The sequence below is a fragment of the Eulemur rufifrons genome, chromosome 13 (genome assembly GCF_041146395.1).
Source record: "Eulemur rufifrons isolate Redbay chromosome 13, OSU_ERuf_1, whole genome shotgun sequence".
Classification (NCBI taxonomy): domain Eukaryota; kingdom Metazoa; phylum Chordata; class Mammalia; order Primates; family Lemuridae; genus Eulemur; species Eulemur rufifrons.
In genome coordinates, this window is record NC_090995.1 from 3036050 (window position 1) to 3108138 (window position 72089).

A 72089-nucleotide genomic window follows, 5' to 3' on the forward strand; every position below is an offset into this window, starting at 1 on the left:
TTTATCTAAATAAGGCCCAACATCAGAGTAGCAAAACAAGGCTTAGCAGGCACAAAGCAAAAACCCAGTGTGGAACTGTAATTTTATTGAGCTGATCTAATTCTTCTACTGATGGAAATACATAGAGCCAGATGAAATGTTTCTCATTGCTGTTTATTAGGGGAAGTTTTTGTTTTTCTTTTCAAAGTACTTTTTACCCGTAAGCCATTAATTACTTTAAAGAGATATTCATGTTCTTTCACATGGCCTCTTTTTCTAATGAGAGGATAGAGGGAAAAAGTTACGTTCTCTTCAGTTCTCTCTTCCTGACTCACAATTACGTTGTAAAAACAACTTTTCATTAATGCAAGGTGTTTATGTGCCTTAAACAATTTCCAGAAAAGCTGAGTTCAAGGGCATAGCAGCAGCACTGAATATTGATGCAAATTGAATTATAAATTACTCACAACAATCTAAGTCACAGTTAATGTTGCCTGTTGCTCCCAATTATAGTACTCGATTTACCTGTAATTTTTTTGAAGAGGTGAAGCTGTATTAGATGCTGAAATTAACACAAACTTGATCTATTAAAGATAAGGTAAAAACAGCAAAACTAAAGTATTTTCTGCAATATGAAATAATTTCTTCATTCTGGTGTCTTTTTAATGGAATTTTTCAGTGTAGTGAACTATTCAATTTATTTTTAAAAATCAGAGTGGAATTTTTCACTTTTGTAAAATGAAAATAGTCCTACGAAATATTGCCGGCATTCATTCTTCATGCTAATAATATTTTATCTTGGTATCATGCAGTAAGTTTGAAAAAGCACCTCACTTAGCTCTTGCTGTCTTCACAATAGCCGTGTCACCATTCTTATTTTGCCCAATGGAAGCATAATGCTCACAGAGGTTGACTTGGCCAATGTCTCTTAGCTGGAAAGTATAAACGACACATTCAGATTGTTTGAAATTCAATTTTCCTCTTTTTTCCACTGTTACATAATTGCTTATTACTTTTTGAGGTCCATGTTGATACTGTGTAAATACCTGTACAAGTTCCCTGCGTGTAATGTTAATGTAGCGCAAACAAAACAAAATTTATAGCCAAAACGTTTGTATATGTAGATACATTTAGTTACTAAAGACAGCTAAGTGCAACCTCAAACAATAAAGTATCCTTTATGTAGTGAAACCAGAGTGGCTAAAAAGCCTAGCCTTGTTTGTTTAAATCAGATATTGGAGTTGGTCTTTATTTAAAAAAAAAAAAAAATTCAAGGACTGTAATCCAAAAAGACAGGTCCCAAGCAAAGGCAAACTGCATGACCACAAAGCAAGCTTACAATTGTTTTTCTTCCCCACACAAAGATGCCATCTGCAGCAGTTTTGTCACCATGTTTTCCTTTTGAATTTTTCCTGACAATATTAAATTGTAAGTGCCCAACTTCAACAATTATTGATATTTTTACCATACTGTTTATCTCTCCTGCACTTAAAAAAATTCTTTTTTTTTTGTTGTTGTTGGAACGTTTTAAAGCAAATTCCAGAAATCATTTTATCCTACTCTTAAATAATTTAGTGTGCATCTTTAAAAAATCATAAAATAAGGGACATTTTCTTACATAAACAAAAGCCATTTTAAAAAATCTAATAACATTAACAATAATTCTTTAATATTACCTAGTGCTAAGTCCATACTCAAGTTTCTCCAATTATCTAAGACTTAAAAACAACCACCACCACCATGAATTGGGGATTTAATGACATCAGCTTCCAAACAATGTTCACACATTTTGTTGGGTTGTTCCGGCTCTTAATTCTTTTTAAAAATCTCTTAATTTAAAACAGATTTCTCCTCTTTTCTCTCCTCCCCTTAATTCTATTGCCTTACTGAGAAAACCGGGTCAATTCCCGACATTATGGGTATAGCTAATGCTTCCTTGCATTGTTTGCTGTTTTTTTTAATTATCATTATTTTTATTTTATTTTATTTATTTTTTGTAGAGACCTCAGTCTGGCTCAGGCTGGTCTTGAATTCCTGGCCTCAAGAGATCCTCCCACCCTGGCCTCCCAGAGTGCTAGGATTACAGGCTTGAGCCACTATGCCTGCCCCTATTGTCTTTTTTTAATTTTCATGTCTCGTGGCCAACAGGTGAGTTCTGAAGACTTCAATACATACAGGTTCATTGTTTTTTTCCAAGAACACTTCATAGGTCGGGCTGTGTAGTTCCTTTTTATACAAACTTCATTAAAAGGCATGTAGTGTGTCTGGTTGTTTTAGTTTACTGATGCCAAGACTGACTGGGCATAACAGCCACATTCCTTCATTGTAAATTTCCTAACAGCCTTTCACCTGATGATTTTATGATAGATTGATGACCTTTAAATGATTCATGTGACGTTTCGAAAATGGGAATTTTTTCCGTCATTTTTTCTGCATTCATCAGCTGGAATTCTTTTATAATTTTTCTCATCAATTAGTTCAGTGTAAACTGAAATATAATTCATAGCAGAGAGACAAGATATACGTTTCCTTCTTTAATTATCCAATCTGAAGAGAAATCAGAATATTCTTCCCCTTTAGTCATCAATCTGGAGACATGAGTAATGAGTTGGTGCTGTGGACACTTCTATCTGCATCCAGTGAATTTTCTTTTCTCTCTCTTTCTCTCCCTCCATTCCCTCTTCTACCCTTTTCTTTCTCCCTCCCCCTCTCTTCCCTCTGAAAGCTCTTTTTTCTCTTTGATTTAAATTCATTGCTTTTTCTAAATTCAATAGTTCTGATTCAAACTTGTGTTTGTTATTCTTTTTGATGTTCAAATTACCCTATTTTGGCCAATGGGAGAGTCTTCTTACTTGTTCCCATGTCTTTTGGGCAGGACTCCACAGCCTTTGATGGTGCCCTTACTTTCTGGGACAATATAATGCCACAAGCTCCTTACGTACATCTTCTGCCCAGCCCTCAAGTCAGCCATTTCTCCAAAGATTCCTTTTAGTGAGTAATTGTCGTTAGAGATCTTGCCATTAGGGGTATTCACTGCTATTGGCTTGTCATTGCTTCTAAGCCTTTTTCTTGGACAGAGCTAGGATACAGTGTATGTTTTTTAAGAAGAGAGGGAAAATCCCATGTTCTCACTGATAGTCTCATTCCACTATAAGATTACAGGGTCTTTAAGCTTTTTTGATTTTATATTCATTCCTCTTTCTTTTTTCTTATGCTAAACTATTGATACTTAAGAAAATTAACATACTTAATAATTTCCTTTGTCCTATAGTATATATAGATATGAGTTTTTTTAAAAAAATACAGATATTATTCCCCATATTGACTATTAAGTGCAAGACTTCTTGGTAGTTCTTTTTGTTTTTATAGTATGTCCTGCTGAAGATTGATTAGTACTGTTTGTAAGTTTACATGAAATACTTCTTTCTCTGTTAGAATATGGTATCAGTTTAATATCCAGTTAGGATTGTTTGTTTGCTTTTAATATTTACAGATTGCTTATTAAATTTGGGGGTTTTCAAATTATAGAAAACATTTATAACCTACTGAAGTAAAAACTGTAAAATAAGAAGATTGTTTCCCTCCCTGTCCTCTCCGCCCTTTCTCTTGTGTAATAATTATTAATTTTTTATTTATCCATCCGCTATTGCTTCTTTCTGTCAATATGATCAACTATGCAACTTCTCATCCCAAACAAACCTTACTACATACCCTTTTCTGTGCTTCATTTCTTTCACTTACTCGTATATTTCGGGGATTACTCTCTATCTTGTGTGTAAAAATGTTCCTCATTCCTTTTTACTGCTCCATCCTACTTCATTGTGTTAATGTACCATGGTTTGTTCACTAAGTTCTCTATCAGTGATCATTTGGTGGTTCTTTCCAATGTCTTGCTATTACAAATAACGCCACAATAAATAACCTTGTGCATACTTTATTTCATAATTTTACAATACATAATCATTTTTTAAAATTAAGGAATAATGAAAATAAGGGTTCTTTAGGAGGAAATCTTTGCCAAAACTTCTTACATTGTATAGTATTAGCAAATGAGACTTGTGTCCTAATAATAGATTACATAGGTATAGATCTCTCAAAAACACCTTTACATCAATTGTTTTGTGACTGTAAACAAGGTGTATTAGTTAGAAAAGGCTAACTGATGTAACTAACAAACAACAAAATTATGGTGGCCTAGCACAATTTGTGTCAGTGTTTCCGGTTGTCGAGAGTCCTTTTATGTGTTTATCTTGTGGATTTAACCTCCTCTACTGCCTTGGAGTCATATGCATACAACTCTCAAATACAGAAAAAAAAAAAAAAAAAAAAGGCAGAAGACACCCTACTTTTTAAAAGTCTTGATGTAGAAATGACACACGTCACTGCTACACACATTGACAAGAACCCATCACACGCCACCCATCACAGGAAGAAGAAATGGGTCTAGTGAACAGTGAGCCAACCTCAGCCATTCAGAGCTTTGGTTACCTACTTCATACTTACCCCAACGTTTATATACATACCTGTCATCCATATTAAGATCATGTAAGTGAAATAGTGCTTGGTCCTTTCAATATAGCTATTAGTGGCAGGGCATGGTGGCTCATGCCTATAACCCTAGCACTCTGGGAGGCCAAGGTGGGAGGATGGCTTGAAGTCAGCAGTTTGAGACCAGCCTGAGCAAGTGTGAGACCCCATTTCTATTAAAAATAGAAAAAATTAGCCAGGCATGGTGGTGTGCACCTGTAGTCCCAGCTACTCCAGAAGCTGAGGCAGGAGGATCACTTGAGCCCAGGAGTTTGAGGTTGCTGTGAGGTAGGCTGAGGCCATGGCACTCTAGCCCAGGTGACAGAGCAAGGCTCTGTCTCAAAAAAAAAAAAAAAATAGGTGTTGGAAGTGTGCTAAACAAATGGAGTGAGGAAGCTAATGACACATGCAATTGTATAAATGTCTACAATTTTAATTAACTATCATTCAAAGCAAAGTTTCCGAATCTAGGTTTGGCTCAGGGAGATTAAATGAATAAATGAATTAAAATGTTGTACTTGCTTTGTAAATTTCATCTGAAGTCATATTCCTCAGCCTTAGAGGCCAATCCAATTGCAACAGCTAACCAAGAGCAAGCTGTGATGTTTTAGATCCTAGTCATCTGGAATTTTCAATACATCGTTGACAATTGAACTATAGTTTGAACTATCCATAAAGAATGTTCATAAACCAACTTAGAGAACACAAAATATAGAAATTTTCAAATATATATTTTGAAAATTCTTGAGCTTTGGTACATTTGCAAATAATACTATTATAAATGCTTTTCTTAAAGCAAATGTACTAGTATTTGTTCTTGTCAACATCAGTTAGCAACCACTTGGAGTTTTACATATAGTCATATGTAAATGTATTATAAATTTGTTATATATATAATATTTATATTTACACGTCTCATATATGTATACACTCTATCTTTAATTGCTCTATAATTCATAATATTCATTAATTTTAGCAGGCTTTCTCTGCAAAGGAGTAAAATTTTACTACATCACCAAATAAGTGACGTGAAACAAATACTTCTACATCATAATATACAATATCACTGATTTACCAGGCTTTTTCCTCTCCCTACAAATTTTGAAAATTTCTTAAATTGTCAGCTTAGTTTGGGGAAAAAAGTGACTTGTTTCATTTTTGAGAATTAAGATGAATTAATTTTAAAATAGGAAATAAAAACCTAAACAAAGAGACAGCATGTCAATTTCCATATCCTGTGGTGAGTACGATAAATGACCTGGACAGTGCTTGCCCAGAGTTGCTGCACTAACCCATTGGTGGAGGAAGAGATCTTCTCTGTTTCCTGCTAAGATTCTGAGCAGTAGAGAAGTCTTATTGAAGAAATTAATGACTATTTCACAAAAGATCCAGACGCTAGAAGACAATGAAAACAGTATTCATCTGCAAAGAATGACATTGATGTCCTAAGCGTTGTTCAATTATAGAGTTTACATATTTCATTTAAGACAGAAAATCACAGGTATGTATAGACATAGGCACTAATTAAATCCTCTTCTGAGAAGTTTTTCATTCAGAAGTACAAAGTTACATAAAAAGCATGGAGGACATGCATCTGGTCCTTGTATGTCTGAATGTCACCTTAAGTCTATCTCATTATTTTTAAAAATGAAGATAAGCCATGTTCTTGTCTACCGCAGAGGTTTTCAGGCTGACATGGGACTCTAGGTGAAGGTCCATTGAAAACTCATAAAATGCCATAAAAATGAAGAGAATCACCAAGAAATATTTTAGAGCAGTTGATCTTCTTTAATGGCATGTCTCAAATATCCTAAATCTGTTGACTCATTCATCATTATCTGATAGCCATGTATCTATTCTCATGCACAAAAGCATTACTCTTTCATCCTTTGCCTGGGTTCTGACAATTTGAAATCCCAACAATAGTAATTCTATAACAAACCTGGAAAAACTCCTTAAAATAATTACAATATCTATCAAGATGATTCTCAGATTTATTGATAGCTGTATTAGCTTTCACTAGGTTATGTGGTGCTAACAACTCTAAACACTGCCCCCCCCACACACACATAAATCAGAGTTGAAAAAGTCTAAGGGTATAGAAAAGCCTCTAGACTCTTCTCTGAGCCATTTCTATCCCATTGAAAGGACTGGGTTCACCTGTTTGGGAGTTTGAACAAAAGGTATGATGGCCACAACTTTTGTGTGATTTTTGCCCTGTGGCTAAATGTGGGGGAGTGAGGGGTGAAGTCTATGTTGTGTGGTTTTACACTCTTTTAGTGATGCCTCCTGCTCTTCCTTAGGATGAAGGCGTCATTAATAAGGAAGCTTTGTGAAATTTCAAACTTACAAAATTTAGCCAATGAGCTTTTCTCAGTTGTTATTCTGTTGTAACATTGGGAATAAGAGACTTACATAACAACCAAGAGTTTTGATAATACCTGATTTAGTCACAGAATTTGTGGCAACATCATCATCTTTGGTAAAAAGAAGAGGGTATTATACTAAAGATCAAAGCAGATTAATGTTCATTACCCATAACAAGCAATGCACAGGTAGAAATGTTCTGGACATCATCGTGCTATATGCTATAACTTCAAAGAGTTTTCCAGTTTAGTATGGAATCATTGTGTCCATATCACATTACCCTTGACTTTTCCGGGTCTTTTTCTTTGGCTGCTTTTCAGCTTTCAATCATATTCACTCTTTTCCTTGGAATTCTCATTTGTGGTGACATCATCACCTAACTTTTGTTAAAAATACTCCTTGGGATGTATTTTTGAAACCAACTTCTTTCACAATTACCTGCCCTTCTTGCCAACATACTTACTAGAAAATTCCACTTGAATTTCCCGTAATGTCAACTTAAAGTCAATATTTCATAACTTTCCCGACTTGTCTCTTTCTCCTCCCCTTGGTTCATTGGCATCTACCCTTTTGGCTTTCCTATTTCTATAAATGGTTTTCTACTTTATATCCAGACCATCAATCTAAAAAGTGTGGGTATTTTTCTTGCATGCACTTGGTATCCATTCACTGTATCTTCCTAAATATCATACCCAGTCACTAAATCTTAATGCTTCTTTTTCCAAGATGCTTTACAGCCTTCACTGATGTTTAGTGTTACACTAGTTTTAGTCTTTAGACCTAAGTGACATCACCTTTACCAGCCTTCTAACCCAAATTTTCTCTTTTCTGATTTGCCCTGTACTCCATGCTAGATTAGTATCCTAAAACTGAGGAACGCTGTATTCTCTGCTTCTGGGAAATATTAATTGGTTTCTCAGTCCCTCAGGGCAAATCCTCCTATCTTTCTCCAAGTATTATATTCAGGGTTTTGACTTACCATAATGTTTAGGATTAGGTTCAGCTGAAAGTGACAGATAAACCAAAAGAAAAGTAGCTCAAACGAAATAGATGTAAAAGTTCAGAGAGCCAGGGTAGATTTGATACTCCACGGTACCAAAAACCCTTGCTCCTTCTATTTTATTATTCCTTCACGTGTGGCCTATATTTCCAGATTCACTTCATGGCTCAAGATGGTTCTCCAATTCTGTCTTAATTCCAGTCAGCAAGAAGAAGAAATGGGCTTGCCTTATTCAAAGAAACTTCTTGGATGTTGCAACCATGAGTAGTTTCCACCTTTTGGTCAAAACTTATTTTCGAGGTCAAATGTAGCTTTATTTTGATGACCATATGCTATGGTTTGAATGTTTTTGTCCCCTCCAAAAATCATGTTGAAATTTAATCCCCGATGTTTTGAGGTGTGACCTTTGAAAGGAGAGTGAGTCACGAGGGAGTCACCCTCATGAATGGGATTTGGTGCCCTTATAAGAGGGCTTGATGGAGGCAGTTCTTCCCTTTTTGGCCTTCTGTACCTTCCACCGTGTGAGGTCATAGCATCAAGGAGCCATTCTGGAGGCAGAGAGCCCCCCTCACCAGATAGCCTAACTGTCAGTGCCTTGATCTTGGACTTCCCGGCCTCTAAAACTGTGGGAAATAAATTTATTTTATTTGTAAATTATCCAGTCTTGGGTATTCTGTTATAGCAGCACATAACAAACCAAGATACCATGTGTCCCACCAAAAATCAGAAGTTCTATGACTTAGGGAGATGGGAAAATGGATATGGGGTTATAGCCAGGAATCTCTGTCATACCTACCTTCTAACTGCCATTTCTTACACTAAGCCGCCATTCTAGTCAGTTTTTAGTCTCTTTAGTCCATACACATAAACTCTTTAAAACGCTTTAATTCACAGCTGTCTCTCTGTCCTTTAAACCAGAGGTATTGTTGATTTGGCAGCCAGTCAGGTACTTATTTCCTAACAGACTTATGAATGTGGTCTTGATGATTAAGGCATTTTTTTTTCAATATTCCTCCTTGTCTAATCTTCTCAGCTAAATCAAGGGAAGGTCCTAAGCCCTATATATCTCGTCTCCCAACTGCTATTGCTTGATACAATGCCTGGCAAGTAGAACGACTTGATGCCTATGCTCTATTTTATCTAATAGGCTGACAGCACCAATTTAGTGCTATCATAGATTATCATTTATCTATGGTTGTGTATCATGTGTTATGACGTATGATATTGCCTCCCATCTCAGTTGCATATATACAGAGACAAAAGAAGACAATATAATAATAAAAATGTGTTAAATGTCTACAACAATCTTCTTGTCATTATGTTAGAAACATGTGGTAGGGACATTACTGTGTGTGTGGATTTATAATTTAGCTGTACTGATAGAATTACAAAATACTAATACAGTCATCACTCTGTATTGCTGGAGGATTGGTTCTAGGACTGCCCCCCCTCCCATGGATACCCAAATCCATGATGCTCAAGTCTCTTATATGAAATGGTGTAACAGTATTTGCATATAACCTGTGCACATCCTCCCATACCTAATACAATGTAAAGGCTATATAAATAGTTGTTACATTGTACTATTTAGGGAATGACATAAAAAGGTCTGTACATGTATATGTTCAGTACAGATGCAGCCACCTTTTTATTTTGTTTTATTTTAGAATAATTTTGATCCTTGGTTGGTTGAATCCACAAATGTGGAATCCAGGGATACCGAGGGGAAGGGCCAACTGGATAAGCAAGTGAAATCTCATTAGGGAAAACAATTTCAATGCATGGATGCTCTTCCCCTACCCCCAAAATTCTAAAGATCAATATTGATATCAATAATAGATAATGAAAGGATAATATGAGAAGAAAAGAATCTTGATTTTTGATGTTAAAACAGTAAATTTCCACAAATTCTGAGGACACAAGTATGGAAAAAATAAGTTAGTGGTATATTAAAAGAGATCCCATGATCTTTGTTTTTCCTGAAATGGCAGATCTGGGTTGGGTAGATTCTGTTGATCTTTGTAACCTACTCCCTGCATTTGTGAACTAAAATCATTCTCTGAATCAGTATTCAGTGAGGTAACAGTAAATTCCTTTTGCTGGGCTTCATAGCAAAGAGCTCACAGAGTATCACCTCAACCAGAGAAGGTGTTGACGTTGGTTTGTTATATACCACAAAGGCTCACTATCACATCAGGGTTCATAGTATTTTATCCCCATATCAGTGGGGGAGCTGATGAACTCTTGCCGTTAATGCTATCGCAAGAATTCCTTAGTTCCAAGGAGAAGACATCGTAAGCCTTAGTGTCAAAATTGTTGGGAACCTCTTCTCTAGAATTTATCTCCCAGAAATAGGGAGGTCCTCTTAATTTGATAAAATGTTTCAAATTGAAACCCAATCCAAAGTACTTTAGAGTATGTTTCAAAATCGTCTTCACGTTAGAACTACTCAATTATATTTTAAGTGTCATACACTAAAACACTGTGGATAGGAGGGATTTAGAACACTACTGTCCCCAAGCAGCGGGAGGTGTACACAGGTGTTACTGATGTATCAGTTGGAAGACTAAGTAGCTGACATTATGATAGTACTGTGTGTACAGTACTATTTTTTAAGCCCACCATTTGCAATTGATTACACGGACCATCTGTAACCGCCTGTGAATCATATTAGAGTTAGCCCATTGACATTTACCGAACATTTGTCATGTAGCAAAGTGTTCAGTGTAGAAAAGTTGACACATAATAGCTTTGAGGTTTCACTAAATCAACTTTAGACAGCAGGTTACAGGTACAATCCATTGCTGTACAGTCTCCAAAAAAATATGGTTTATAATTTGGTTAAAGAATACTGCCTCACCCCGAGCTCCCCTGTCTTTTGTAGACAAGACAAAAAGGTCTTTTGTGACCACCGAGGTGACCTGGCTCCACCGTTAGTTGCCCGAGAACTATTCCCGTGGGGGGTTCAGAAGTGGTGCGGAAAGCAGAGCTGGAAGACACGGCTGAAAATCAAGTGGGAGCAGGGGGTCGTGATGCATCGGCGGCCGGGACTTGTCCAAACGGAAGAAACGCGAAATCTCCATCAAGACGGCGGCGCGCGGAGGCACCAGGCAGACCTGGGGCTCCTCTCGCAGGACGCGTTCGCGCCACCTGTCACTCGGGAGGAGCCGCGGGAGACAGGACGGGGGCGGGGAGGAGGGTGGCGGGGCCCGGAAGAAAGCTGCGGGCCCGCAGGTCTTGGCCCCGGAGGCGCTGACAGGGTGGGCCGGGGGGGGGGGGGGCGCGACACCCTCAAGGAGGCTTCACGTGGTCTCCGGGACCCCGCTAGGAACCAGGGGGCGCCGGCGCGCGCCCCTCCCCTGCCGCTCTCAGCTCCTCCTCCAGACACGTGACGGCGGCCGGCTGGCAGCTCCGCTCCCGCAGCGTCGTTCGCTCTGTTGCTTCCCTCCCGCCGCTGCGCCCTTCTTCTCCCCCGTTCCCATCCCTCCGCCCTCCCCCACCTCCTCCCCACGCCCCAATCGCGGCTTGAGTTTGGAAGCGCCCGCCCCTCCGCCCTTTTTTTCGCATGCTCATTGGCTGAAGCCTCAAGGACGCGTCCCGAGGGCGGGCGGCAGCCATTGGTGGGATGAGCAAGCCGAGTTCCCGGATGAGGGAACATTCTGCAGTATAAAGGGAGCGGGGAAGGCGGGAGACAGCGCAGTTTGAATCGCGGTGCGACGAAGGAGTAGGTGGTGGGATCTCGCTGTGTGTCTGATTAGCCCTTTCTCCGCCTTCCTTGTTTGAGCTGCAGCTGAATTCGAAATGGTAAACTTCGCAGAGGCGCTCGATGACTCCGCGGGTTTTTGCCGGCGGAGAAAACCCGTTACACACAGGGAGGGGGTGAAGTGGCGACGGTTGGGAACGCGCAACGACAGTATTTGGAGGAGCGGGGGGCGGGGGGAAGGTGTTTTGTCGGCTGCGAGCGGAGCAGCCTCCGATCTCGCAGCGGGCGGCGACGGTTGGGTGGCGCGCGGCGCCGCTCAGGGCCGGCGGGCGGGCGGAGGCGCGCGGCCGCAGCGAGCGCGCGGCGGGGGGCGGGCGGGGTCGCCCCTGCGGCGCGCGGCGGCCCGGAGACCCCGGCGGGGCGCGGGGCCGCGCTCACGCCCGGACGCGCCGCGGTGGGGGAGGGGCGGCCGCCCTGGTAATTCTATATTCCGCGTTCCTCCTCCGCTCCCGGCGTGTGCGCGCCGCAGGCTGGCGGTAAGGCTGGGAAGGACTCCGGAAAGGCCAAGACAAAGGCGGTTTCCCGCTCGCAGAGGGCCGGCTTGCAGGTCAGTAGTTGCTCGTGCAGTCTGGTGGGAGTCGCGGCGTTTTTCTTTGCACCCCTTTCTTGTTTACCATCGCTCTCCGTGGGCGTTTCGTCGTTGCACCGGTGATGCGGTGTCGCGACTTGGGCGGCCGATACGATAAACGGGGGGAGCGATCGCGTGTGCCGATGCTGGTGCGCGTTGCTGCGCCAGCGTCCATGCCCTTTGCTTTGGCGCGCGTGTAATTTCCCGTCTTCGACTCTCGTATCTTTGTGCATTTACGTTTGTGTGTGCTTACAATTAAGTTCCCGGTGGGCCGCATTCATCGACACCTGAAATCTAGGACGACCAGTCATGGACGTGTGGGCGCGACCGCTGCCGTGTACAGCGCAGCCATCCTGGAGTACCTCACCGCAGAGGTAAGCGGGTGGACGGACGTCTATAATCTGGAGGGGGGGGCGGGGAGGCGGCGAGAGCGAAGGAGGAAAGTGATGCAAGAAAACTCCCAGGCCCTAAACGCGGCGAGGAGCCTCAGGGAACGCTAGAGGGAGCTGGCGTTCGGTAAGGATCCTACTGAGGTTGAGTTTGTTGCTCTTGGAAATACAATTGCATGCCCCTGTGTAGCTTTTGTGTATCTTGTCATTTTGGTAGTGAGGGGCGACGCCAGTTATTGCATTCATGAAGATTTGGTTCTGTTCTCTGGATCTTGGTCGAAGGAAAGTTGGAAGGAGGTTGATTAGATTATGCCTTCTAGGTACTGGAATTGGCAGGAAATGCATCAAAAGACTTAAAGGTAAAGCGTATTACCCCTCGTCACTTGCAACTTGCTATCCGTGGAGATGAAGAATTGGACTCTCTCATCAAGGCTACAATTGCTGGTGGTGGTATGTAACCGCTAAAATTTTATTTAAAGGAAAGAATTTTTTGCTGCTTCAATTTCCATTAGTGGTTTTTAGTCCAGAGGAGGACATTTAAGTATATTTTCATTGACGCAGTATGGGTATATCATGAAATTTGATTTGTTTATAACTCAATTTGTCAAACTTGAGCTTCACGTTTTTAAAGATACCTTCCAAGTTGAACAGTGTAACTGCCTTGGTTTCAAGTACTGTATGATTTTAAAAATACGTATCTTAAAAAGTAGAATTAATCCCTGTTACTCTTCCTAGGTGTCATTCCACACATCCACAAATCTCTGATTGGGAAGAAAGGACAACAGAAGACTGTCTAAAGGATGCCTGGATTCCTTATTATCTCAGGACTCTAAATACTCTAACAGCTGTCCAGTGTTGGTGATTCCAGTGGACTGTATCTCTGTGAAAAACACAATTTTGCCTTTTTGTAATTCTATTTGAGCAAGTTGGAAGTTTAATTAGTTTTCCAACCAACCAAATTTCTGCATTCAAGTCTTAACCATATTTAAGTGTTACTGTGGCTTCAAAGAAGCTATTGATTCTGAAGTAGTGGGTTTTGATTGAGTTGACTGTTTTTAAAAAAACTGTTTGGATTTTAATTGTGATGCAGAAGTTATAGTAACAAACATTTGGTTTTGTACAGACATTATTTCCACTCTGGTGGATGAGCTCAATAAAGGTCATATCCCAAATGAGTTGTGTTTTAAATTTGTTTGATCACAATACAAACAGTTTCTTTTGAATTATCATCCAGCAACAACTAAGCACATTGTTTCCTGTGAAATTACATTGTTAATTTGTAGATCAACAAAGTCAGCCCAAATGTTAACTTTTTAGATGTTATTTAATGAGCTATTAAAGATTTTTAAGCTTTGGTGGGAGCTGGAGTGGGATTGTTACTGTTTCTTAGGCTAAGTTTGACCCTCTCGGTTGACGTACACTGGCTGTGTGCGCTGTCAGGCAGCGCTGCACCAGCACACTTGCTGTGGTGGCCTGGCGGGGAGAGAGGATGGGCAGGGAAGTCCCTTATACAGCTGCCTCCACAGAATGAACCTTCGATTTAGACTTTGAAGATAATGGGGCTATGTGCCAAGCATGACTTTGAAGTCTCAAATTGTTACATACTCTTGAGTATGGTAAGTAATGTTTTGGGGGATATCTTATCACCATTTTATGAAAGAGAATCAGGATTTCTTTGGAAGTACCGAGTTTAGTTGTTAGCATGGCTAACAGTAGCTTGGCTCAGTGTGCTATAAAAATTGATACCTCGTGGCTGGCTTGAGCAGATCATTTTGACACTTGGCTTCCGGCAAGTTTTTAAATTGAAAATTTTAATGTAGACATCACCAAACATACAGGGACCCTTTTCACCCCCACGGAGGAGACTAACATGACATGGTACTTCCCAAAGGTAATGTTACAAAAATGGGAAAAGGAGAAATCAGTTTAGTTTTGTGACCGTGAGACACTGAAGGGGCTGGTGTCCTGCCCTGCTTTAGCCATACACGATTCCGGGGAATAACTGCAAACCACAAATGAAACTCCTTTCTACCGCGGCAAAATGTGGAGCTGAAATAAGGCAGTAAAACAAGCCCCCCCGGAGAGGGTCGCAAGACGCCCCAGATGTCCGGAAGCGCCGAGTTTGCGCTGCCACCGCCGGCCTCACCTGTCCGAATCCCACGACCGAGGCGCCCAGAGGCGGGGCGTCCGAGCTCTGGGAATTTTCCTGAAAACAAGTGTCCCTTCCGCGCTGTCCGTTCGCTCTGGCCTGGTCTGCGCGGGCCGGGTCTGGAGGTCCGGGGGCCCGGCCTTCACCGAGGCCCTCCCCGCGACGGGCGGCCGCGTTGCCATCGCCCGCCGGTCCCCGGGCTGGTTGGCGCCGCGCGCGGGTCGCCGAGGGGGGCTCGGGCGCGCGGTCCGGGGCGAGGGGGACGCGGCTCGCGCGGCGGCGGCCCGCGGGGGCGGGGAGGCCGCCGTAGGAGGCGGAGCTGCGGGGCCCGCCCGTCAGCCCGGGCCGCCGCCGCCGCCGCGGTGCCCCGCGCTCCGCCCCGCTCGCCGCCGCCGCGCGCCCCCACCGGGCCGGCCTTTCCTCTCCGCGGCGGCGGCTTCCGCCCCTCGTCGCTGCGCTCCCGGAGGAAACGGAAGGAGGCGCGAGCCATGGAGGGGAACCGGGACGAGGCGGAGAAATGTGTGGAGATCGCCCGGGAGGCCCTGAACGCCGGCAACCGCGAGAAGGCCCAGCGCTTCCTGCAGAAGGCCGAGAAGCTCTACCCGCTGCCCTCGGCCCGCGGTGAGACCTCGGCGTCCCTGCCCCGCCGCCACCTCCCCTCCGGGCCCGCCCGACCCGGCCCGCCCGACCCGGCCGCGGGCCCCGGGAGGAGCGACCCGACACACCCCCGCCCCGGCCCCGCCGCCCGGGCCGCCCTCCGGAGGGGCTGCCCGAGGCTCCCTCCGCGCCGGCCTGCCCGACGCTCCGCGTTGCATTTTCCTAAACGTCCGGCTCTCGTGCTCCCAGGGGGAGACTTGGCTGATCCCGTCTCACCACTGTAGTGGGGCTTTGTAGCTGGTTGTTTGCTTGTGTGGCCTCCTTCCTTCCCATCCTCACCCCCCGATGGGGCCTAGGCCACCCGTGAAGTGAGAGGAGCGGGGCACTCTAGTGGCTCGTCTCAGCTTCCACCGTCTCCGGGCTCTGCACAAAACTGTTCCCAAAGCAAACACCTTCGAGTACCTGCGATGACATTGCTTTTCCTGGGGAGACTGAGTGCGAGGAACGAGAATGCATCAGGAGTCAGTAACGATTTGCTGAATAGTGTCTGACTTGATAACATAATTATCGACAAATTAAGCAAATCTCTAAAGAATAGGGTATGGGACTTCCTTTAGTTGAAGTCTAGGCTTCAAAGTAAAAATAGCTAACATTTATTGACCGCTTACACAGTGCCGAGAGTTGTACGTAGAGGCACAGCATTCATTTGACCTGGTTTACCCATGTGGAAATACATGAATGAATGAATTGTGAATGAATGAAAATATCTTACCCAGGGTCACACAGCAATTAGCGGAAAAGTCAGGTAGCTGAGCTTTCAGACTCCAAAAGGCCTTTAAACTGCTATACTCTATTGCCTTGCCAATAGGATACCGTTTCACTTATTTTCAGGTTAAGAAGAAAATATTGATAAATTACTAAAAATGTGGGGCTACCTGTTTTATTTTGTTAATTTTTCTTTTCTTCATTGTTGAAGCCCTTGTGTCCTTTGCTTTTCTCTCTATCCTTTCTATTGCATTGCCCTAGAACACTGTACTACAGAGGACAGGAAAAAGAAGGGAAAGGAGAGAAAAGAATTAATAATTTTTTTAATTATGAAAAAAAACGCAGAACATAAAAATTACCATCTTAACCATTTTTAAGTGTACAGTTCAGTAGTGTTAAGTATATTCATATTGTTGTGCAAGATATTGTCAGAACTTTTTCATTTCCTGTACGATTAAACAGCTCCCTCTTTCCCCATCTCCCCAGCCCCCAGCAACCACTGTTCTACTTTTTGTTTCTATGAATTTGACTATTTTACATATTTCATGTAAGTGGAGTCATATAGTATTTGTCTTTTTGTGACTGGCTTATTTCACTTAGCATAATGTTCTCAAGTTTCATCCATGTTGTAGCATGTGACAGGATTTCCTCTTTTGCAAATGCCGAGTAATATTCCATGGTCCCCACATTTTGATTATCCACTCATCTGTTGATGGACATTTGGGTTCCTTCCACCTTTTGGCTATGAACATGGGTATACAAAGATCCTGCTTGCAATTTTTTTAGATTGCAATGAACATGGGTATGAACATGGGTATACAAAGATCCTGCTTGCAATGTTTTTAGATACCCAGAAGTGGGATTGCTGGATCACATGGTAATTCTATATTTAATTTTTGAGGACCCATAGTACTGTTTTCCATGGCACCATTTTATAGTCCCACGAACGGTACATGAAGGATGCAGTTTCTCAACATCTTTGCCAACAATTATTTTCTGGTTTTTGTTTGTTTTGATAGTAGCCGTCCTAGTGGGTGGGAGATGATAGCTCATTGTGGTTTTGATTTGCATCTCTCTGATGATTAGTGATGTTGAGCATCTTTTCAGATGCTTATTGACCGGTTATGTATTATCTTTGGAGAAATGTCTATTCAAGTCTTTTGCCCATTTTTCAATAAGGTTTTTGTTTTTTCTTGGTTGAGTTGTAGGAATTCTTTGTGTGTCCTGGGTATTAACCCCTTATCAGATGTATGATTTGCAAATATTTTCTCCCATTCTGTAGGTTACCTTTTTACTCAATTGTATCATTTTATGCACAGAAATTTTAAGTTTGTTATAGTGTCATTTGTCTATTTTTGCTTTATTGCCTATGTTTTTGCTGTCATATCCAAGAAATCATTGCCAGGAGTTAATTTTTTATTTTCCCCTCCGCTGCTGTATGAATATATGATTTCATCTAGTCATTATCTAGTCTTAGAGGGACAGTTTTAACATTAAGCTAGTAGGCAGTCTATACAGAATAACTTGGCTTTTGAAGCCTGACTCTTCACCTGCTAGCTTGTAACCTTATTCCTGGGCAAGGTAGAGAACCTCTCTAGCTTTTGGCTTTTTCATCTGGAAAATGGGAACAATGTACTGATCTCACAGTGCTGGTGTGAGCATTAAATGTGTTAATACAGGTAGTTAGTACAGTAAAGTACTATGTACTGTTAATACAGTTAAGTAATTAATTTTGGTTACATTTTATAAGTAAGAGGCCCTGAGAATTCTTAAAACCTGCCCAAGTGTACACAGTCTGTCATGCAAACAACTTGAATCATTCTACCAAAGGACACTGTAAGACATCAAAGCACAACACAGTTGTTGCTTTTAAAGACATGATTGTAGGAAAAATTAAGAAATACAAGAGTGAAAGTTGATAGTGCAAATGTAAGGCAGTATGTGATTACCAGACGAAGTGATAGATTATAACTGTGCAGTCTAAAAACTTTAGCTCAGATCTAGACTGTCTTTGACACCTTTTTAAGGAGGGACAAATTACTTCTCTAAGCCTTTTTGTGCTATATGTAAAATAAAGATGTCATCACAGGGTTGATGGGAGCTGAAATAAAGTTATGTGCAATTATTTGGAAAAGTATATTTTACACAGAACATTCTTAGATGCTTATTGGTATAATTTATGAATTCATGAGAGGGAAAGATCTAGAACATTTGTGTAAGATTCTGATAACAGATTTCATGTAGAAGGAAATTGAAGCTATTGGTTACAAATGAGATTTTTAAATTTTATCCCTGAATTTCACTTATTCTAGACTACCTCCAAACCCTTATAACTCAAGAAGTTAAATGAATGTTCTTCTGGATGTGCTTATACTAACATAGCCAAAAGAAAATATTGCATTTGATTTCCATTATTCTTTTTTTTTTTTTTGACAGAGTCTTGCTTTGTTGCCCAGGCTAGAGTGAGTGCCATGGCGTCAGCCTAGCTCACAGCAACCTCAAACTCCTGGGCTTAAGCGATCCTACTACCCCAGCCTCCCGAGTAGCTGAGACTACAGGCATGCGCCACCATGCCCCGCTAATTTTTTCTATATATATATTAGTTGGCCAGATAATTTCTTTCTATTTTTAGTAGAGACGGGGTCTCGCTCTTGCTCAGGCTGGTCTCGAACTCCTGACCTTGAGTGATCCACCCGCCTCAGCCTCCCAGAGTGCTAGGATTACAGGCGTGAGCCACCGCGCCCGGCCGTGATTTCCATTATTCTTATATAGTGAATGGAAAACTGTGAACTGAATTTTAGCTAAATCCCATGATTTTTTTCCTCCTAAAATTTTATTCTTGCCAGGTAAAAAGTCTGATGTATATAATAGTTTAATAAATTGGTAAGAGTTTTCCTTGACGAAAACCTCGATCTCCAAATAGATCTACAGTATTGTTGCTTTCCATGTTTTTAGTTGAGAATATTATTTTACACTTTACTTATTGCAGTGGACTTCAAAGTGAATTGAATTGTACAATTTACAAATATTTTATGAGTTTACATTTGAAAGTATTGATGTATATGAATAGCTACCACATAGGAAATTTAAAAATTCTGGTAAAATAATGTTAGTGGGTAGAACTAAATTACATGTTAGTTTCTTAAACTGTACATTTATTGAATTACTGATTTGTTTTCGATTTTCAGAGAGGACTACAACTTCACTGTTTAATGCTTTGTGTTACTATTTTAATACTTTAGTGTTTCATAGTAATTGGAGGACAGTTTGAAGTGTACATTTTTTTTTTGGAGAAAAGCATTTTTATTGTTTTCAAGAACATCATAGTAATTTGAATCAAATGGTGGCCTACAGCTTCAGAAATGGGCATCTTATTTACTTTAATGAATGGATACGTATAATGAATGGATAATATATAATTTGCAGCATCTATCTGCACAATAGCAATTAAAATAGTCCTCTTTTTATTTTTTTCCCTTGTGTGCAGAGGGATTTTTCTTCCTTTTTTGGCTACATTATTTTAAAATTTATATCTTATAAAAAGTTCAAAGTTCTGTCCCCCTTTTTAAACTGTCATTATACATCTGGAGTATTATCCAACATATTCCTTTTAAGATAATTCCATTTTTTTCTGTTTTGACTTAATTAAAATTTAGTAATGAGTACAAATTATACATTCAAAACAATGATTTCTTTCTTTCTCTTTCTTTCTTTCTTTCTTTCTTTCTTTCTTTCTTTTTTTTCTTTAGAGACAGAGTCTCACTCTGTTGCCCAGGCTAGAGTGCTGTGGCATCAGCCTGGCTCACAGCAACCTCAAACTCCTGGGCTCAAGTGATCCTCCTGCCTCAGCCTCCCGAGTAGCTGGGACAGGACTACAGGCATGCGCCACCACGCCTGACTATCTTCTGTCATTTTTTAAAGCAATTATTTGAGCACAAAATGATTGCTTTAAATTGGGATTCATCTTAATCTGAATTAAGATTACTCATTCCATGCTTAGTTAACATTTACTACTTCTGCTTTGCCACACTTATTCCTTATTGTCTATGTGCACAGCTGTCTCTCTCCTAGATTAACAACTCGTTAGGGGTCAGGTGCCATTTTAATCTTAATCATCATTTTGCTCCCATAATGCCCAAAAGTATTGTGCATGTATTGTACCATCTACAGGCCTGGATTTACTGGAATGGTACCTGTTTATTAATTTCACTTCCTTCAGTAAAGAGAATTTGTTAAATAACTAAATGAAAATTTTACAGCTGTAAGGCTTTCTATGTTAATATGTTCACAAATGAAGCTTTTATATAATCAGACTAAGTATTCAAAAATATAGGAATTATTAGTATAGCAAACATTTGAAAAGTGTGTACATATGCATCAGTGGGAACTGATTAAATAAATTACATTGCATTCGTATACTATGCACCTATTAAAAATGATGAGGACCTATATTTATTGCTATAACTTGATATCTATATCAACAACTGAATAAAGTTGTTACAAATGTATATAGATTATTCTTTTTAAAAAAAAATTAAAAATCTAGAAGGCTAGCTAATTAGAGTAACTAGAGTTAAATATATCAAAATGGTATAGTGATTTTTGTGTGGCATGCACCACCATGCCTGGCTAATTTTTTTTTTTTTTTCCATATATACCTTTAGTTGTCCATATAATTTCTTTCTATTTTTAATAGAGACAGGGTCTCCCTCTTGCTCAGGCTGGTCTCGAACTCCTGAGCTCAAACTATCCACCCGCCTTGGCCTCCCAGAGTGCTAGGATTACAGGCGTGAGCCACCACGCCAGGCCATTTCTTTTCATTTTTCAATAATATTCTGTTATCTGAATATGTCACATTTTATTCATTTATCAGTTCGTAGACATTTGTTTGCACTTTTTTGCCATTATGAATAATGTTGCCATGAACATTTATGAACCAGTTTTCATATAGATGTGTGTTTTCATTTCTCTTGAATATATACCTAGGAATGGGATTGTCAGGTCAAATGGTAGCTATGTTTAATCTTTTAAAGAACTACCAGATTATTTTTCAAAGTAGCTGTACCATTTTATATTCTCACCAGCAGTGCATTAGGGTTCCAGTTTCTCCCCATCCTCGTCAGCACTTACTGTTGTGCATCCTTTTGATTATAGCCATCCCAGTTGGATTGGAGTATTATCTCTCTGTGATTTTGATTTTCATTTCCTTAATGGTTAATGATGTTGAATAACTTTTTTTGGTGCTTATTGGGCATTTGTTTGTTTATCTGTTTTGGAGAAATGTCTATTCATATCCTTTGCCCATTTTTCAGCTTGGGTTTTTGGTCTTTTTATTATTGAGTTATAAGAATTATTTATATATTCTGAATACTTTTTTATCAGATACATGGTTTGCAAATATTTTCTTCTATTCTGTGGACTGTTTTTTTCAAAACTATTGATGATAGCCGTTGAAGTACAAAAGTTTTAAATTTTGATGAAGTCCATTTTCTCTGTGTTTTCCTTTTGTCATGGGTACTTTTGTTGTTAAATTTAAGAATGTTTTGCCCAAACCAAGGTCATGAAGATTTGCTCCTATATTTTCTTTTCTTTTCTCTTCTCTTTTCCTTTCCTTTCCTTTCTTGTCTTTATTCTTTTCCTTTCCCTTTTCTTTCCCTTTCCTTTCCTTTCTTTTCCTTTCTTTCTTTTTTTTAGAGACAGGGTCTCCCTCTGTGGCCCAGGCTGGAGTGTACTGGTGCAGTCCTAGCTCCCTGCATCCTCCAGCTCCTGTGATTTGCTGTCCTCCCACCTCTGCCTCCTGAGCAACTGGGACTACAGGTGCATGCCATCATGCCAGGCTAATTAAAAAAAGTGGTTTTTTTTTTTTTTTAGAGATAGGGTCTCACTATGTTGCCCAGGCGGTTCTCAAACTCCTGGTCTCAAGCAATCCTCCCGCCTCAGGCTCCCAAAGTGCTGGGATTACAGACATGCGCCACTGTGTCTGGCCCTACTCCTATATTCTCTTGTAAGAGTTTTGAGGCTTGAGCTCTTACATTTAGGTATATGGTCCATGTTGAGTTATTAATAATTTCCATGTATGGTATGATGAAAGGGTGATATTCTTTTACATGCAGATATCCAATTGTTGACTTACAAGTTCTGATATGTAGAATTTTCATTTCCATTTAATTCCAAGTATTTGTAATTTCTATTATGATTATTTCTTTGATATATGAGTTGTCTAGATTTTTTTGTTGTTGTTGTTTTGGTTTTTGCCTTTCCAACCCATTTGTGATTTTTTTCAATTACATTTTTTGTAATTGATTTCTCATTTAACTGTATTGTGCTCATAGATTATGTGGTACATATGACACTAATTCTTTGAGATTTGAAGAAGATAACTTTATGGCCTAGCTATAATGGGGGCCTGTAAAAAATGAATATTGACCACTTGGGTATAATGTTATAACTCTTAGATAAAGCTTGATAAATTAGATGTTTAAGTCATCTATATCCTTAATGATTTTTTTTTTATTTACTTTATGTCAGTTGCTGATTGAAATGTGGGTGATGGTGGATTTCTCTGTTTTTTCCTTTTAGTTCTGTTAATTTTTTTATGTTTAGTTTTAACTTTCATTATGGAAAGTTTCCAGCGTACATTAAGGGAAAGAACATAGTATAATCAATCCCTATCACCACCCATCTTTAACCATGATGAACATACCTGGCCAACTTTATTTCATTCATTCTCTCTACCCCCAATTTTATGCCTTTCTTCCCCAGATTATTTTAAAGCAAATCTACATTCAATGTTCAGATTTACTCACACATTCACTACACTATTTGCTTGCCATTCCTTTTTACATCTCAGGCTATCCATAAACATTTTCCTTCTGCCCGAATTGTATGTATTACAGTATCCTCTAGTGAAAGTCTTTTAATGATAAATTTTCTGTTTTATCTATTTGAAAATATTTTTATCTTGTGCACATTCTAGGAAATTAGTGCAGAACTTAACAGTTACTCTTTTCAGAGCATTTTGAAGATAATATTCCAGTGTCTTTGGCTCTCGTTGTTGCTTTGGAGAAATAAACAGGTCTAATTTCTGGTTTTTTTGTGGATGATCTTATTGGCTCCTTTAAAGACTATCTGTTTTTCTTTGGTATTCTGTAGTTTCACATGATAACGACAAATAAAAGTGTGTCATAAATAATCAAATGGTAATAATTTCAAGTTATTACCTTTAAATTTCTTAATGTTCTACGTAATGGTGATTAGTGTTCTGTAGACAGTGAAGTGCATGAATGCTTGTTGTTTAAAAAGACCCCACGGTGAATCTTTTTCGAGAGCACAATTGACAATTTGCTTTGTAACTTGTGAAGATCTTGTGTATGGACCTTAATATAAACAGGGACAGTATACTTTATCTCTCTGCAGCACTCTTGGAAGTAATTATGAAAAATGGAAGCACAGCTGGAAATATTCCTCATTGCCGGAAACCGTCGGGTAGCGGTGATCAAAGCAAGCCTAACTGCACAAAAGACAGCACGTCTGGTGGTGGCGAAGGTGGAAAAGGCTATACCAAAGACCAAGTAGATGGAGTTCTCAGGTATGATTTATGTCTTAGCCATGATTAATTCTAACATAATCTTTAGATGTTATAACACCTAAAAAAGTATCTAAAATATAACTTATTAGAAGAACAGACATCAAGGAATTGAACTCTGGGTGTGTCTTATGCTTCATATTCCTTACAAAACCATTCTGTAAAGTACCAACTATGGATAATTCTATTTTTTAAAGTAAGTTTAAGTTAAAAAGCTTCTTCCAAATAATTTTTTAAAAGAAAAGTTATTTCAGTTTTTGACACAATAACATTGTTTATGTAGCAATATTGAAAGAGGATGAAGAATTGTTTTATCTTATATAGAGATGAAAATGGAAGAATTCCATGTGAGAGGAACATTGAATGTAAGAGCAACAGCCTTTTCAATCTTCTATTTATATTAATGAAGGATTTTTAAAATTCATTTTTAAGCTGTCTTCATATATATGCAAGCACCATAATGTTCTCTTTTAATATTTTTCTTACTCTGATTTTTCTGTCTCCGTTTTAGTTTCATCTCATGAGATGCTTCTACTTAAAGCAGAAGAATTATATATAATTGAAAAATTATGAATTGGGTTTTGGGTATCTGCCTTTATTTTATAAATAAGAAAAGGCTTTCTAGAAATAAAATGAAACTTTGAGTGTGAAACACTACAGAAAAGACTGTTTTGTTTTCTGCTAAAGCTTATGGAAGCTGTATCGATGTTGTACTGATGTTACTCTGCTAGGAAAAGTAAAGTTTAGGGATAAATTGAACAGCGATTAATCAGATAATTCTCATGGAGAGTGAATTATAGTGAACTAACTCAAATGAAGACTAGTTAAAGCTAGTTAGATTAAATCTCTCTTTCTCTGTTGGCTCTCTCTTGTCTGTTTCTCATTTATTTATTCATTCATTCATTCAAGATAGAGTCTTGCTCTGTTCTCTGGGCTGGAGTGCACTGGAATCATCATAGCTCACCTCAACCTCCAACTCCGGGGCTCAAGCAATCCTCCTGCCTCAGCCTCCTGAGTAGCTGGGACTACAGGCACATGCCCTCACGCCCAGCTAATTTTTTCTATTTTTAGTAGAGATGGGGTCTTTGCTCTTGGTCAGGCTGGTCTCGAGCTCCTGACTTCAAGCAATCTTCCTGCCTGAGCCTCCCAGAGTGCTAGGATTGCAAGCGTGAGCCACTGTGCCTGGCCTGTTTGTTTCTCTTTTAATTTTTTATTTTTTCTCCCTTTTATTTTTTCCTCACCCTTTTTTCCTCCATTCTCTCTATTTTACATACCGTAATTTGTATTTAAGTATATTTTGAGATACAGGTTTTATTTATTCAGGAAAGTGGTTTGTCACCACATCTTAATTTTCAAATGTCAATATACTTTGCTTTTTTTCCTACCTGTTTAAATGCTAAAGGTTGATTGTAGCATTTTATTGTAGTGTGATCACAACGAGGAACAATGATTCCCTAGTCGTGGTAAAGCCAGAATAGCAGGGTATTTGATTAGCATGAATGATAGTAAAGCACTTTGAGAATATAAATAATGCTGCTAAACACTTTTGTAACTGTGATACTGTATCAGAGATAGTTGAATAAATGAATAAGAGAGAATTACTTTTGAATTTTTTTCAGAAAAAGTTTTGAGTAAGCAATGTGCTGAAACACGTTCCTGGAAACCACATCCTAAAACAAGTTGTGTTTTCTTATAGAAATTACTTTATGTTGGAAGAACGTATTCTAAATGAAGGACTCAAAGTAAAAGTAAATTGTATTACATGTAATTTTTATGATTTTTTTTTTTTAAGAAGATAGAATCACCTGTATATTTGAAAGTTCACTGAAAAGCTATGGTTGAAAGTTTTGGAAAATACGAATCTCCTAAATCTGGGTTATTTTAAGCAATCTTTTATTTCTTCATTTCTCCTACCCTTGCCTTGAAAGAAAAAGATGAGTAGCCCAAGGTGTGGTAGAAACAAGGGAGGATTTACAATGATAAATCTCTTTGTTCTTACATCGATTTTATATATACACTTCCAAAGCCCAAAAGACCTGGCTTTAGGCAGGAGAACATCTTGAGACTGGGAGAATGAAAGATGGCGGTGGGTGTAAATACACTTCGTATGTGGCCAGAGTTGGACAGATGGAAACATGGAACGATGAGGGAGCTTCTATCTGTTGGCGACTATTTTCTCAGTAAAACTGGAGATGAGATTGTCTTCTGAGAGTTAGAAGAAAAGAGATGAAGGTGAAAGCTTGAGGAAAGTGGTCAAAGTATGGACTATTTGCAAAGGAAAAAAGCAAAGAGAGTGGAAAAATTGCTGAGTTAGCATTGAGGGCCCAGCCACCTTTAAGACCACGAATTCTTTATGGGTAGAAGAATTAGCTTAGTAGTATACTTGGTATTAGAGATTGATTCTCTGGTGAATAATTCTATTATGCCTTTTTTATTAAATAAATGTAATTTTTTTCTTTTGGGGACTAAATATGATTGGAAATTTCTTTACGAGAATTCCTAAGTTATTCAAAATACTTCAGTCCATACCTCATGCAAGAGTTACTTAGCTGAAATCATGGAACACTTGTTCATTACATTAGTCTTCCTAAGTGTTAGTGAGGGAACAGATCACTAGCAAACACTTGCGTGATGTATGTTTTTGTTTTTTCTTTTACCTATACACAGGGGATGTTTCTGCAGAAAGCCATGTTGTCTTGTTGTTCAGCAGGATTATACAAACTAGTTGCTCAGTGACAATTTGGCTCAGTAGGGAGAAGCCATGCAATAACACTGCGTCCATTGCATAAGTAAGAGCTAGCTTACAGTAAGACCACAGAACAAGTGTGCAACTTTGTCAGCTAATATCCTGTGAAACTCGGCACTGTTTGTTGTCTTTGAGTTGAAATGTATTGAAAAATAATTGAGAAAAAGTTGTCATGGATCTTATTTGAAGAAATTTTTAATGTATTATTGAAAAAAGACCATTTTGTATTTTAAAAATTCACAAGATCTGTGTGAAATCATTAAATGGAATATCATTATATTTATCACTTAGGAACACTTATGTACACAACTGTGAAGTCATTTGAATTATGGGGATTTGAATTTAAGATTTGATTTAAGCTCCAATTCTTTAAATGAGAAGAAGAAAAATCATTGTGCTAAACTTATAAAATAAATAATCCTTTGTCTCAGGAATAAATAAATATTTCCTTAAACACAAATTAAATTTGGAGTCTATTTAAATAATTAACTATAGCACATAAAAAGAGGAGAATTGAAAGGTGACCCTCCTCTCCTACCTACTATGCTTTTATGCACATAAAAGAGAACATAGGGGCTGGACCAGACATACTTTTCCCATTGTTGAGCTCCAGACTATTTTGACCTTATTGTACATTATTTCCTTCTAAGATAGGTAATGGTTACACCTTTTTAATTTCTTTTTTTCTTTCTTTCTTTTTTTTGAAATTCTGTGGTGAGGCTGGAGAAGGTTTGGATCTTGGAGAAAGCAGCAGACTGTAAAAAGTGTGGCAGATACATGTAGCTGGTGAAAAGGAACATGGTGAACAACAATATGAATAAAAGATACATGAATGCTAGTTTCTCATTTGGGTGTGAAAAAGTAGGTGAATGAATGTATTTGGAGCATTACTTGAAATAGTCTTTAGCCTGTCCATTGGTGATGATGACTTTATAACTCTGCTGGCTTCTCAAGAATTTCTCCTAGAGGAGAAATCATGAAAAATTTAGTGCGTTGAAGAAACAGTGGAGCTAGATACAAATAAGAATTAGTGAAGTAATTATTTTTTCTATCTAGACTTTTTTTTGTCTGTAGCAATTCTTAGCTTTATGACCCACATCTAAAGCACTGCGAACTCTAGCCTACTTTCCCTACACTGTCCAGCAACCTCTCCTGGGCTACGATTTTCTATTGCCCAGCCTTTTGTGCTCAAGATCCATCAACAAAACAATCTTATAGGGTAAATCTGGAGCACAGTTAAACATCGTATGAAACCAAATAGCAATGGCTTTAGGATTGTTCAATATTTAATTTATCACTACCTTTTCTTTTCTGCATTCAGGTAGTATCTGCCCATATTCTTAGCTCTATTCCTTGTCTCACAGTCTGCTTCACTTCTATTAATTGGTTCTCTTCCATTCTAAATTGATTTTTGGTGCCCACTACATTGCCATTACAGCATTCATCACCTTTGATCTGAACATGACTTTTCAGATCCCCACTATTTCTGCCCTGCAATTGAAACAGTCATCCATCCATCCATCCAACACATATGGTGGACAAGACATAATCTCTGCCTTCTAAGAGCCTGTAGTCTAGAAGAATAGTCAGACAAGAAATCAGGCAACTGCCGTATGTTGTAGTAATTGTTGGGATAAGGCTAAGTTCAGAGGGCTTTGGGAGCATTTAAGGCAGGTCCTGAACCTAGTCCTGAGGAATTTGGATTCTTGAGAAAAGGAAGAGCTGAGCTGAGGTCTGAAGAAGTTATAGAAACCAGCTAAGCAAGAAGAGAGTCAGAGAAGGAGGGTTCTGAGCACCAAAAGCATTTGTAAATATTTAGGAGGGAAGAGAGTCTGCTTAATGATCATGAGAAGGAAATAGCAAGGAAGATGATGGTCACTCTGGAGTCTGAAAAGCCTCCTTTTCTTCTTCTTTATTCTGGTTCTGAGACAGTAAGATTTTCAAGTCAGACAAGCAGAGGTTTGAATCCTCACTTTTTGAGGCCTCCCATTATTACCGTATTTAAAATAACAGACCTACCCCTCCGTTCTCTGTTTGTCTTTGCTACTTTATTTTTCTCCAGGTATTTATCACCATTTGATGTAGTTTATATTTTGCTTGTATATTTGTTTATTGTTTGTCCCTCTCCCAATGGTAAATTTAATGTGATTAGGGATTTTTTGACTGTTTTATTTACCATTGTAGCATCTGCAATTGTACCTATCAGAAAGTAGATGCTTAGTGAATTTTTGTTGAAGAAATAAATCTTTATCCCCCTCTGTTACTTGGTTATGTATTAAGCAATTACCTTAATCACTCAAAGCTTTGGTTTCCTCATTGTTTAAATAGGAATAGTATCCCCCAAAGAAGAGTAAATGAAATAATTTGTATAAAATAATCAGCATAATAAAATTCTACAGTTCTTTATGTGAAATCTTTGAGACCAAATATAGTTTGGAACAGAATTCTTCATATTTTAGAAAGGTAAGAGAATACAGTTGCCGCCTCCCCCCCCCCCGCCCCCCGCCCCCCGCCCCCCGCCCCCATGTCTACAAATTCTGCATCTGTGGGTTAAACCAACCACAGATTGAAAATATTTGGGAAAAAAATAATACAACAATAAAAAATAGTACAAATAAAAAACCAATAGCGTATAACAACTATTTATATAGCATTTACATTTTATTGGGTATTAGTAAGCTAGAGATGATTGAAAGTATATGGGAGGATGTGCAAAGGTTATGTGCAAATACTACACCATTTTCTATCAGGGACTTGTGCATCTGCAGATATTGGTATCTAAGGCAGGTCCTGGAACCAATCCCCTATGAACTCCTAGGGATGACTGTATATTATATATTATATACTTCTTAAGGTCTGGGGCAGCAGCCTGTAACCAAATTGTAACATTCCTGCAGCAAAACATACAAACACTCACACTTAAATGGGATAAAGGGAGACACAATAGTAGCTTGAAAAGGGTTAGGGTTAGGGTCAGGGATAAAGGGAGACACACTAATAGGTTCATATTTTGCCTTTAAGAGAGTTCAAGTTTTTTGTAGTCAAATTAGTTACAGAATAACTTTAATTTTTCAGAGCTTTATGAATATGGGATTGTGGACTTGTACCTAACACACAGTAGGTGTTTTATAAATCCCTCCTTCCCTTTTTTCCTATCGTATAGTTTCTAAACATATCTGGGAGAATGTGTCTCTACAAAGATCATTCTCTGTTTTGTTTGCTGATACATTTCGAGTGCCTAGAACACAGGGGCATAGTTGGTATTCTATAAATATTATTGACTAAATACAGGAAATGTCATGTTTTTGAAATAAAACTGACTTACGTTAATATTTTTTAAGTATCTAAAGTTGAAAACTCAAATGTTAGTCATTATTACTATAAAGAAGGCTGTAGAACAGATTATTGTTGATGTGATTATAAGAAAATTTCTGTAAGTTTTGATAATCTTATGTTACCTTGTTTTTTTTCCCCTAGTTCATATTCATTACATAAGGAAAGCTAGGGCTCATTTACTCAAAAAATATTTACCGAGAACCTGTGATGTGCCAAGCACTGTGATAACTTAAAGTTTAATAGTAAAAAAGATCAACCTTGTCTCTTTTCTTTGACAACTTTGAGTCAGTCTGGACTGTTCTTTTGCCGCCAGTGGCCTGTTACACCTTAGGTCATTTTACCTGTTACTATCTCTGTCATCAAGCCACCTGCACGTGGAACACATCTAAAATTGCACAATACTCTATAAAAGATGTTTAAAGTGTACCGTGGCTTTTGTGAAAGGAAATTATTAGGTTGTGGGAGAATGTTGGCATCCAGAAGTACTTAATGTTCTCTGTTCCATTCAGAGTGTTTATTTTCCATTCCTAATGTTTTGTTTTTTTTTTTTAAAGAATCTGGGTTTAAATCTGTTTCATCTTTAAGGTACAAACTAAACGTAAGTAATCTTGAGGAGTGTGCTTATCACACTTGAAAACTGGGTGTAAGAAACACTTTCGAGTCCCATGTTATATTTTATTCTGAGATTTTATCTTTTTCAGAGCATGACACAGATAAGTTCTTAGCGTAATCAGGCTAACTTACTTTGAAATTTAAACCATAGGCTTCTACAGTTGTTTTACTGGTACCAAACTGTTGCTTTGATACTTGATTAGATCTATATCATTCAAGAACAAAATTCTTGAATGTGATGCAAATTTGTTCTTAACTGCAATATACTTTGGAGTTTTGGAATTTCTTTATCCAAGTAAGAGTCCTAAAAAATTGTTCTTATCTCTCATTTTAGTTACAGTGTATACTCTGTCCTTCTTCCACAATTATTGTGGCCTTTGCTTTACTTCTCTGTAGTGATAAATTGTGCTAAAGACATTCTCATGGCTCACTCTTCTTAGACTTGGGAAGAGGTTGGGGGAATGGCCTATGGTCAAAAAAAATAAAAAATAAAAAAAAGAATGAAGTAAACCGACCCATAAGGGGATAAGTCATCATTAGATTTTGAGAAAATAATCCACAGATAGATAATTCTTTGGACTTTTCTAATAAATTAAAAATTAGAGCTATTACATGACCTTCTTCCTTGAAATTTACATTATAACACACTCTCTTGTTCACAGCATAAACAAATGTAAAAATTACTATGAAGTACTTGGAGTTACGAAAGATGCTGGTGATGAAGATTTGAAAAAAGCTTACAGAAAGCTTGCTTTGAAGTTTCATCCAGACAAAAACCACGCACCTGGAGCAACAGATGCTTTTAAAAGTAAAGTAAATCTTTTAAAGCAATTTTACCAAGCTCTTTTTACAATTCACTTTACAGTGTTTCAGCATATTAAATTCTGCTTTTGGACCGGTACATTTAGAGACCAACACAAAAAAATCCTTTAAAACTTCAGTATTAACTTGTTACACCCAGAGTCAAATGGAGTTTGGCTTCACAAAAGCAACATTCCAGTTTTGACATAGTTCTAAGTAACTTTTCTAGGTACCCATGCATGCTTTCTAGTTTACCAAAAACAAGCAGGGTGAAGATTACGTATGAGCTTCTAGCATATTGCCATCTGGTTCTAAGTGAACTAAAAGCAAAATACAGTTTTTGTGAGTTTTTAAGGTACAAGAGAATGTCTAGAATTAGGATATTAGAATAGCTATCTCCCCAATATTCTTATATTTCTATTAAACCTGGCCAGTTTTTGCATTTTTATTTTTTTACGTTTTTAGAGACAGGGTCTTGCTATGTTGCCTAGGCTGGTCTTGAACTCCAGGCCTCAAGCAGTCCTCCCACCTCAGCCTCACAAAGTGCCAGTTGTTACATTTTTTATATGTATTTCTAACTGTGATTTTTTTTTTTTTCTTTTTAAAAATGAGTTTCTTTCTTCTTACCTACCATTTGTTTTTTCTTTATTTTCTTTTTCAATCTTTTTTCAGTTTTTTGCCAAGTTAGTAAATAAAGGTCAGAGAACTGATTTTGTAATTTCATATTTTGTTAAATACAATTTGTTTGTAATAATTTCTAATTCATAGCAAAATGCTTAATCTGTGATTGTTCTTTCTTGTGAATTTGGCATTCGTAGAGCCAGTGTGTAATGCTTACAGTAAAGTGCCGCGGTCATGGAATGACAAGAAGTAGATACTCATTTTTAAAATGTTCCAAAAAGATAGAAGACTCAATTGATCCTTCATAAAAATACTGTTTAGATTGTTTCCAAAACAGTTTTATTTCTTGAAAGAAGTCACCAAGAAAAATACATTTGGGAATTAGTAATACATTTCAATAAAAGTAGCTACCACAGTAGTGCTGGTGAAAGTAAGATACCGTGACAGTGACAGGCTTCTCGCTTCATTTCCTTCAAATGAAAGTGGCACGTTGAAACTCCAGGAAAAGTCACATTATTCAAAATCCCTGACTTGCAAATCGCATTCCTGTCAATTCATTACCTGAGGAATATGTGCAGAAAATGGTACCTGTATTTTCTATCCTCCAAATACACACCTTTATTAAATAAAAATAAGGTTTCATTATTAAAAATAACACAGAAAACTGCATGTACATTAATTTCTAATTCAATAGTACAGAAAGTTGGGAAATTTTGATGAAATTTTCAAATAGAATAAATACTTGTTGAATTTGTTTTATTGCTGGAGCGTGGTTTCCACACTGAATTTGAAGCATTCATAAATACAAAATGCTTTTCATATATGCAGTCGCGGAGTTACTAATGAAAGTAACTGAAATCTTTAAATAGCTTATTAGTACACATTCCCTCAAAAGGTCAAAGTTCCACATTATGAGTTAAATGCATTTAACTTAAAATTTTGTGTGTTTTAAAAATATTTTGGCAGTGGGTTATTTGCATGTTTGTGATCTGCTAGGTGATTCAGTGTTAATTCTTTACTAATGTTAAAAACGTTAAAGCGCTTTATTCTTCCACGTCTGTGAAGCCAGCTAGACACGCAAAAGGCTTTTACAAAGGTGCTTGGACTTCGGTGTGGTACATCTCGGAGGTTAATGCTCTGCTTTGCAAAACTAGAAACTTAATACTTACCAGCATGTTGGGAGGTGATTCCTCTTCAGGGAGAGGCTCACATTATTCAATACACAAGAGTTTATCTGTAAATCAGAATGCCAATTTATTAGTCCCAAAGAGGATCAGAATAGGGAGTTGGTTATGAGCCCATTTTTCATTGAGTAGAAACGACATAGAAAACCCAAGCTGTAATCCTCAGATGCCTTGTGAGCAATGGTAGTTAATTAGAAAATATTACAGCTAGTGTCATCACACAGCAGTGACAAGTTTCATTCATTTAGCACACAGGATCTTTTCATTGCCTTCTTATTTTGTTTTTAACCAATCAATCTTAACTTCTTTTTTTTGGAATAGTAAGCTGTTTATCTCTAGGCAAAGACAATACTTTTGTCTCTTATATAAAAGCTAAAGTACAGATTGATTGCTCTATAATTACTGAAATACTTTTTACAGAAAATAAAACCACTTGCTTTTTATTTTCTCCAAGAATAGAAAAAGAAGAGGTGTAATTAGTTTAGGGAATTAAATTAAATGGAAGAGATGTTTTCATTTGTGTTTTGTAAAGCTTTAAAAATAAAAAAGATAGCTTTTCAGAAGAATTGACTACACAAACTCAACGTGGCTATTTTGTCCTTCTAGTTAGGATTGTAAGTTTCCCAAGGAAGGAATATTTTATTTACAGAATGACTTGCATATTTTTAAAAAATTTCGTTGAAATGGATCCCTTTCCTTTTCTCTGACGTAGATGTCTTCAAAACACACCAGTCTACATTACCTTCAAAGACTCCCGAGTGTTTCAGAGACCATGTGCATAGTACCTGTGCCTATTGACATGTACATGACTGTAATGACAAGGGGCGTGGCTTAGCTGTTGATGTGTTTGCTTGATAACTAATAGTGGATCAGATGCTGTTTTTTGTGTTAGGTCTGGTAGTCAGTATTAACATCTAAAATGTATCTCTAAGAACAAAGAATTTAATTCTACCATTTGAGCTAGTTCTTACAGAGAAATGCAGTGAGAAAATATGAGATACCCTCTTCCCCAAAGAATTTATAATTAATAAAGGAGAGACAGATTTCACATAGAACTTTTGCAATATAGTAATGCCTAACATTTGACAATCATTTTATAGTTTTTCATTCCCTCATTTAAATGTAATGCTTATTAGAAATCTTGTGAGTTGGCTGCGTACTATAGCTCACGCCTGTAATCCGAGCACTCTGGAAGGCCATGGCGGGAGGATCACTTGAACTCAGGAGTTTGAGACCAGCCTGAACAAGAGTGAGACCCTGTCTCTACAAAAAATAGGAAAATTAGCCGGGCGTGGTGGCGCACACCTGTAGTTCCAGCTACTTGGGAGGCTGAGGCAGGAGGATTGATTGCTTGAGCCCTGGAGTTTGAGGTTTCAGTGAGCTATGATGACACCACTGCACTCTAGCTAGGGCAACAGAGTGAGACTCTGTCTCCAGATTAAAAAAAAAAAAAAAAAATCTTGTGAAATAGGGGATCAGTGTCATCATCATTTCACAGATAAGAAAATTGAGACTCATGTTTATAGCAGCGCAATTCACAATTGCAAAGATGTAGAAACAACCCAAGTACCCATCAATACATGAGTGGATCGATAAAATGTGGTATACGTATACCATGGAATACTACTCAACTACAAAAACAATGGTGAACTAGCCCCTCTTATATTATCCTGGATAGAGATTGAGCACATCCTTCAAAGTGAGGTATCACAAGGATGGAAAAACATGCACCACTGTACTCTCCATCAAATTGGTACTAACTGATCAACACTAAGATGCTCACATGGCAGTAATACTGGGTGGTCAGGTCGGAGGGGTGGGGGAGATAAACCCACAACTAATGGCAGTGGAGGGCACTGTATAAGAGAAGGACACACTTGTGGCCCTGGCTTGGGCGAGGCAAAAAATACAAATACAAATAATGACAACTCAGTCTGAAATAGATAATGTGAATAGCCAGATAGAACTTGCAGTGGTTTGTTTGTTCCTACCAAAACTCATGTTGAAATTTGATCCCCAACATGGCCGTGTTGGGAGGTGGGACCTAGTGGGAGGTGTTTGGGTTATGGGGGCAGAACCCTCATGAATGGCGTGGTGAGTGAGTTCTTGCTCTTGGGAGACTGGATTAGGGATTGGTTCTCTTGGGAATGGACTAGTCCTGAAAGAGTGAGTTGTTACAAAGCCAGGGTGCTCCTCAGGTTTTCTCCTCTACTCAGGTCTCCTTCCCATTTAATCTTCTCCACACAGCATGTAAGCTCTCACCAGAAGCCAAGGCATGTCCTTGAACATCTCAGCCTGAAAAACCATGAGCTAAATAAACTTCTTTATATATATATATATATATATATATACACACACACACACACACACACATATATATAAATATTACTCAGACTCAGGTGTTCTTTCGTAGCAAAACAAAATGGACTAAGAACTGTTCAGTAAATTAAATTTGTAATTCTAAAACTCCCCCAAAAGAAATCTCCAGGCTCAGATGCTCTTACTGGAGAATTCTACCAAACTTTTAAGGAAGAATTAAAACCAATTCTTCATAATCTCTTCCAGAAAATGCAAGAGGAGGAAACATTTTCTGATTCATTTTATGAAATAAGTTTCACCTTGCTATCAAAACCCATCAAAGACATTACAAAAGAAAAAGAAAGAAAGAGAAAGAGAAAGAAAGAAAGAGAAAAGGAAAGGAAAGAAGGAAGAAAAAGAAAACTACAGACCAATACCCTTCATGGAATAAACCCAGATATCATTAACAAACTATCAGAATTTTGCAGTATCTAAAAAGAATTATACACCCTGACCCAGTGATGTTTCCAAGGTTGCAAATTTGGTTCACAGTGTAATCCTCCGTATTTATAGGCTAAACAAGAAAAATCTCATGATTATATTAATCAGTGCAGTAAAAGCATTTGAAAAACTTCATCACCAGTTTATGATAAAAAAGTGTCAGAAAAATAGGGATATGAAGGAACTGCCTCAACTTGATAAGGAGCAACTATCGAGCACCTACAGTTACATTATCCTTAATGGTGAAAGACTGAATCCCTAGGATCTGTAGGATCAGGAACAAAGCAAGAATGGCCATCTTACCATTCATATTCAACATAGTGCTGAAAGTTGTAGCCACTACATTAAGGATAGGAAAGGAAACAAAAGGCATACAGATTGGAAAAGAAGAGATAAAAGTATTTCTATTTGCAAATGACATGATTATCTTTGTAGAAAATCCCAAGGAATCCACAAAAAAACCCTTCTATCCAGAACCATTTTATGGCCAAAAAAACAAAAACCTTCTATAACTGTTAAGTGAATTCCATAAGATTGCAGGATATAAGATAAACATACAAAAATTAATTTCATTTCTATGTACTAGCAATGAACATGTAAATTCCAAAATTAAAAAATATATTGTCATATGCAATCACAAAAAAAAAAAAAAAGAAAATACTTAGGTGTGAAACCTGTATAGGTTTTATATGCTGAAAGCTATAAAATATTGATGAAAGAAATCAGAAAAGATCTAAATAAATGGAACAAAATATCATGTTCATGAATTGGAAGACTCAACATAGTAAAGATGTCAGATCTCCCTAAATTGGTATACAGGTTTAATGCAATTCCTGTCAAAATCGTAGCAAGATTTTTTATAGATAGAAATGAGGTTATTCTAAAATTTATATGGAGACGCAAAAGAACCTGAATAGCTGAAGACAATTTATTAAAAGAATGGAGTGGTTGTAATCGGTGTTCCTGATTTCAGCATCTAAACTGTGTGGTCTTGGCAGAGGAACAGACACACGGATCAACAGAACAGGGTAGGGAACCCAGAAATAGACCCATACAAATGTACCCAACTGATATTTGACAAAGATGCAAAAGGATTTCAGTGGAGGAAAGTTAGCCTCTTCAACAATGGTTTTTTAGCAGTTGGACATCCATAAGCCAAAAAATTAACCTTGATGAAAAGTATCAAGCTTCATACAAAAAAAATGAACTCCAAATGGATCATGAATGTAAATATAAACCATAACACTTTTCAACTTAGCAAAAAATTCTGGCAGCAAATCTTTAAGGTCTAGGGTACTAGGCAATGATTTCTTAAGACAATGTTGTCAAATCCCACATTCAGGTTTGTGTACCTGATGCCCAGCTAAAGCCAGGCACAGTGACACCTGTGCTTGGAGATGGAGAAAGGTTTATTCGATTTGGCCAAAGTGAGAAGATGGGAGAGCAAGACCAAGACCTCTTAGATCCACCTTGACAGAAGGATGAAGCAGGGAGCTTTTGTGTGGCTAGGGAGTGAGGGAGGGGAGTTTCAGGGAAGCAAAGGGGGAAATACATGTTGCTTTACTCACAGATAACATCCCAGATGACACCTTGAGTGACCACACTCTGGGCATTAGCAGCTGGTCACTGCTTCTCAAGGGCATTCATTCCTTCTGCAAAACAAACTCACAGGTTTTCCTCGTGACCCTGCAGTTGTCTCCTCTTCCTGCTTGACAGACAGACAGTATGTCAGCAATTAATAACTACCGTGACAGCAAAGGGTGCCGTGCAGGAAGCCAGCAGTTAACATGCGCAAACAAACAAGAGCCTGGTCAGGTTTTACATTATTTGAGTCATCAAAACACGCCAGAGTGCCAAATTCTCAAGGGGCCCAACTACAATAACACCAAAAGCACAGTTCATAAAAGGAAAAGTTGTTAAATTGGATGTCAAAATTTGTTAAAAGTTTGTTCTGCCCTATTAAGAGGATGAAAAGTGACAGGATGGGAGAAAATATTTGCCAAAGGACATATCTGACAAAGGGCTAGTATCTAGAATATATAAAGAACTCCCAGTAGACAATCCAAGTAGAAAACAGGCAAGAGAGAGACATTCCACCAAAGATGATATACGGAGGGCAAATAAGCATATGGAAAGATTTTCAAGGCCAGGTGCTCCCAGCACTTTGGAAGGCTGAGGTGGGAGAATTATCTGAAGCCAGGAGTTTGAGACCAGCCTGAGCAACATAGTGAGATCTTGTCTCTACAAAAAAATAGAAAAATTAGCCAGCATGTTGGTGTGCACCTGTAGTCCCTGCTACTCAGGAGGCTGAGGTAGGAGGATTGCTAAGCCCAGGAGTGTGAGGTTGTGGTGAGCTATGATGACACCACTGCACTCTAGCCCAGGCAACAGAGTGAGGCACTGTCTCGATTAAAAGCAAACAAAGATTTTCAATATCATCATTAGCCATTAAAGAAATGCAAAGTAAAACCAAAATGAAACATCACTACACACCTATCAGAATGGTTAAGGTGAAAAATAGTGACAACACCAAATGCCGGTATGGACACAGAGAACGGATCAATTATACATTTTTGAGGGGATGTATAATGACACAGCCATTCTATACAAGAGAGTTTGGCAGTTTCTCAAAAAACTAAGTATATAGCTACCATACAAGCCAGCAATGTACTCCTGGGCATTTATCCCAGAGAAATGAAATCTTATATTTTTACATAAACCTGTACATGAATGCAAATAGCAGTTTTATTTGTAATAGCCCCAAACTGGAAATAACCTAGATGTTATTCAGCAGGTGAATGGTTAAACACACAGCAGTGCATCCTTGCCATGGAATACTACTCAATAGTAAAAAGGAATGAGCTATTGGCATATATAACGCCCTGGATACTAATTTCTAGAGAATCATGCTGATTAAAAAAGCCAATTCCTAAGAGTTTCATTCCATTCATGTATAACAGTTACATAATGTAATCCCATGTATATACTGTTTTATTTCATTGATACAGTGTTTTCGAAATGACAACATTGTAGAAATGGAGACTACGTTAGTGTTGCCAGTGGTTAGGGAGGGCAGGACAGGAAGTGAATGTGGTTACAAAAGGGCAACGTGAGGGTGGTAATAGAATGTTCTGGGTCCTGATCGATACCCTGCTTGTGACACTGTACTGTAATTTTGTAAGAGATTACCAATGGGGGAAACTAGGTGAAAGGTACAGAGGATCTCTGTATTATTTCTTATAACTGCATGTGAATCTCTAGTTATCTCAAAATAAAAAGTTTAAAGAAAAATGAATGAAGTGGAAGGCACCTTTTGGTGAAATAAGCGACAAGGGAGATAGAAATGTATTTTGCAAGGCTTTTGAATACAAAATAAATTTTGGATATAATTTTTTAGATAACAAGGAACTGCAAAAAAAATACTCTTGATTATGAGTATAACACAAAGTAAAGAGAAAAAATTATTCAGGTCACAGTATATAAATTATAGATTTTGACAGTATTTCACAAATATCTTTTAAATGATCTTAATGTTTGGAGAGTTTTTTTTAAAGAAATGGCCTTAAAAATAAAATTGGGTTGCCTATATATAAATAGTTTTAAAAGTAATAGCATTATGAGATTACATGAAATAGCCCTTTGATTTTATAGACGTTCAATCCTAGAACTGATATTGTTACTGGAAGTACATCTTTAGCAGAGATTGATAGATCTGCTTCTTTCTCAGGTGTGAGTTAATACCTTGGTGTTGTTTGTAAGTACATTGTTTGGATCTTTGATTATACTTTCCCACTGAAATAGCATCATAAATGATGGCTACATTTCTGAGTCACAGATTGCTTTGAGAATCTGAAGAAGCTTGGGAGCATCCCTCAGACAGATGGCCCATTCACCTAATTTTTCATACAGCAGGGTTAACAGACCCCCTGAAAGCTATCTTTGAATACCACTTTCGAAAAGCTGCACTAGAAGAAAATTTCCAGAATGTCTATATGTAATTGTTTCAGTATAATGTGTAATCATCCAAATACAACTACCTAATGAGCATCTGTTTTCTTGTATGGTGGCCACCACAGGGGGTCCAAAATGTATTTTTAAAACATCCTGTATTGCAAGAGACTTGTAATCTAGATGAAGAAATGAGATGAATTTATGAAATGATTATTAGAAGTATCAGAATACACAATAGGGTAGTTCCTGCTTTTAGATTCAAAGCACTACAGCTTTTGTAAATTGCTTCAAGAAGACATTCTGGTAGCCAGTGTACTATTGCCTCTTTCTGGACATGGGACTATGAGATGGGAAATAGAATTTTTTTATTTATAAATAAATATAATGAAAGTAGCAAAATGAGATAGTAAAACTGCAGATTATTTATTTAAAAACTAATTCAGACTTTATGCTGGACCCTGGGGATATTGCGGTGAATACGTAGATATAGTCCCTACTTCAGTGGAGTTTACTGTTTTAAGGGGAATACATTGTGAAGGAATAGAATGAAGGAATAGTTCACACTGGGCACTAGTGTGCGAAAAAAAGTGCATGGTATAGATGACATAGAGTAGTGAGAATATACTCATTCTGCTAAGAAAAATTTGACATTGAGCTAGTTAACTTTTTCGAGCCTCAGGGTTTTCATCTGTAAAGTGAGGATTATGGATAATGTAATAAATAAGGTGCTGGCCACAGAGGCTGGCAGTTAATAGGTGCTCAATAAATGGTAGCTACTGCTGTTGTTATTGGTCTGAACAACCTTGATAAATGGCTAGATTAGGGTACTCAAAAAGGAAGAAGCAGGATTTAAGGGAATGGAGCACAATACTAAAGACAGGAAAGATGGACATTCCTCTTAAGGCAGGAGACTTGCCTGTCTAGTATACAAAGTTATCTTGAGACACAGTAATATGTATAATTGTAAGCAATGTATAATATCTGTAAAATTATTTTTCTTTTACAATTTTCTTGATTAGTTTCAAGTAGTTTTTTTTTTTTTTTAACATGACAGTTTTTATATGGGGCAATCTTTTATATCGTTATTTTTTGGGGCGATCTTTTATAATATAAAAACTTTGCTTACCAACTTTTACCCATTACTTTTTCAGAGATTGGAAACGCTTATGCTGTTTTAAGCAATCCAGAAAAACGAAAACAGTACGACCTCACAGGCAGTGAAGAGCAAGCTTGTAATCACCAAAACAATGGCAGGTTTAATTTCCATAGAGGCTGTGAAGCTGATATAACTCCAGAAGACTTGTTTAATATATTTTTTGGTGGGGGATTTCCTTCAGGTACTTTAATGCTAATTATGTATATTATATTTTAAGAAACTGGAGATCCTTACCTCCACTTACGCTATTTAGAGATGTATCTGCCTTCTCCTCTACATTTCTTATGGTGTTATGATCCTGTGATGGTTTTTCACGAAGGTTGGAGAAACATGTTAGGGTTATTACTTTTATTATAGCCTACCTTTTCCCTAGAATATATTTTGATTAAAAAAGAATGTAGGTCGGGCACAGTGGCTTATGCCTGTAATCCTAGCACTCTGGGAGGCCAAGGCAGGAGGATTGCTTGAGCTCAGGAGTTCAAGACCAGCCTGAGCAAGAACGAGACCCGTCTCTACTAAAAATGGAAAAATTAGCCAGATGTCATCACACGCACCCGTAGTCCCAGCTACTCAGGAGGCTGAGGCAAGAGGATCACTTGAGCCCAGGAGTTTGAGGTTGCTGTGAGCTATGATGATGCCACTGAACTCTACCCAGGGCAAGAGAGTAAGACTCTGTCTCAAAAAAAAAAAAAAAAAAGAGTGTAGATATTCTGTATTTTATGTAAAGCTAAGGAAAAGGAAAGTAAACAGGAAATTTAGTGGCAATGTCTTGGGTTAAGTGCAGTTACCGTTATGGAAGGTACACTATACCCTGGATGCCTATTAGACATTGGTTCTCTGGAGATCTTTGTAAATATTTTTTTAATAACATTATAGATTGCTAATTTGGGTATATGTGGAGGTCCTCATCTGTATTTCCATTTAAATAGTAAAAAGTCTGATTCATAGGCTATACAAAGAAAGTGTTTTTTTTTTTAATTACATTAAGATAGAAATAATTACTTGAACTAGACTATCAAAGTAAAATACTGTAGTGGTGCTATAATGAATAGATTTTATACTATCAACATAAGTAATAGTGAACACTAGTTACATTTACAGTAAGTCCTCATTTAACATTATTAATAGGTGCTTGGAAACTGCAACTTTAAGCATAACATGCTTTCTAATGAACCCATTTTACCGTAGGCTAATTGATGTAAACCTGAGTTACGTTCCTACGGCATACAGTACATTGTTTTGCTTAACGTTGTGTTTTCCAAGAACCTATCAGTGACATTGAGGACTTACTGTACTGTGAGTTTTTGTGTGGAAATTAATTTTCTTTGAGCGTAGCTCCTCTAAGGTATTTAAAATTATAGCTCCAGTCTTGCTTACAGCATTTACTTCAGGTGCTGAATTAAACATCCCATTCAAAATGAGGAGAATTTTTATGAATATAGCAATACATCCTGGCCCGGTAGCCCTCTATGAATATTATTGAGAAAGGTTGTGGTCATTGATAGGACATTTTGCAAAACATCCTTGAAGAGGATATATAAATATAAAATTAATGACCGAAAATATAACCTGTGTTTTAACATATTAGAACACATAATTACCTCTTCCAGAAAAATTATTAAAACTAGTAATTTTGGCTGCAGATATACTAGGAACAATCAGAACTCTTTCAGGCAATAGTGGATTGTCTTCCAGTAGTTGATTTGCAGTGATTTTGCTAGTTGCAATGTAGTTTACTTTGTCAGTGGTAGCCATTTCTGATTGGTCACCTTATTTGAAAACAACTCGAATGCCCACCAGCAAGAGAATGTTTGAATAAATTGTGGTCCTATCCCATGGCATTTTGTATAGCTGTTTTTTAAAAAAATGAATTAGAGTGCTATCTTTTAATTTCTAGAGATGTTTCTGATTCACTGATAAATGCAAAAAGCAGAGTTTCAGGGTAATGATCCAAGGTTTGTAAAAACAACCAACCATGACAAAAGTCTGTACTGTAGAGAAACTCTTACTCAAGTTTTCATGAAGAAGGAACTTCTGCCTTATTTTAAAGGAGGCGGAGTCTGGGAAGAATCATTCTTGTTTCTGTCCACCATTCACTCACAGGAGGAGAGGGCAATAAGCACACACTTCTCAAAATACACGTGCATTATTTTCGTAACTTTTGAAAAATTAAAGAAGAATGTAAAGGAAAATATAATTTTTCTGATCATCACTGCTCTCCCTAATTTAACCTTGCTTTTAATTTTGTAGGTACTGTACATTCATTTTCAAATGGACGAGCTGGTTATAGCCATCAACATCACCACCGACACAGTGGACATGAAAGAGAAGAAGAAAGAGGAGATGTATGTTTGTGATATGATTAGAAATCAATAAATGGCAAATTTCAGCTCAGGAAAAGCAATTAAAGTTGCCTAAAAATAGGGGAAGTTGTTTTAGGAAATGCTGAGTTTTCTCTTACCAAAGGTGTTCAACGGAGACCAGAAAATGCGTTAGGAATAACGTAGGAACAGGAGTAGAGGTCAGGGTGGGAGATGGTTGGGCAGATTTGTTTTTCTGTGATTCTAATGGAGGTCCCCCTGCACTGTGTATGGTTTGAAGGTAACTTGTTATTGGTGGTCCTGAAGAATTAGAATTAATACTGAAAAACTTAAATTGGAGGTAACTTTCCTTGTTCTAATGCAGTTATACCTAATTGCCTATAGCAATTAAATTACATGAAGTGGAAAGGTAAATGGAAAGAGCCCTAGACTAGAAATTAAAAGGCCTGGGGCCCAGCTCTGCCACTCATCAGCTCCCATCTTCTACCCTCAGATCCAAGGTAAAAATAGTTTTTCAACCTGCAACATATTGGTAGAGTCTCTATGTGTGTGTGTGTGTGTGTGTGTGTGTGAGAGAGAGAGAGAGAGAGAGAGGAGGACTTCCTCCTCTGTAAAAGGAGATCAAGTTTTGTCAGTGGTTTTGAAATCAGAATCTCCTAGTGATGTGCCTGGAAAGTTATATTTTTAAGAATCACCTTAGGAAGTTGGTATGATTAGGCTTACTTGAAAGCACTGAACCAGATGATCTCAAATGTCCTTTCTGCCTCTAAAAATGTATGACAACTGTTGGATTATTGACAACTACAGTTATGTTACAATCTGTTATTCTTTGATGATTTTTTTTTATAGGGAGGTTTTTCTGTGTTTATCCAGCTGATGCCCATTATTGTATTGATCCTCGTGTCATTATTAAGCCAATTGATGGTCACTAATCCTCCTTATTCCTTATATCCCAGATCGTAAGTAGCTAAGTGAAGTTTTACAAAAATGAATTCTTGCTGTTTCTTATCTAGCTTCCTTTAAAAGGCTTGTGCTCTTTTCAACTTTCAAGTGCCAAACCTATTACTACAAATGTACCAGATTTAAAAATTTGTATCTAATTTTTTAAAAAAGTTACTTTACATGACAAATTTGTATTACATTGTTAGTTTACATTTCTGTCCCTTGTAGATAAGGACAGAAGAGCTGTAGTCAAACTTGATAGCAGTTTAATGTGGCTGGTAATATGCTGATACTAAAGACAAAAATACTTTAAGGACAAGAAGCAGTGATTGATCTTACGTAGATTTGTGTTATTAAGGGGGAAATGACTCCTGTAAAATATTGATTAAATGAATGCAAATATTTTTTAATGAAGTATTTTTCTACCATATACTTTTTATATAAGAGTTCAGGCCATAAAGGAAATGTAATACAGCATCGATTCTAGACAACTTTGGTGTAACACAATGAACGTGAAGGAAACTTTGTAAAATCATATTGGCAGTGATTTTATAGTATTAAAAACAGATTGGTCTAAAAATAAGAATTACTTATTTCTTCCAAATAAGACTTTTATTAATTAAAAATTGAGAGAACTTTATAAGAACATAATATATTAAAAGTGTAGTTACTTTTTTATGACATGAAATCATAGTTTTAGGCAATTTAAGATAAGGTATATAAATACAGGTTGTGTATCACTTATCCAAAATGTTTGGTATCAGAAGTGGTTTGGATTTCAGATTTTTTTTGGATTTTGGAATATTTATATACATGATGTGAAATATCTTGGTGATGATACCCAAGTCTAAACACAAAATTTATTTGTTTCATATAGACCTTATACACTTAAACTAAAGGTAATTTTATACAATAGTTTGAGTAATTTTGTACATGGAACAAAGTTTGTATACATCAAACCATCAGAAAGCAAAGGTGTCACTATCTCAGCCACGCATTTGGAAAATCTGTGGTTGTTTGACATCACTGTCATTCCTGACTCTGAATTTATATGCTGCTGATAAGCAACCATTTTTCTTACACTTATTTACACATAAGTACTTAACAGTAGAAAATAAGACATACTATTACCACAGTGAAAAAATAATGTGTTCAGGGCAACTGGGCAGCATAGTAGCATCATCAGAATTCCTGTATCAGCTATGAAACAGCAGCAGCAACACCCCAAGGCAGGCTCTCAGTCTTCGCCTCCCGTGCTGTGTTTTGGTTAAAAGGTTCCTGTACACTGAGCTGCGCTTTGACCCATCACATGAGGTCAACTATGGAATTTTCTACTTGTGGCATCATGTCTGGTCTCAAAAAGTTTCAGATTTTGGAGCATTTTGGAATTTCAGATATTTGGATTGAGAATGCTCAACCTGTATTACCAACTGTAACTTTTTAATGAATTTCAATTGTTTTTGTTAGCTTGGTTTTTAGTAGCATGTTAGAATGTCCAATTTTAATTAAAAAAATAATGATCATGCATCTCTTTTACAGTGGATCAGGGCAAACCATTAAAATGCAGACAGAAAATTTGGGTGTTGTTTATTATGTCAACAAGGACTTTAAAAATGAATATAAAGGAATGTTGTTACAGAAGGTAGAAAAGAGTGTGGAAGAAGATTATGTGACTAATATTCGAAATAATTGCTGGAAAGAAAGACAACAAAGTAAGTTTATCAGATATTTAACATTCTTTTTTTTTTTGCATGCCAGATATTTAACATTTTAAAACTTATTCACAGTCTTTGGAATTGATTCCTCTAGACTTTCCCACCCAGGGAATATTCTGGAATTTCCTGGCATATAATTGGAGCTCAATACTTAAATGAGATAATACATTGTAAATATACATCTGGCCTAACACAATAGTTGGCGCATAGTAAGGACTTAATAAATGGTACTTATATATTGTTGTCATCAATAGTACTTCGTTGAATAAGTGAATCATACCAAATTTCATTGTATTTAATATGACCATTGTAAGATACATCATTATTTTATATACCTCTAAGGAAGAAAAAAAATCCTGGCAAATAAACTATGTCATCAGTATTGAGATGTATCCTGTTTCAAACAAGTTTGAAACTCTTCATTAACACAGCTTTAACATTTACCATTTAATGTACGATGAGTTTTGTTGACATGACGTTTTGTTTTTCTTTATTTACTTCACACATAGAGAGGCCTTGGGAACACTTAATTCTCTTAACCTTTTCCAGCCTCAGTTTTCTTAAGAAACAATCACATTATACAAAGATTGACCATATGACCTGCTGTAGATGATGCATGTGAACTGAGTATTGTTGTGGTTCTTGTTTTTGTGATTGTTGTTATAAACAATAATGTAGACCATATAGTGTAGTATTAGGAAGATTCACTTTGAATTAAACAGACTAAAGTTGAATTCTAGCTCTGAAATTTTCAGCTGAGTGATTCAGGCCAAATACTGTAACCTCTATGAGTTTATTTCTTCTTGTGTAAAATGGGTGATGGTGTTGAGTGGGAGGAGGAGATAACAGCTATTTATATATCGCCTATTGCTTCCGTCACTGTCCCAAGCACTTTATACACACACACACACACACACACACACACACGCACGCATATAAACTCAATCTCCACAAGAACTCTATGAGATTATTATACCCATTTTACACATGCGGAAACCACGACGAAGAAAGATTACTAAGATTATAGAGGTAGTCTGTGATTCAAATCAGACAATTTGTCTCCAGAATCCAAGCCCTGTGCTCCAAAGTCCTCTCAATAATAACCAACTTTATGGACTTAATAAATCAGGCAATAAAGTGCTTTACACATAGAAAATGCTCAGAAAATGTTAGCAATTATCTCTCGTTTGCTAGGGGAAATTTGATAAAATGTAACTTTTATATACTTCTGAGAGAGTTCTTAACCTCTCCGGCCTTGGTTTCCTCATCTATATAATGGTAGTTAGAGGAGATGTGACCTTGACTTCTGACTCTCTTAGTCTGTGACATCAGTCTGTTCTCAGTGTGGAGAAGGTCACCTTAGACTAGTGGTTTTCAGGTTTTCCAATGGGAGTGAGTTGCCACCCCTGCTCCCCCGAGACATTGGTAATGTCTGGAGACATTTTTGTGTGTCATCATGGGGTGGAGGTGGGGGTGGGACAGGGAGGGATTATACTGGCGTCTAACAAGTCGAGGCCAGGCGTGCTGCTGAGCATCCTACAGTGTGAGGACAGGCCCTGCACTGCGAAGAATAATCCAGCCCAAAATGGCAACAGTGCAGGGGTTGAAAAACTGCATTAGCCAAAGGTATCAAGGGTAGTAAACACCAAATTTTATTTCCTTAATTTAATTTTTTTAATCTCCAGGACCTTGTATATTCCTTGGCATATCGTGGGCAAATAATAAATATTTGATGAACATATGAAAATTGAGTTATGATTAATGAATACATATGAATGAACATATGGAAGACATGTTTATTTTGTTTAGAATGAATGACTAGCACATTAGATATATCTCCTTTCAAATACAAATTCTAGTCCTCAGCCAAAGAGGGGTGATTTTTGGATTATGCGTACTTACTTTCTATTAACTTAAATAATTGGGAGTTGACTATGTAAATAAGAAGAAAGGAAAAGATATACTTATGGAACATAGTATACTATCAAGGTTAAAAGTGTAGGCTCTGTGACTGCCTCACAAGATCCTGACTTTATATTTCCTATACCCAGTTACTTAACCTCTCTAAATTTCAGTTAATCTTATTATTAAAATATAGACCGTAACAGATCGTATGTTAAGCCCTTAGCATAGGGTCTAGCAAGTGTTCGATATTATTATTTATTATAATTGCTATTATTGTTGCATCCTACTAGGAACCAAATGTTTTTGCTTTTGGCACAATGTAGTTCAATCTTTCAACAGTCCAGCAAGATCAGTATTAATAGGTTTCGTGGATGTCTCAGCCCATGTTCTATCCACTACACCAAGTTGTTTGCAACTGTACTGCACACATTTATATGTGTCTTTTAAAGTTGCTATCAGTAGTTCTAACTAAATCTGTTCTTAATAAGTCATTCATCTATAAAACACCTTGCTGTATTCAGAAATATCAATGCAACAAAAGACTAAAGGAGACTAAAGAGTCATGACAACTAAAAGTAACGTGTGATCCTGGACCAGATCCTGGATTTGAGGGGTAGGGGAACACCTATAACGGACATGATTAGAACAGTTGGTTAAATTTGAATATAAACTATACATTAGATAATGGTATTAAATCATTGTTAAATGTCTGAATTTAATAATTATTATTGCAGTTATATAAGAGAATGCCCTTGTTCTTAGGAGAAACATGCTGAAGTAATTAGAAATGAAAGGTCATGATGGCTGCAACTTATTCTCAAATGGTTCTGCAAAGTAACCACAACAGTAACACAACAGCCTTTACTGTAGAGAGAGAGAGAGAGAGAGAGAGAGAGAGCGCGCTAAAGCAAATTGACAAAATGTGAAGAATTGATCAATCAAGGTAAAGAGGTTTAGGGTGTTCATTGTACTACCCTTGTAACTTTTGTATAGTTAGAAATTTTTCAGAAAAAAAATCAGCAAATTTATTACATCCATAGTGGAAGGGGCTCAGTATAACAATTCATTGACTATTGCATTCATTCATACCTTGTTTTATAAATTAATGTTATCAAAAAATTGTTGGCCAGTTGGTATTTTTTTGCCAGGGTTTTTCTGTTGTGGAGTCACTTCTATTAATAATACTCTCTAATGTCTGCATTGGTAAAGTGAGTGTTTTATAAAATGCAACCAATAATCTGAAGTAGTAGAAAGGACATTAGGCTAGACATTAGAGATTTGGATTGAAATCTAGACTCTGCCATTGGTCTTGAACTCCTGGCCTCAAGCGATCCTACCACCTTGACCCCACAAAGTGCTGGGATTACAAGTGCAAGCCACCATGCCCAGCCTGGACTCTGCCATTGGTTGGCAGTGTGAGCTTTGGTTCCTGTAACTCTTAAGTATTTCCTTTGGAAGAGTCATCTGTAAATAGATTTTACAAGTGTATTACTTCTAAATAAAAGGTGTAGAGTAATATTGGTTGAGTTGTTAATCCTAGCCCAACGGATTGCATAAAGATCATTTCTGGAGAGCTTTACAAATGGAATACACTCTTACCTGTGAGTATATTTTGAATGTGGTCCTGGCTGATGCATATCAACCAGATGTCTTCTACTTTGGCCACTGTTTCCAGAAAGTAACAGATTTGTTTTTTTGTTTTGTTTTTTTTTTTGTTACATGTTTTCTAAGTGCTCCTGCCCTTTACAAGTGAAATGGCTGAGAGTAACAGGATAAAACAAGAGATACTTTCCTGAATTTTGATTTGTAGTCTATGTATTTACAGTAATTGTGCTGTCCACATCCTGAAGGAAGCCTCAAAAGTACTTATTTGCTGAATACCAACATTATGATTGTGTATGTAACAAGCATTTTCTGTGTTCCTTCAGTAATGTTATTATATATATTTCTTAATTCAAGTAAACTCAGAACAAGATTTAAAATTTTTACACTTAGTCTTGGGATAATTAATCTGAAACCTTAACAAAAGACCACCGCAAAAACAACCACTAGCAGTGTTGTATAACATACAATAGTTTTAGGATAGGAGGCCAAGACTTTTAAACCACTGGGGGACAGGAGTGGTGGGAGAATATTCTGACTTGAATTGGCAAGATTCTATCCTTATTTCTTTTCTCTGTTTGTCTTACATGCTAGGCTTCAAATAAAGTTTTCAATTAAAAAAAAGGGGTTTTTTTTGTTGTTTTTTGTTTGTTTTTTGTTTTTGTTTTTTTTGTTTTTTGTTGTTTTTTTTTTTGTTTTTTTTGTTTTTTCACTAAAATGGCTACTAGGAGTAGTACTTGGATTTCTTCTTTTTTAAAAGAAAGTCAGTTAATGGCAATATATCAAAGGACTTCTATGAAGAATTATCTGAGTTTAAGCAACCAGGTGAAGTAAATTGTTATTTAATCAGCAAAATGTTTGTTTTTAACAGAAACAGATATGCAATATGCAGCAAAAGTATACCGTGACGACCGGCTCCGAAGGAAGGCAGATGCCTTGAGCATGGACAACTGCAAAGAATTAGAGCGGCTGACCAGTCTTTACAAAGGGGGATGAACTGGAATTTTTATTTATACCTTTCACCCTATTTTTTCTGTAAGTTTAGTATCATCATGAGAGATGAAGAAAAAGATTTGCTATTAAAAACTTATCTGAGTGGTTGCTTCCCAGAATCTTGGACTATTCATGACCCACTGGCTCCTTTAAATAGTAAGAACTGAAAACTAAAATTAATATTTTAGTTATGCCTCTGCGATTATTTTCATTTCAAAGCTTATATGATTCCTAATTAAAAATGTCTTGAGAGAGGATTGTCACACCTGTAGCAATTTCCAGTTTTAGTGATTCTCCATCTTTTCCCTTGTCCTGTAAATATTTACGGAATGATCATTTTGTGTACATAAAGTTTATTGCCTTTTTATTTAAATTCTTTTAGTGTTTAGCTCCATGAGACACTTCAGGTTAAATTAATGGAATAAATGTTATATGACACAATTACATTTTCTTTGTTAAGGTGTCAAATATGTGGAGTTTAAACAAAGAAACTTTTTCAAAAAGAAAAAAAAAACTAACTTTCTGTAAAATCTTATAGCATTATCAACTTAGAGGGAATTGATATTTTTAATATTGCCGTTATATTCCAAAATATATATTGAGATAAATGAACTGGTGTAGAGTATCAGTTTACTATTTAGTTTTATGAATTGCTATACATATACATGCATAGAAATGAAATGTTATACTGATAGATTTTAATAAAGAAAATATGAGGAAATGGCTGTGAATATTCAATTAAAAGGGTCTTCGACAGTAAAGTGCAGTTCTGCTATTTGCAATTCCAGTAATTAAAAGGCCTCCAAATGTTCATGTATATGTCTTTGAAGGCTGCTAAAATTTATTCTTTATAAAGAGGACCCACCTAATTTTTTTCCCCGTGGAAATTTGCAATTTCTTAGTGATCATTTAAGCAGGATCCAAAAATAAATGGGTTCTTTTACAAATAAGTAATAAGAAAAATTATTACTAAAGTATAGCTTTGTGCCTTTTAACCCTATTGCCAACTTTTAAACATATAAGTAGCTTACAGTATCTGGCCACATGCACTAGTAAGCAGGTAGAATAGTGATCCTTAAAAAATTCTGAGCTAAAATCTCACCATTGAATAATTCAAGTAATCGTATAGGATATAAGCTCCTTGTAACTCAATCCACATAAAATTAGAAAAAAACAGCTGGAAATTGAAGTTTTTGGTGCCTATATATTAGATTTGAAAGTTTTGATTTCTAGTCTTCTGTGTTTAACAGTTGTAATATTTTAATGATTTTGCTTCATACTCAGTTAATGGAACATGAACATATCTTTGGTAGCTTTTTTGTGAGCAAGAAAATGCTAAATAGAGTGGCTTTGCTCTTTTTTTTTTCCTCCCGAATGTAGTTAATTTATGGCATCTGTTGAATAAAACTGCTGAAATGATCTTCTCTTAAAAATGTTCTCTCGTATCCCCTTTTCCAGCTGAATCAGTAGAAATGCCTGAGTGAATTAGTAGGTTACACTAAACAACACACTGTACCAGGGAAACTGGACAACTTAACCACCTTGCTTTTAGAAACGTGACCTTTAAAAGAAAATACAATTTTAAATACTTTCTTGAACCCGTAGAATAAGTTTTTTAAAAAATAAGGTCATAGCATTCTAATTAATTTTGAAAGTTCATATGTATCAGAAAATTTATAAAAATTTAAATGAAAAATTTCAACTATTTTTCCAGTTTTAATGGGAAATTTACACTATTATGGTTGATAATTATGTGAGCTTACTTTCTTGTTGACTAGATTATTTTTTCCTTAATTCCAGCTTTAAGGGGATAGGTAAAGTTACCAAGTCAAGTGATGTCATAAAATGTATACCGTAAAGTCATACATGGCTTTTGCACAGTATTATATTTCATTTGCATTGCTGCATTCTGTTACATAAAATGTTAGGGGAAATGTGATCGATAAAACTTTCAAACAACTGTGGAAAATGACGGAGTACCTGACCATGTAAGCCACATATAAAGTATGTAAGTAAAGATTGAGTCCTTAGTATCACCTTATCATGGTGTAAAAGCTCAACAATTTACCAAGTAAGAAGACTTCATGTTTGCTATTCTTTTTAAGTAAATATCTCAATATTTTGCCATCTTATTTTCAGCTACATGAGCTTTCCAATATCACTGGACCATTTTAATCATCACCTATAAACTCTCAATCTTTTGAGTTTTGTTTTGCTAGTTTCTGTAACTGGTATTTTAACAGTTTGGCAGAGTTATATTTATTAATGCTTTACATATTTGTCTCTTTTTATACATACACACAAACATTATTGTCCTTGTGAGGGTTTGTGGGGAAAAGAAATAGTACCTTTTCTCCTTCTTTTGATTCCTAAGTTCCCAAATAGACTGGTGCTAGTCATTTGGTTATTTGTAAGTTGCAGAATTTATTTTGATCAAGGAAGAAAACTGAATTCTCAACAATGAGAAATGTCAAGTTATAATCCATCTAATAAGTGAAAATAATATATTTTGGGAACAGATTACATTTGAATGCTTAAATAACTGTTTCATAGCCATTCCATGCTTATTTATGATTTACAAAGATTTGGTGAAGTAAATTCCTTAAGGCATCTATATGCCAGTGCATTAAAATGCTCTGCTTTGCTGTCAGCTCAGGTTTTCACAGGAACGGGAATGGGGAATGCCAGCCCTTCACTTTAATTGCACTTTCATGCTTAATTTTCTTCCTGTTAAATCTTCATTTATACTAGTATGTAAAATAGCTGCTGAAATGATTAATCTTTTAATTTCCCTTTTTCCCTTTTATTCTATAATTTAAAAAAATAACAGCTATTCAACACCTGTGAAATGCTAATGTTACTTAATGTATTCCAATATATTGCATTAAAAAATAAATCTCTCACCTATGTTAAGGCAGTGAAATATTTCTTGATGTTAGCCTGAGGACCAAATGAGCCATCTTTCCAGTTAAGCAAGTTTTATATCAAAAGACCAAGCGGTTAAAATTGGAGAATCTTTGCATTTATTTAGCATCTCCACGTGAAGCTTGGGTTCCATACTACCCGTATTACTATCTGTCTTCATACTGAGTGAAGCAAACTGAAAGGAAGCTTATAATTTTTTTTTCTTATCCAAACACAAAAACTAATGAAAATGAACAATAAATCTGAATTTTACTCTTCCCTTAAATAGCTGAAAACCTTGTCTGTTGAGTCACATTGGACTACTGCCTAGTTAAAAATCCATAAACTTCTCTATAAGCCAGTGGAAAGAAAGGAGTAGTCTGGCAAAAACTTCCAAAATCTTTTTAAATTCTAATTTTCAATTACAAAGAAAAAGTGGATAGATTTTTCAAGGCTTTTCAAGGAATTCCTGCACATTTCTTTAATCTGGCAGGCACAGTCCTAGAATTCAGGCTTTCTTTGTTGTGTCATTACTGTTAAATAAATACTTTCATATAAATGGAAACATTTTTCCTCAAAATATTAATGCAAAACATACTCCTTATATTAAGGAGTATGTAACCGTATTTTTTGTAAATTCCCTATGCATAACTTTTTCCTGTTGGTATGTGATTCCTTTTCATTTGATTATCTGCTGGTGTTGGGGCCAATAGATTTGTGAATATCCTGTGGATGTGTCTATGTATAGGTGTATATATATATATTTTTTCCAGCTAATACCTCAAATGTGTGATTGTTTAATATATACCACACTATGTTTGCACAGAGCAGGGCTTCCAGTAGCAGTGGATATTCTTATTTCTAACTTTGAAAATCAGTCCACTGAATTTCATTGGTGTGAATTTTTTCTGTTGATCTTTTTTTATGATTTAATGCAGATTCCTATAATAAGGCCCATATTCAAATGGAATTGTACCTTTATCTAGCAATCTGGAAATTTACAGGGGTAAGAAGTGTTTCTTGAAATGTCTTAATTCAGTAAGTTATTAAAAATTGGGATGGCTGGTTGCCAAGATGTCTAGTAACTGCATAACGGATGACACCTGGCATGAATGTCAGTCTCATTCACTTTAGCACAAGATTCTGTACATTCCAATCTGATACTCTACTTTGCTGTTTAAGTACACCGTTAAAATAATAGTGATTTTCATGACATTGGAGTATTTCAGTCATTAGTTTCAAAATGAATTGCTTTTGAATTGGATGACTATACCAATGAGAGGAAACACATGAATGATGTTTTGTAGTTTATTTCTATTAAGAAATGCTTCTTACCGCCTTTTTGTTTGTTTGTTTGTTTGTGGATTGCTACATACTTTCTTTCCATGTAAAGTTTAGTTTGTATTTTGAAAAGCTGCAGGTAATGTTCAAGGTGTGATGGAATTTTAATGGAAGCCTTGTCTAAGTTAAATAAAGAGAAACTGGTAAAGGAGGGCTTACTTTGTCTATAGTGCATTCAAGATTATAAATTAGGTTTAAAAATGAAATGTCTGATTTGTAAAATATTTAATGTTATATCAGACAAAATTTTCTGTGTGAGAACTCTGTTAAAGAAATGCATTTGATTTTTAATGAATGTTCTGCTGAATGATTTATGATGAATTTTTTGTCTTTCAGTCTCTGTAGTTTATCTCAATATATTAATAAAAAGGTCTGTTCTCACTGTAAAAGATTTGTTTTTATCAAGTTTTGTACTCTTAATATGCCCATTCATTCAACCATTCAATAAATGTATCAATGCCTGCTGCATCTCAGGCAGTGAGCTGGGTGCTGGGAATTAATCACTGAAGCAGATAAAAATCCTTATAAAGTTTACATCTAGCAAAGAAAATAAATGTCAAGTAAATGATTATAATTATGATAAATGCTACAGTGAAAATTACAGGGTACATCTAGAAGATGGTCCTAAATTAATCTAAAACCCAAAAGATGAGTTCAGTAGGACTGAGGTGAATGCTGTAGAAATATTTCAGGCAGAGTGTGCTAAGTTGGTAAAGTGGTAAAAACTTTATGGATGTGAAAACAAACTCAAAATGATTATAGCATAAGGAATCCAGGGTAGATCAGAGAATTAAGATAGGGGCCAGGTCCCCATAAGACCATGTATGTATAAATCATGATGATATTGAACTTTATCCTATGAGCATAGTAAAAAAAAAAAAAAAACCACCCGTGATTTTCACAAAAGGAGTTACATGGTTAGATTTGGGTTTTTACAGTATCATTTTAGTTGCTGTGTAAGCCAAGGGCAAAGGTTATTGCCAAAGAAGAGATGAGCATGGCTTGGATCAAGGTAGGAACATAGATAAGTGAATGATTTTCAGAGATAATTCAGGAGGTAGAATCAGAACTATGATTGATTGGATTTGGGTATATGGAGGCAGCAATTAAAAACCAGACTAGGCCGGGTGCGGTGGCTCACGCCTGTAATCCTAGCACTCTGGGAGGCCTAGGCGGGTGGATCGCTCGAGGTCAGGAGTTCGAGACCAGCCTGAGCAAGAGCGAGACCCCGTCTCTACTAAAAATAGAAAGAAATTATATGGACAACTAAAATATATATACAAAAAATTAGCCGGGCATGGTGGCACATGCCTGTAGTCCCAGCTACCCGGGAGGCTGAGGCAGTAGGATCGCTTAAGCCCAGGAGTTTGAGGTTGCTGTGAGGTAGGCTGACGCCACGGCACTCACTCTAGCCCGGGCAACAGAGCGAGACTCTGTCTCAAAAAAAAAAAAAAAAAAAAAAAAACCAGACTAAAATTTTCCAAAAGTTTGGACATGAAAGGGAGTAGAGAAAAAAGGGCGGTAGCTGGGAGACGATGTGGTTTCCAAAGAAGGCTTTTATTTTTTCAATTATCATTTCTCAGATGAGAGACCTTACTAATTTTTTAATCCTGATGGAAAGGGGCACGTAGAAGGCGTCTGTAGTCCAGTGTCTGCATGTTAAAAGTAGAGGCTCGAGGTGCACACAGGACTCCAGAAAGCCAGTAGTTCCTCCATTCAATCTAGCAAAGGACTTGGGTAAAGACTTTACCGGGTGGCACCCTCGGGAAAGTCAAAAGAGAAACCCAGGCCCTTAAATTTGTTCATCTACAAAAAAAAAAAGGTTTTATAATAACAAACCCTGAAAACTAATGAAATAGTCTTATGCATCTTTTCCGCACAAGAACGTCTTCTAGCCCAAACCCTTGCGTGCATTTCCCGGGGAACCGCAGGGCCCAACGATCCGGCACAGAACACTCCTCCGCACCGCGGCCAACTGCGCACGCGCAGGACGCGGGCCGGGGAGGGGCGGGGCACGTCGGACGACCGCGCGCGCGCGCGTGCGCATTTCCGCCAGGCCTCCCCGGAAATCCCTTATCACGGGGCGCCGGAGTCGTCCCGAGTGCTTCCTGGAGCTTCGACGAGGTCACGGATCATGTGACAGCCGCTTGCTGAGCAGAGTGTCTTTGAAGCTGTCCCTGAAGTGACAGCGGAGAGAACCCGGCAGGCCAGAAGCCCAGGTAACTGGAGCGCCTTTGCGCAGCGTTCAGGCCCGGTCCCGGGTGTGGCGCGGGTGGTGACACCGAAGAGGAGAGGACGCCCCTGCGCCGTGGGCCCAGCTCCGCGGGGTGGAGGGCACGGGTGGGGTGGGCTGCGGAAGGGCGTCCCAGCTGGCTGCCCGTAGGGGGTTGGGGAGCTCGGACTCCCTTCCTCCCTGGTCTGAGCCCTGGACCCGCGGAGTTCTGCGAAGTGGTGACAAGGGCCGAGCTCGCTTATTTAGCTGGTGGCGGAGAGGGCGGAGAAGCCTGGAGGGAAGAGTCACCGGCAGTTTCTCTTCCAGGCGTGGAGATTGATCCTGCGGGAGAAAGGGGTTCGTCATGGCGGATGTGAGTTGACACCCCCACTTCAGAAGGGGAGGGTGAGGAATTTGGAGGAGGCTGGTGAGGGAGGAGAAGTAGAACTTCCCAAGTACAAATTTGTTCCGGTTTGGGTTCCTCCCCTCCCCCCAATGAATTATTTTTCTCTGAGATTGGGAATAGGAGACTAATACGAATGAATTTGCAGGATGCCGAGTTTCTGCCTGGAATGGGGCTGGAGGACACTAAGGTGCCTGAGGTCGAGAAAATTGTATTGTCCCTACTCCCCAATCCTGCTGGGGCATAAGAGAAGCTATATTTATCGTTTGAAATTCTAAATGATATTTGCTGCCATTCCCATCAATATCTGATAAGTAGAACATGTGTTCTGAATCCTTTTTTTTTTTCCAATAAGTGGTCATGATATCTCGTTAGGTTCATTGTAGCAATTTAAGATAATTTCTAACGTATACCTCTGTAGCAACCTGATAAATTCAGTGTGTGTGTGTGTGTTTAATATGAGAGCAAAAGTAAGCTGGTGTTGTGATAACATGAAACAAAATGATCATTCAGGTTTGGAGAATAGTAGGGATTGGAGGATCAAAACAACAGATACCTGATTCATCCATGGAAGGTCACAGTTGATACTTGGATTGTCAGTGAAGTTCCCCAAATGAGAGAGTGTAATGAGACAAAATAGTCTTCTATTTCTTTAGTCCTAGCTGTGTTCCATGTCAAATATTTGACACACATTGTCATTTATCTTTAGTCATGTGAAGGAACAGAGGTTAATCACCTTACTCAGGATGATTAAAATGATGGTAGAAAATCTGCCTTTGGACATGGAAAGGTGTTCATGATATCTTCTCAAGTGTACACAATAACAACAGTCTGTAAAATACTGGTATGAAAAGTATAATCTAGTTTTATGTATGTATTTGTGTTTCCCATTTCTGGGTATGCTAATACATACATCTTCTCAATAAACTTTAACCATAATCTTAAGACACAGCTTCTGTGATTATCCCTATTCAACAAGTAATGAAACAGAGGCTTAGAGAAAAAAAGTTATTTAACTTGCTCCAAGTTACATGACTAGTAAATATCAAAATCAGACAGAGAAAGATCAAACACAAGCAAGAAAAGTTATGAATGATAACCTAAGGTCTCTGAAATGTGGATAGGACAGGATTTAGAAAACCAGTGGAAGGCATATTATTATATGATTTTTATGTATTCCCTTCAGGACCTAAAGCGATTCCTGTATAAAAAGTTACCAAGGTAAGATATTATTAATTTGTTATTGCATATATTCAGTATATCATATGTTAATTTATCAAGTATTTTGTTTCTGTTTTTAGACTAATATTATTTGCATATTAGGCTATTATTTAGCACTTTCAAATGCCTAACATAACCGTAGGTAGCACAACGGATGTGCTTTGAGCTTACAGAAAAGTAACATGGGTCCTGGAGAAGGTATGTAACTTGTCCACGGTCAAACAGCTAATGGATGCTGGAGGACTAGAACTCAGATTTCATGCCACTTTTGAGTTTTTTAAAATATATTATTATAGTAGTTTACTGGATTGTACTTTAAAGTTGTTATAGTAATTTTAAGGGAAAAAAATTAAGAACTTGCCTTTACTTTTTAATAGCAATATTAAAACCAAGTTGCCCAGTCTATATAATTTGAGAATACTAGACTCAATAGTTTATACTTGAAAAATCACAAGGCTTTCTTTTGCCTGTACACAGCCCATTTGATGTACCATTTTATAAATTAGGCTCTTGTGTATGTTAAGGTTAGCAAACTTTCTTTTATGTATTTTACTGATGCAAAGGACTTTTTCACTTTAATTGAATTAAAATTCACATTTAGTTTGATGTAAAATGAAGCCTTGCTGCTTTCCTCTGCATCCACAACTATTTACAGAAAATTCAGAATTCCTCAGAGTTAAGAGCATGAGAGAGAGAGAGAGAGAGAAATATGACCCATGACATCCATTTTTCACATTCCAGAATAAGGTGATTCAGAATTAACTGAATAACCTTTGAGGTAATATAGCAGGATATGTGGTGAGATCCTTTTTTCTTACCCCCCAGATCTATTTGAAGTTAAACAAAAAGGTTTAGATGTCAGTTTATTTCTGTAGGTAGGAAAGAAAACTCTTGTTTAGATTTTTGCTTGAATTGCTTGGTGTGGTTTGCCTATTGGCTTGTGCCTTTACTCTGATTGCAGACCACTAGAAATTAATGATAACTATTTTCTGGTTATTTCTTACTAATGTATTACTTAAATTCATTTTTATTCTCTTCCTCCTCCTATTGACAAACTATAGAGACAAGATGCTGATTCTGTTCTCAACCTATAGCAATACAGGCATCCTAGCTGGTAATGCAGAGCCACAGAGATGACTAAATAAGCTGAGACCATGCAAAGGAATTCTAATAATCGATGGGAAAAATAACAATTGTTTTTTCAACTTTTTCAAAGAATTAAAACCTCTCTTATTGTTGGTTACAAATATTTAGGGGAGTGAATACTAAAACTAATATTTGTTTAATACTTAATTTCAAACATTGAGAATGAAAGTGTTTTATTTCTTTGTAAAAAAACACTTATCAAGAGTAGCGTGAACAGTGTTTGCCTGCTTCTTTTCATATACCTTAAGATAAGGAGCAACACCTTTTCTGTACCTTGGCTAACTGGCATACTTCATTCCTGTTCTAAGTTTGGATCAGCTTTCAATATTTTGTCCTTTGTATTTTCAATGTTGTGGGATATTTCTGAGATTTCCTTTAATAAGATTTTTTTTTTTTTTTTTTGCCAGCATCACTTCCTTTGGAACATTTTTGTCACAACCACTTTACTCATTTATGTCAATAAATTTGCCTTCACTGAGTTCCTCTGGCTCCGTATCTAGAGTCTCTCTAATAGCAATAGTGTCAGCATTCACTTGGTCATTTATTTCTTCTAAAACTGTTTACTTTCTATTTGAATTTCAGTTCCAGCATTATTATTTTTAATTTCTTCCTTGTATTCCATCTTTGCTAGCTAGTTCCCTCTTTCACTTATCTTTCCTTTTTTTTTTTTTTTTTAATGTTACGTGGTTTATCACTGGGAGATTCGGAAGTACAAAAAAAAACTACATGCTTTGCTCTCTTCCTGTGAGCTGAATGACAGAGGTCCAGTGACCATGACCGGCCACCACCATACTTTTAAAGAAGTGATGTGACTGGTTGCTAATTACAAAGTGCAATTTTTTTTTTTTTTTTTTTTTTTTTGAGACAGGGTTTCCCTCTGTCACCCAGGGTGGAGTGCAGTGGCACAGTTATAGCTCACTGCACCCTCAAACTCCTGGGCTCAAGCGATCCTCCTGTCTCAACCTGCCGAGTAGCTGGGACTACAGGCACATGCTACCATGCCCAGCTAATTTTTTTAACTTTTGTAGAGATGGGGTCTTGCTATGTTGCCAGGCTGATCTTGAACTCCTGGCCTCAGGTAATCCTCCTGCCTCTGCCTCCCAAAGTGCTGAGATTATAGGCATGAGCCACTGCACCCTGCCAACATCTGTTAATTATGTAGTTATTTACATAGTGATTTGTGGCCTGAAGAGTTAGCAAAGTTTGTACTTCATGCAATTATTCAGTTAATACGCCATGCTACCTGAAATTTGACCCATGCTATTGGGGAGAAATGGTGTTATTTAACTAAACCATGACAACTAACATGCATATGTTGGAACTGTGGAAAATGAGGGCTTTCTATATTTATCTGTAGTTGACGGAAGCTTAGCATATTGAAAGGATGCTCAAATTGGAGTTGGGGGAGGCATCCCACTACATTGGTGACTAAATATAGGAATGGAAACATAGTTGACCTACTTACAAGTCTTAGCAGTTTATAATCCTGTTTTGCATGTTAATATCTCTTGTTGAAGAAGCGATAAAATTGTATTCATTGTTCTTAAGTTGTAAAGCCACCAGTAAGATACTCATTATTCACCTGGAGATCTAATAAATAAAGCAATAATTGACTGTAATTACATGATCTGTGATTGTAAGTAACAAAATTGGTTCAGACAATGAGGGTCTCACTTTAACAAGTAGGTATACTCTGAAAATAATGGTGTATGACACTAAGTATGGTGAAGGTATCTGTATAAAAGAATTTGAGAATAATCCAAAATGTATTCATTTATTACTGAGTAGCTCTAATGTTGGTCGAAAACAGTTGAAAAGTAAATGCTTGTTTCTTCTTTGAATTCTGACATTTTTTATCTTTTAGCCAGAGAGAAAATAATCAGGTGGTTGTGCTGATCAAGAAATAAATTCAGTTTAAGGATATTTGTAAAAACAATATTAAAATCTTCCCATAATGGCGGGAAAGGGATTAGTACCATCTGTTGCTTCAGAATGACTAAGGCAGGTTTGACTCATGTTCATGATCATTTCCTGAAAGTAGGCTCACTACATCCCAAGAGTGGAAAGAATGAAGAAATAATGCTGGGAACACTTAGAAAGAATAGTAGAATACACACTTTGACTTGTGGCTATATGTGTGGATTTGGACGCAGGCGTCTTGGCTTCAGAGCCATGGATCCATCCTGTTAACTGTTGTATTCCTGTGCTTCTCAACGACTAAGCCAGCCACCTACGGATATTAACAGAATGTGTGTTTTTGTGCATTTTTGAATTCTCTGTTAAATGTCATTCTTGGATTTGCATTTTAAAATCCAGTTGTGACCCAAAGCATTCTCAGGCTTTAATAATCACACTTTTTATTTTTTAAAATAACAAAATATTTCATAATTATGTGAATAAAACTACGGTATTTTTGATTACTGATGTAACATTTGATTTTTAGAATAAAAATGACTGCGTTAGTGAGCTTGAAGTTGAGATTTTTGCAGAATATTTCATAAAACGTATTACTGCTGAAAGTATGGTATATCTTTTAATGAATCACAATTATTTTTAATTATTAGTAAAAATTTATTCATATTACTCTTTGTCCACTGTGCATAGAATTGGAAACAACTTTTATATTTGTGACCTGATTTTTAAAAGTGGGTATTTTAAGAGTGTAAATAATTTTTCTACTTTCCTGGACTCATATCTCTGAAATTCATTAAAAAGAAAGTCTTTTTTTTTTTCTATTTCCTCTTTTGGTGCATTAGTTGGCATTTAAATTAATTTCCATAGAAATTAGAAAAAAGTAGCTACCTATGGTGGCACAGATTTTTCTAAACATTTTCACAGTACTGTTTTTACCTATTTTTTAATTTGTTTATTTTGGAGGTAGGTAATACATTCATAAAGTCAGATTCAAGAGTTAACTGGGGGACATGGAGTGAGCAGCTTCCTGTTCCTGCCCTCCAGCCACACAGTCCCCCCCAGAGCCACCCCGTTATCTTCAGAGATACCTTACGTAGCTACCGGCAAACCGTGTGCATGTATTTACACACACACACCACACGCTTACACATTTTGTTACCTAAGTTGTTTCTTCTTGTACACACTATTGTAAACTGTGTTTTTTCACCTAAGAATGTAACTCTGAGGGCCAGGCATGGTGGCTCATGCCTCTTAACCCTAGCAGTTTGGGAGGCCGAGATGGGAGGATTGCTTGAGGCCGGGAATTGGAGACCAGTCTAAGCAAGAGCAGGACCCTGTCTCTACAAAAAATAGAAAAATTAGCCGGGCGTGGTAGTGCATGCCTGTAGTCCCAGCTGCTCAGGAGGCTGAGGCAGGAGGATCGCTTGAGCTCAGGAGTTTGGGGTTGAGCTATGATGACACCACTGCACTCTACCCAGGGCAGCAGAGTGAGACCCTGTCTCAAAAAAAAAAAAAAAAAAAAGTGTGACTTTGAGAGCAGCCCCTGATAGTACATAAAGAATTTCCTTTTTCTTTTTATGGCTGCAGAATATTCCATTTCATGTGTATATCATAACTTATTTAACTTGTCTTTCTTAATGGACAGTTAGGTTTCTCATCTTTTTCAAGTGATATTGCTGTTGATAACTGTACAAAGTGATTTGCATGTGTGCAAATATCTGTGGGGTTTTTTTTATATCTGATTTTTAACTTAGAATAATATATGTGTTTTATGTATTAATCTTATAAAATGTTTTAATCCACATATAATTTCAGGATTGGATGATAATAGGAAATAATACCAATAATAGTATAAATAGTATAAAAATTATTTTGCACAGTCTCATCATTCTTATTTTTAAATGATTTTGTCTGTAACATTTTCCATCAAATTTTAATAACGCTTCTCTGACTTAAAAGTTTTTGACAATGGGATTTTTAAAAATTTACTTTTGAGTATTCTAACATTAGGTTAATATGACTATTTCTCATTCCTAAATTAAGACATTAAGGTTAACACAATAAGGAATGGATAATTCTGGGTTCCTGTAGGAACAATGAACAACATATCTCTGAGTTGCAGTTTACAGAGAGTTAGAGGGCTATAGGTTTTGTGTTAAAAAGAGTTTTGCATAAATGCTGGAAGTTGGGCAGTGTTTCCCCATTATAATTTTTAACACTTTTGTGCTCTAGAGTGTGTATTTCTTAACTGCTAATTTCTCAGGGAATCTCACTGATAATTTAGTACTTAAACTGTAGTGATAAATTATGTCATTGTCAGTGTGGACAGGTGACACCATTGGTATTAGTTAATTTTAATTAATAGTTTTGAATGTTAACTTTGTACCAGCCTATGCTTTACATGCATTATTTTATTAAATTTCACAATATCCAAATAAGATAAGTACAGTTATTCCCATTTTCAGATTGCTCAACTGAGGCTTAGAAAGATTTCCTAACTGGCCCAAGGTAGCGTAAGTAACAGCAGAGCCTGGACTGGAATCCAGATCTTTCTAACTTTAAAACTACAGCCTTGACCATTCTGCTTATTTCTTCTCAGGTAACCGTGGCTGAAAGGGTTACTGCATGACCTTCCTTCTTTTTGTCCTGTTTCTGCAGCCTAGAACAGTCTTTCTACTCCTCTTCACTTAGTGCCCTAACATCTCAGCTGAGATGTCACTTCCTCCAGGGAAGCCTTCCCTGACCCACTTGTCTGCGTCAGCCCCCTCTTTGCTAGGCGCTCATATCCTCATGGACCTCATAATAGCACTTGGCTACTGGTTGTAGTTCTACATTTGTTAGTCTGAGATGATTGATTGTAGCCATTCACTTTTTAGATTGTAAACTTTGTGAAGACAGCAATTATGTCTGTTTTTGCTTATCATGGTATCATAAAGTATTAAGTGCCACAAATACTTCATATTGGAATGAATGAGAGAGGAAAAAAGACCTCTTTTTTTCTCACTATAACTACTGCTCATAACCGTTCATACATTTATAAATAATGGAATGATAATACATTAGCAGTTTTAATAGAGAATCATCTATGTTTTAAATCTTCATTAATAAATTGCATAAGTTTGTAAAGATTATAGACATCTCAGTGATAAACATTTATTCAATTTCCGGAAGAGTTTTGGCAAACACATTATGGGAACATATGATAATCAATAATTGAGGTTCTATGGGTTTTTAGAAAGAAAATATGTGAAAATTACCATTATGTCTTTGAAGTGCATACTTTGAGAAAATGAAACGTTTTGTATTTTAACTTTTTTCTCTTTCTAGTGTTGAAGGACTCCATGCTATTGTTGTGTCAGATAGGGATGGAGTACCTGTTATTAAAGGTATTAACTGAGCACCTAAAATGCAATTGTTGTGTTTGCCTTTGACTAAAACTGTGTGTATTTATATGTGTTTACAACCATATAAAACTCATTTCAGTAAATTCAGGAGATACTAGTTTTGGGGGAAGTGTTTGCTTTTTATGTTAAAGGCTGAATTGGAACCTATAATATATTAGATGTCAAATGTATCATGTTAACATGTAGAGTTTCAGCATGGATTTATCATAGGCCCAGTTTCCCATTAATGACATTTATGGTATAATATAAACCATTAGTAAATTTAAGGGATGAGAATGAGTATGTGTGCAGCTAGATATAATATATGCACAGACATCCCTACATATTTTTTTATCAACATTGCTAGTAGTGTTAGGATAATACCCATATATGTATGTCATCATGTATTGATTATTTTGTTTAATCTTGCCTGATTTCTTACTTTGCTACTGGAAATAGATTTTTTTTTTTAAACTTTTAACTTCACAATTACTTTAGTTAACCAGAATCTAACAAATTTTCACCTGATTTTTAGCCTTTTTTTTTTTTTTTAAGTATATATGATCTCACGAAGAGCCAGTATAGATTCAGACCATTTTTACCATTTCTACTTTATGGTGTGATCAGAATGGGAGTTCCTAGTTGCAGTGGGACACTGTCATGGCTTTACCAAATAGTAAAGATTAATTTTCTGTACATTTTGTTTACAATTTATTTTCCACCTGGAGCTGTTATGTGTGTCAGATAATTTTAGACTTCAGAAATGAAAGGAGGTTTAGAGGTCACTTAATATAGTTCTTTGATTTTGTAAGTGACGGTGGTCATGTACGAGAAGTATGTTGCTAGTTCGCAGTGGCACGTGAGTCAGGGACAACACAGCAGCAGAACCCAGCGTCTCCTGTTGAGTGGCACAGTGGGCTTCTACCCGCCATGACAGTCACATGGCCACGGGCCTGACTCCACCTAGGCCTTTTAATGAGTGAAAGGAAGATGAAACAGCCAGCTACAGGGTTACTCACATCTGTACGAGAGATACTGCTGCGGTCAGTTTTATGAGAACAAAAGTTTTTGTAGCATTTTTCATTAGTTTATTCTAGCCTGGATCTCAGATAACCAGAATATTCAATTTCTTAAATGTACTGCTTAATCTATATTTTAAGGTAGATATCAAGGAAATAAAAACACTGAGTATGCTTTTAAATAAAGAATGTGAGAATCAGCATTTATTTCCCTCGTCACGATCACTGAACTTCTCATTGAGCGATTTTTCACACCTAAATTGATAAGACCCAATTAGTGATTTTCAATATTGTGAAACATAACCTCTGCACTCAATTTTTTTTATGGATTTATGGTTTTTTTTTTTAAGTGCTATAAATCTTCTCCCTACATAATTTTTATTTAAATCACTTATTTTCCTAGTGGCCAATGATAATGCTCCAGAACATGCTTTGAGACCTGGTTTCTTATCTACTTTTGCCCTTGCAACAGACCAAGGGAGCAAACTTGGACTTTCAAAAAATAAAAGTATCATCTGTTACTATAACACCTACCAGGTAAGTTCATAATTACCAAATGGTGTGCTGATGTCAACTCTCATTTTTGTGTCTTTTATATAAAATAGCTTGTGCTATAATTCTAAATTTTAATTTTGAAGGAGGATGAAATTTTAAAATTTTAGCCTTCAAATTGGTTAATTTAAACCGTAGTGATTTTTTTCTCCCCCCACATTTTACACCAGGAAATAATTACTTGGGAAAAATAGTTAAAGATTTAATAATAAAGTACATATTATCCTAAAAAGGGTAAGTCAGGTCACTGTTACCTCCAGTAGGTGGTGCCCTTAGCTAAACTGTGATTTCCCAAATGACACTTTTTTTTGTTGTGTGACAAATAAAAAATTTTCCTTGACAGTCAAATGATAAGTTATTTAAATTTGTTATTGCTGCTGAATCCATCATTTTATTTGAAATGGTATGTATAATAAGTGAGATTATTTGTGGAGAAATTTGTAGTTACATATTTCTTGATCTCTACCTGTATTTCCTTCTTAAGAATAAATTAATCCCTTCTGCTTTAGAGTGATGTTTCCTACTTGATTCATTGATGTACCACTGATGATACACAAGTAATACTTTTTATCTAAAAAATTACATATTTTAGTGTGTACTGGGTAAAAGATAACCAACTCATCTGACCTTTAATTGCACCAGTAAAGGATTAAGTTTAAGCTACCTTTTTTTAAAGGTAGTTGACATAAAGTTAACTTGAATTTAAATTAATTTAAATTGCAATGATACAGAAAATATGAAGATAAAATGACTTGAACGACTAAGAAATACTGCCTTTAGTCAACTATTTATTGAGCCGCCAGTAGGTAATTGACATTCTGCTGAGCTTTAGAGACAAAAGATGAAGACACAGTTTCACCTTAAAAACTACTCAGGCTAAGTGATATTAATGTCTCCAAGAGATTATTAGTAACTGTTTTATGGAAATATTTACGTTCAGCTCTTTTATATTTTATGATGTAATACTATGTTGTTAGGCTAGTGGCATTGACGAATTTAAAAAGTTCTGAAAGATTAAGACATTTCAGTTGAGTTATACTACCTTTTCATAATGTGACATTATTTAGATCTTATTTTCTTTTTAGGTGGTTCAATTTAATCGTTTACCTTTGGTAGTGAGTTTCATAGCCAGCAGCAATGCCAATACAGGTATGTTTTAATTACCTTACAGCTTCTAATTCTTATATTTTTAATTTAATTACCATATCTTAATTCAATTTAACTTGAATTACTTACCATATCTTGTACTCCAATATAATAGGAATAGATTTAGAGTTAGGATACTTAAATTTGTGGCCCTGTTACACCATCTTTTTTGCTTAATCTCGGGAATTACAATTTTTTTCTGGATTCTAGTTTTCATATCTGTATAATGGAGCTAATATCTGCTTCTTCCATCTTCTGGGATTATTTTCTAGTTCAGATGAGACAGTATATGGGTAAATGATTTTTTTGAGATAGAAAAATTAAATGTTATCTTAAGTGGTACATCTTGCTCACATTAAAGCAGGTTAAGAAAACAAAAAGGGAAAAGAAGATAAGCAAACAAAACACATAAAATGATCAAGGATGAATTGAATTCCATATAGACCAATGTATTAAATTAGAATTTTTAAAATTTTGCATAATGGGCAAGATGAATATGAGCATTGAAAGAGTGTGAGTAGGATGAACATACTGCCATTCTTGAGGGCTGAGGAATTTCAGAATAGTGAATAGTAAAATTCCATTATATCCAATACCTTTCACTGGATATTTATGAGTAAAATAGTGACGGTATTCAGTTGAATTGTTTTTTTACTCCCTTTTGGATAAAGTAGAATTTTTTTTTTTTTTTGAAACATCTGCCTCCAGATTTAATTGCTATTGAGAATTGTTATACATCACTTTTCTTGTTTTCTTCCCCCCCCCAAGTTCTTCTAGCTTTGTCACTGAAGCCTGTTTTTTAGACATCTCGTCTTTAGAGTGAGAAGTATAGATTTGATCCGTTAGGTCTCTTTCATTTGTTGAATTTATAAAATTTTGATTACTTTGCTCAGTATTGCAGTGTATATAATTTATTTTGTATACTAATACATATGTTTTTCATCCATTTACTTAAATAACAGATGGTGAAAATAAACTTTGTAAAGATTACAGAATTTTTGGTTACTTTATTCAGGATTACAGTACAATCTGAGCAGCCCTAACCTGAAGGTCTGAAATCTGAAATATTCCAAAATCTGAAACTTTTGAGCACCAACATGACATTCAAAGGAAACATTCATTGGACCATTTTGGATTTTCAGATTAGGGATACTCAATCAATATGTATGCTTCAGATATTCAAAAACCTGAAAACACTTCTAGTCCCAAGGATTTTGGGTAAAGGGGTATTCAGCGTGTGGTGTGGTTTGGGTTTGGGGTTTTTTTTTGGTTTGTTTGTTTGTTTGTTTGTTTTTGTCACAGGAAGTAAACTAAGTCTGATTTACTTTTGGGTAATTATAAATTTTGTACAAGAGAGAACTTAAGTTGAAGACTTTCAGAAACATTTTTCTAATAATCTAATTTTCTTCATCTCTTTGTTTTAGGACTAATTGTCAGCCTAGAAAAGGAACTTGCTCCATTATTTAAAGAACTGACACGAGTTGTGGAAGTTTCTTAATCTGACAGTGGTTTCCATGTGTACCTTATCTTCATTACAGCAACACAATATCAATCCAGCAGTCTTTGGAACACAGGAATACTTATATCCACGTGCTCAAGAAAGGTCCCCCTTTTCCACCTTCTACTAAAGAAAGAGCCTATAGATATAATTTATAGACAGATCGATTGTTATATTTTCTCGTGTTGGGTCTTTTCTTATTTAGTGAGGTCTGGGGATACCACAGAAATGGCTCCGTCTGTCACAGCTCCCATGGAGTTAGTCCGGTCACCAGACATGGCTGAGATTCTATTCAGTGGGTCAGAATCAAAATGGTGCATTGATCCACCGGAGCCCCTGAGTGTTCCCTGTTGTACAGTGTGCCCAAGTCTGCAGAATGAAGCAGACTCTTTTTATTGTGAATAATGATAAGGACATATTTTTCTTCAGATTATGTTTTATTTCTTTGCATTGTGAGGAAGATAAAATGGCGTAGTAAAAGGAATAAAATCAGTACAATCACTAACTTTCCTTTGTGCATATTATTTTGCAGTATAGGTGAATATTACTAATTGATTCTTTTCAGAGGGTGCTGCTCCTTAATGCAAATGAAAATGATGGCCAATGAGTTTTCCCCCAACTCTGCTTTCTGTAACCAATCAGTGTTTTAATGTTTGTGTGTTTATGAAATTTAAATATGGTTTGTTACTGAATTCTGTTTCCAGTGTCAATATGTATGAAAACATGACAGTGTAGCCAGTTTTTTCATACATGCGTATAAATAAAATAGTATTTTTAAAAATATAATTTTGAGCACTACATAGGTCTTTTTTTTTTTTTTCTTCCAGATTTTCCCAAAAGTTTAAAGAACATAATTAACTGAATTCATTCTTTCAACTACATGAATAAGGAGTGAGTGTTTCTCGTAGGTATTTGTTTGGAGATTGTTCTACCTAAAGTAAGCTGTCAATTAGAAAAGAAAGCTCATCCGTAAACCTAATTTAATCTCCACGAAAGAGTTACAGTTCTACAGTTGGCCCTTTATGTTCAGGAATGCGGTTCATCATTTAAGGTTGTTTCCTTGTAGGTTCTTTAACAATCAGTTTGTCACTGGTATAGTTCAGTACATACGCATTGAGAACCTGGGTGCCAGTCAGCAGAGCTACGACGTCGCACGGTTGTAGGAAGCACCATTCACGTGTTTCTGTGCTTTGGGGGAGAGTTGTACAGTGAGGCATTCGGCCAAGTATTGTGCTGCCTTCCCTTCCCTCTGCCTCCCTCCGTACCACATAAATAAGAGGTTAATTTGTAGTTCCTTCCTTCAAAGAGCTTACAGTTCAGTAAAGGAAGCAGGGACAGAAAGTGCTGTGATAAAGTTATACACAGGGTGCCGTAGAATCACAAAATCAGGCCACCAAAAATGGGCAAGACGTTCTTTATAGATGGAGACGTCAAGTTTTACCTGCAGGGAGGCAGTAAATATAGTCATGTACTGTGTAACATTGCGGTCAGTGATGGACACACACACACGAGTGGTCAGAGCACTAGGCTGTGCCGCATAGCCTGGGTGTGGAGTGGGTTTGTGTAAGCACAGTCTGCGATGTTCACGTGATGATTAAGTCACCTAAGGATGCGTTTCTCAAAGTGTATCATTGTCATTAAGTGATGCATGGTTGTTACAATCTAATGAAACATTAGACACACCCATTGAAATCTAGAATTCCCATTATCTGGATTATTACTTAGTAGTGTCCAGGAAATTTTTGCCAATGCAATGATGCATGAAACAATAAAGTCTTTGAGAAATGAGGTGGCCAAATTTTTATTTTCAGGTAATAATTGTGTATCTTAAAAATCTCAGGAAAAGAAACTGTAATAAATGGAGCCACTTAACGTTTATACGGTGAGTACTGCCACTGTTGAAATTCCTGAGGAGGTATGATAAAGTGTTTGACAGTTCATCTGGAAAAACAAGCAGGTGCAAATTGCTCAGTTTTGAAAAGGTGATATAAAACTAGATTAACTGTTTTTGAAAGGTAGTATAAAGCTAAATGCACAGCTAGACAGATCAATGGAATGTGGACTTACCCAGAAACAGACTTTAATACATGCTTATGAGGACTGAAAATAGTATGAGATCGCATCATAACTCAGTGGGGAAAGGATCATCCAAGAAGTAGGGCCGTCATTTTGTATGCCCTGTTAGTGGCAGTGTAAATTATTATACCCTCCGTGTACAGCAATTTGGCAATCTCTGTCATACTTTCAAATGCACATAACCTTTGGCCCTGCAATTCTGCTTCCAGAAATTTATCCTACCAATGCGTGTAGATGTGCAAAATTGCATATTTACAACCATGTTCTTTGCAACTTGGTAATATCAAAGGATTGGATGCAACCTAAAAAATCTACCATAGGTGGAATGACCATGTGTTCCGGTTTTTCAAACAGTACCAGTTTATACCTTCTGTTCGTGGTATAATTATTAATCGTGCCCCTTTCACTCTCAAATGTGCCACTTTAGATAAGAAATTATATGGTCACCTTAATCTTAGAGAATGGGTGAAATAAATTACTACATTTGTCCAATGGAAAAAAGAGTGAAGTGCTTTAAGTACTGAGATGAAATAATCTCCAAGACATGGTGTTCATTGAAAAAAGCATGGTGTGAAACTGACATGCTACAATGTATGTGTAAGAAGAAAAAATATATACATACTCATATTTGTAATTGGTGGACTGTCTCTGAAGAAACAGATGGAAGAACCTGAGGACATTGGTAGCCTCCAAGGAATGGAACCCAGGTACTTGGGAGATGAGGATCCCAGGAATGAGCCTTTTTACTATAAACTTTATTGTACTTTTTGAATTTTTACCAATTGAAAAAAATTAGAAATAAAATATTTCAGCAAACAATTTAAAATAAAATGGTGGGACATTTGGGTGAGAAAGTTAGGATTCTCCAAAGAAGTAGAACCAGGAGGCTGTACACAGTATT

General features: G+C 36.9%; 3 protein-coding genes across 4 annotated transcripts; all 3 read left to right on the top strand.

The window, feature by feature from the left end:
• Positions 1 to 11503: 11503 nt before the first annotated feature.
• On the top strand, positions 11504 to 13765 carry H2AZ1 (H2A.Z variant histone 1). The gene is made up of 5 exons (XM_069485471.1): positions 11504 to 11677; positions 12106 to 12183; positions 12465 to 12578; positions 12914 to 13043; positions 13329 to 13765. The coding sequence occupies exons 1-5, from the start codon at positions 11675 to 11677 to the stop codon at positions 13388 to 13390; spliced, it is 387 nt and encodes a 128-aa protein (XP_069341572.1). The 5' UTR covers positions 11504 to 11674; the 3' UTR covers positions 13391 to 13765.
• A 1335-nt stretch (positions 13766 to 15100) lies between these two features.
• DNAJB14 (DnaJ heat shock protein family (Hsp40) member B14) lies at positions 15101 to 50759 on the top strand. Of its 2 annotated transcripts, XM_069485474.1 has the most exons (8): positions 15101 to 15363; positions 23521 to 23692; positions 31046 to 31191; positions 40891 to 41076; positions 43146 to 43240; positions 44066 to 44175; positions 45698 to 45870; positions 50252 to 50759. In XM_069485474.1, exons 1-8 carry the CDS (start codon positions 15231 to 15233, stop codon positions 50374 to 50376), a joined length of 1140 nt encoding a protein of 379 aa, XP_069341575.1. In that variant the 5' UTR covers positions 15101 to 15230; the 3' UTR covers positions 50377 to 50759. The 2 variants fall into 2 exon arrangements, with proteins under 2 accessions (XP_069341575.1, XP_069341574.1); XM_069485473.1 differs by lacking the exon at positions 23521 to 23692 and having other exon boundaries at positions 15202 to 15363.
• A 5949-nt stretch (positions 50760 to 56708) lies between these two features.
• Positions 56709 to 69810, top strand: LAMTOR3 (late endosomal/lysosomal adaptor, MAPK and MTOR activator 3). Its single transcript, XM_069485475.1, has 7 exons — positions 56709 to 56837; positions 57158 to 57203; positions 58420 to 58454; positions 64842 to 64900; positions 66320 to 66453; positions 67554 to 67617; positions 69039 to 69810. The coding sequence occupies exons 2-7, from the start codon at positions 57195 to 57197 to the stop codon at positions 69110 to 69112; spliced, it is 375 nt and encodes a 124-aa protein (XP_069341576.1). The 5' UTR covers positions 56709 to 56837; positions 57158 to 57194; the 3' UTR covers positions 69113 to 69810.
• Positions 69811 to 72089: the final 2279 nt, after the last annotated feature.

Bases quoted from the DNA above. Each gene is read 5' to 3' on its own strand.
- LAMTOR3 (XM_069485475.1), top strand. The intron at 64,901-66,319 runs GTATTAACTGAG...TTATTTTCCTAG, and splicing joins TGGAGTACCTGTTATTAAAG to TGGCCAATGATAATGCTCCA. The intron at 67,618-69,038 runs GTATGTTTTAAT...TCTTTGTTTTAG, and splicing joins CAGCAGCAATGCCAATACAG to GACTAATTGTCAGCCTAGAA.
- DNAJB14 (XM_069485474.1), top strand. From the start codon at position 15,231: ATGGAGGGGAACCGGGACGAGGCGGAGAAATGTGTGGAGATCGCCCGG. The intron at 15,364-23,520 runs GTGAGACCTCGG...ATCTCTCTGCAG, and splicing joins CCCGCTGCCCTCGGCCCGCG to CACTCTTGGAAGTAATTATG. The intron at 43,241-44,065 runs GTATGTTTGTGA...TTTTTTTTATAG, and splicing joins GAGAAGAAGAAAGAGGAGAT to GGAGGTTTTTCTGTGTTTAT.
- H2AZ1 (XM_069485471.1), top strand. The intron at 12,184-12,464 runs GTCAGTAGTTGC...CTTACAATTAAG, and splicing joins CGCAGAGGGCCGGCTTGCAG to TTCCCGGTGGGCCGCATTCA. The intron at 12,579-12,913 runs GTAAGCGGGTGG...TATGCCTTCTAG, and splicing joins TGGAGTACCTCACCGCAGAG to GTACTGGAATTGGCAGGAAA.